The 72,089-nt window shown below is 34.2% G+C and overlaps 5 protein-coding genes, 1 long non-coding RNA gene and 3 pseudogenes across 6 annotated transcripts; 3 read left to right on the top strand and 6 right to left on the bottom strand.

The window, feature by feature from the left end:
• Window positions 1-6,636: 6,636 nt before the first annotated feature.
• Window positions 6,637-8,178, bottom strand: LOC18007918 (annotated as a pseudogene).
• Window positions 8,179-36,240: 28,062 nt separating this feature from the next.
• On the top strand, window positions 36,241-39,081 carry LOC18008794 (E3 ubiquitin-protein ligase SINA-like 2). Its single transcript, XM_006391343.2, has 2 exons — window positions 36,241-37,437; window positions 38,132-39,081. Exons 1-2 carry the CDS (start codon window positions 37,162-37,164, stop codon window positions 38,996-38,998), a joined length of 1,143 nt encoding a protein of 380 aa, XP_006391405.1. The 5' UTR covers window positions 36,241-37,161; the 3' UTR covers window positions 38,999-39,081.
• A 274-nt stretch (window positions 39,082-39,355) lies between these two features.
• LOC18008627 (methionyl-tRNA formyltransferase) lies at window positions 39,356-41,794 on the top strand. Its single transcript, XM_024152802.1, has 11 exons — window positions 39,356-39,547; window positions 39,628-39,690; window positions 40,040-40,174; window positions 40,269-40,371; window positions 40,457-40,527; window positions 40,612-40,716; window positions 40,807-40,840; window positions 40,964-41,064; window positions 41,152-41,211; window positions 41,284-41,487; window positions 41,580-41,794. The coding sequence occupies exons 1-11, from the start codon at window positions 39,434-39,436 to the stop codon at window positions 41,667-41,669; spliced, it is 1,080 nt and encodes a 359-aa protein (XP_024008570.1). The 5' UTR covers window positions 39,356-39,433; the 3' UTR covers window positions 41,670-41,794.
• A 40-nt stretch (window positions 41,795-41,834) lies between these two features.
• On the bottom strand, window positions 41,835-45,127 carry LOC18008566 (protein AAR2 homolog). Its single transcript, XM_006391341.2, has 13 exons — window positions 44,989-45,127; window positions 44,462-44,544; window positions 44,259-44,316; window positions 43,993-44,052; window positions 43,623-43,752; window positions 43,310-43,536; window positions 43,121-43,213; window positions 42,943-43,014; window positions 42,758-42,790; window positions 42,486-42,617; window positions 42,345-42,401; window positions 42,150-42,245; window positions 41,835-42,075 (listed from the first exon to the last, which is right to left on the bottom strand). Exons 1-13 carry the CDS (start codon window positions 45,082-45,084, stop codon window positions 42,019-42,021), a joined length of 1,194 nt encoding a protein of 397 aa, XP_006391403.1. The 5' UTR covers window positions 45,085-45,127; the 3' UTR covers window positions 41,835-42,018.
• Window positions 45,128-52,985: 7,858 nt separating this feature from the next.
• Window positions 52,986-54,208, bottom strand: LOC112085240 (uncharacterized mitochondrial protein AtMg00810-like). Its single transcript, XM_024154424.1, has 3 exons — window positions 54,175-54,208; window positions 54,014-54,107; window positions 52,986-53,739 (listed from the first exon to the last, which is right to left on the bottom strand). Exons 1-3 carry the CDS (start codon window positions 54,206-54,208, stop codon window positions 52,986-52,988), a joined length of 882 nt encoding a protein of 293 aa, XP_024010192.1.
• Window positions 54,209-55,216: 1,008 nt separating this feature from the next.
• LOC112084084 lies at window positions 55,217-55,860 on the bottom strand. The gene is made up of 2 exons (XR_002898043.1): window positions 55,677-55,860; window positions 55,217-55,491 (listed from the first exon to the last, which is right to left on the bottom strand). It is a non-coding gene; the product is annotated as an uncharacterized LOC112084084 (long non-coding RNA).
• Window positions 55,861-56,005: 145 nt separating this feature from the next.
• On the bottom strand, window positions 56,006-56,829 carry LOC112085237 (annotated as a pseudogene).
• Window positions 56,830-57,436: 607 nt separating this feature from the next.
• LOC18008632 (polyadenylation and cleavage factor homolog 5) lies at window positions 57,437-58,977 on the top strand. The gene has a single exon (XM_024152147.1). The coding sequence runs from the start codon at window positions 57,577-57,579 to the stop codon at window positions 58,831-58,833; it is 1,257 nt and encodes a 418-aa protein (XP_024007915.1). The 5' UTR covers window positions 57,437-57,576; the 3' UTR covers window positions 58,834-58,977.
• Window positions 58,978-64,598: 5,621 nt separating this feature from the next.
• On the bottom strand, window positions 64,599-70,880 carry LOC112085235 (annotated as a pseudogene).
• Between the last annotated feature and the right edge of the window lie 1,209 nt (window positions 70,881-72,089).

Raw genomic sequence — 72,089 nt, 5'->3', positions numbered from 1 at the left:
AGTCTTTGAGCAGTGTCATCAAACATCAGGAAGTAGACATCGGCGTCTGAATCATCAGTTACAAATAATACAATATAGTACCTACCTAGTTTGTAAGGAAACAGAAGAGTGAGTTATTTAAACGTTACATGAATCAACATGTAATGTAGTGTTGGAATAAATGTATTATGAGACGAATCAATGTAATAAAATAAGGCGAACATTTAGTCAGTCAATCAGAGAAAGTCTACATGAAATAATTCTGCTATATCTGCTATATATCTTACCAAAGAAAGTCTAAATGAAATAAGTAATGTTTTCTTGACTTTATGGGACAAATCATTGTATTACCTTGCGACGATGGTATCAAATGAATAAACATCTCCACTATTTTTGCAACTGAAAAGAGGAATCCTCTTATCGTAATCTTCATCATCAAACATTATGACATGCTCTAAAACTTTGATGTTGCAAGGTTTGCATGCCCAATAATACCACAGCTTTGAAGTGTCAACGTCTTTGACCGTTATGCAGGTTTGCCAGGCTATAAAAAACCATTAATATGTATATAGTGAATGTAAATATATTTTTACCATGAATAAAATATAGCTCATACCACTTTTGTATCACGAATTCCAGCTATCGTCCGCCTCCTATTTTTCACACCTAAAAATTCTTCACGGTAGTCAATAGCCACCCCAAAAAGTCGAATAACTCTGTTCAGCATGCACAATCATTTGATTGTTTTTTGGCAACCTACAAAACCGTACAAAATAATTATATAAATACAACAATGTTAAAATGCTATTAAAATTGTGACATAACATACTTTTCTCTGAAGTCTTTCACGATCTTGACGTCAGGATCAAACAAAATTTTGATAGAGTTGAAAGTGTTTGATATTGAAATGTCACCTATATTCGAAAAACATAAAATAAGAATAATTAACAAACTAATACAATACCAATCTCAACCAACTGTGTACATATGAATAGGTGATATTGTGATCTAACCTTTTTACTCTTTTATATAGACAAATCGCATTACATAAACAACAATAGCAGCCATATGTTTGTCAGTGTACTCAACAGTTACTTTTGCATATTGTCCCATAGTGTACTTTTCAGTTGGACATTGCTTCAGCAGTAAACATATTAGCGTTCCATTGTTAAAATATTGTTATGTCTATTTTGGTATGATATCATAACTAATTACTTTGTATCCCGGAGTGTTATCAATAATTTCTCTATGATCCCACTTTTGCCTTTAGTTTTGATAACTTCCATACTTCCCATCGTGACAATTTGTCCAATGACATCGTGAAGACAAAATATTTTTATACAATGATAAATATGTACAATAGAATGTAATTATCAAAATCTCGATGATAACATACTGATGAGGACGTTTCTGTCGAGTTTGTCTTCCTTGATTGACTTGAAATCAGACAAATATTTTTGTGGTAAGTCTGATGGGAAATCAGTAATCTCCTTAGCACGGGTGGTTCTGCACAAAGCGATCTTGTATGGTAATGAAGTAGTCCTAAAATCACCATAGTATTCTTTTATGATGAAGCAATTAATAGAAAGTGATTTTTCTTCTATAAGGATGCCTTTATGTTTTGCGATCAATTCTTCATCAACGGTAGCGTGAATACTAGTGCCCTGTGAATCACAAATAAATAGTATTACTGTATAATCGATAGATTGATTAAATAACACTAAACAAAATACATAAGATCGCATACAAACCTTTCGTCAACCAGAACCATTTCTATACCAAAGCCAGACTGCCTGTTCTTGACTTTCCAAAGGGAAAATATAGTAGCTCTAACTTTTGAATTTCACTGGATTGATCTAATTTGGCAAATAGAACTATAGTAGCTGAACGTCTGCGGACTAAAACCATTTTTGTGAATGAGAATGGAAGAGTTTTACGGTTTATGATCGGTGGTATATATAGGGAGAGGAATTCAATGATAAATTTTTAAAATTGATGTTAGGCGGGATTAAAATTATTTTTAAAATGAGAATGAAATGAAGAATATGGATACTCGGAATGTGCGTAGAAGTAGGTATTGTTGCGGAAATATTTGAGAATCAATATATTCAAATTGATTTAATTGCCAAAATTGACGTATAGTATCAAAATGGAAGCTAAATTATTGATTCTTATTGAAATATTAAGATTTCTGTATATTCTGTTACATTAACTCCAGTAAATCTTGCTAATAGTTAATGTAATCTTTCATTTTGGGAAAATATTCTTATTTTTTACGCGGAAAATTTTTTAAAAACCATAATTTCAAATATTTGGTATTTGGGCATGTATGAAGTATTGGGCCAAATGATGTTTTTAAAATACAGATAACTGGTCCAGGTCGGGTATAAAGATCCGCGTGTTTATCCATTTATGATTTTTTCGTTTTTTAAACTTGGACAGAAATTACACATCACCATCAGCATCCAATGAAATTGCGCAGAGCTAGCATCCTTGTCATGTCACATTTGACGTGGAATAAACGTCATCATTGACGTTGGCAAGGAAGCTTTTCTAAGCCAATTAAATCAAAACAAATCAGATTTTTTTCATTAAACTACATTCTCATTTAATATATAGGATATTATACTTCTTATATATATTTAATAGTTTATATAAATGTTATCTTTCTCATATTTTACTTTTCTGATTCATTACAATTACCTTTATTTTTTGTTATTTATCTATTTAAAAATAAAGAACTAAAATTTATATTTATATTATTAACTAGCTAACGAACCCACACAAAATGCCGATTACAACCACTTAATAAGTAGAACGTTAAAAAAAATTTAGAAATTTTTTTTAATATTAAGTTATACTGAGTTTGTATCAATTACATGTCATTGCACAATCCGCCCTTCAAATTAATGTTCCTAAAAAACATAGTTGGAGTACCAAATTTTGAAACCAATTTACAAGCAAACCAAAAATCTTGACCCTATTCAAGATTTTTTAAGCGTAAACCATGTCATCTACATAACTTGTATCAAAAGTCATGATACTATCAGCTATGTCTGTCCATTTCAGGACGTGTCTCGACTCATACTCATTCCAAATTTCATATCTTAGTACTCCCAATCTTATTCAAATATTTCCTAATTTCTGAGACTATATACTTAATTCAAATGGGTACGAGAAGGATAACGGAAGGAAATAAGATAGGGTATCTGAATTACCCGTTTAAAAATTAAAACTTCAAAATAATAATATTATATACCTTAAATTTTAAAATTTTCCAAAGTTTTCGAAATACCTGTTCCGAATTTAACCATTACCCATATTATCAAGAGTTTGGAAAATAATTTAATATGTTTTTTAAACATTATATTCGTCTTTCGATTATTTGTTTGTTAGTATACAGTTGATGTATTTTTATGTTTCTTAAGAACGAAGGCTATGTTTAGTTTTAGGTTTTTATTCTAAAACAAAGTTGTTGTAATATTTACTTACGTTAATAAGGCTATTTGTTTTTCCAATACTTAATCGGATTGGATATTTTCCCATCATTTGATCAAATACTATTTATAATAGTTCTCAAACATTAAAATGCAGGGAAATTTAATAAATAAATATAGTTAACAAGAATGAATAAAAAATGAATCTAAACTACTATTAGATTTTCAAAAAATCAAATAAAAATTATATCAGTTCGCGCAAGGTGCGGACAAGTTCGCTAGTTAATAATTAAACAATAGAAAAGTTTATATTTTTTAAATGATCCATGTTCTGGTCTTAACAAGACATATGTTACAATTTTGTGAATAAGAATTGTCATATAATCTGTGTCACATTCATATTGACGCGGTTAACTTTATTATATTAAATGTTCATTCAAATCTCTATATTATTATTTGAGTAGACATTTCATAAATGAACCTTTATTTGTAAGATATTACAGAATATTTTACATAAATAAACATTTATTTATAAGATATTATATAAATAAACCTTTATTTAGAAGATATTACTTAAACAAACTTTACAAATATAGAAAGCTCAATTAAATATATGGATATAAATCAAAAGTATATTTAATTTCTTTACTTATTAAAATATTAAAATATATTCTATTATTTTAAATAATAATCAATCCATATATATGAAAAAATCAATTTATACTTTTGCAATATTTTTTCATTTGTATTTTCATTATTATTTAGTATCATTTTAGAAAATCAGTTATATAAAAAAATGAAATTATGTTTTCAAAATTAAAATTTTTTTTTAAAGGGTTGGCCAAAAAATAGTTTAGTAAAATATGAAATATATTAAGTAGACGGGTTTTTCATTTTGACAATCCTATATATAATCATTGTTAACACATATTATATAAGTTATTAACTAAAAATGATAGTTTGATCTCTAATAAAATATTCACAATTAAATTTTTATTTTATGAATATATATATATATATATATATATTAGATTTTAATCTATGTTGGTATGTATATAAGTGTATATATATATTAATATCATATCACTTTCATATTTAAAAAAACTACTAATAATTAAACCGCATAATAATATATATACAAGTAAATATCAGTTGTGTGATATTTATATAGGTATTGTTATCTAATTGTTACCAATTTTATTTATTTATATTTTGTGGTAAAGAAATTTTGTCACCAATTTAATTTAACAAAAAAATTAAATTAAATTTAAAGATAATTAAAAAAACATTACCCCGCATAATATGCGGGTTAATTCCTAGTTTATTATGTAAATGAGAATGATTTAAAGTTGCTAACTTGTCAAATCGTAATACGTGTTAAGTCAATTGATTAGATTGTGACACATGTTTAATAAAAATTTTTTAATCAGATTTTTGCACGTATTTACTAAATTTTAATTATATTTTAACATGTAATACTGACAATAAAATTAAAATTTATAATTGATTACTAATCCTAACAGATAAAAAAATTAGTAACTATATTAAGATTAAAGAAATTAAAAACTATAAATAAAAAAACAAAGTTTATTTTTTTAAAGAAAAACTGTTTGAGAAAAATAAAATCTATATTAAAGATGAGAATAAGTAAAGTAAAAATAGATAACAATCTTTATGAGAAAAAGATTGTCCTCATGTAATAGATTCTGTAGGAGAATGATTCAAAGTTGTAAATTCGCCAGATCGTGACACGTGTTAAATAAATTGATTAGATTGTGACACCTGTTTAACGAGTTTTCAAATTAAGTCAATAAATTAGATTGTGATATATGTTTAATGAACTTTCAATTAGGTTTTGGCACGTATTAAATAAATTTTAGTTATATTTTAACATGTTATACTAAGGAATATAATTAAAATTTATAATTGATTACTAATCCATAGACAAAAAGAAAAATTAGTAACTATATTTAGATTAAGAAAATTAAAAAAATATATATTACGATGAGAATAAGTAAATTCAAAATCGATAACAATCTGAAAAAAAAAAAATTGTCCAGATGTAGTTGATTGTGCAGAAAAAAGTGATGAAATTACATAATTTTTATATTAGGTTTGAGATTGTCATAGATCAATGTAGGAGTTATTAGTGTGAGTTGTTTTATTTGTTATTCATTATTTGATTTTTTATATAAATTGAGTTACTCTATTTTTTATTTTTTTATTTTAATTTTTTAATGTCAATTGTATTGGTTTTTTCTGATTAATTGTCATTGCAAGAAGTGAGAATGATGTATGATGAAATTAAATATAACTATTGAAAAATTATTAAAAATAATATATAATTACTAAAAAAACTAATATAATATAATCATTGGAAAAATAGGTATAACGAGAATGAAATTAAATATGATGAAAAAACTCAAAGATGAGGTATAATCTTTGAAAAATAATTTAAAGTTTTTATAACTAATTTATGGTATAAGAAAAAAGTTTGGTCATCACCTCTTCAAAATAAAATTGATAAAAATATATTAAATTCATTTAGTATATGTATTTTAAAATGAATTTTCTATTTATCTATTGTCTTGATTTTAAATTTAAAATTTTCATGAATAAAGTTGTGTGTTATATATTTTCACAGATGATCTAATTTTGTTTTCTATTTTTTGTTTTTTGTTTTTATTTTTGTGAATTATAAAATAATAAATTACAAATCCGCATATATGCTTCGGGTATTAGCCACAGCTCTTATATAATATATATAAATAAATAAATTAAAATCTTTTTAATACACGATTAGAACTAAAACTATTTAAATTCTCAATTAATAATCTACATAATTATAATCCGTATATTAAAATCCACGTTTGGAGAACGATCTGGAAAACCTTCAAGCTTGAATCCCGGTAGTCCATCATCCTCAAAGCCAAAGCAATGCTGCAAAGTGCTTCTTCTTGTTCAAAGCATGCAGAGATTGCCCTCGCTTCGACAACATACAGCAACTTTGGTCGGAAGAAACGTTAAGATCTTAATATTCGAATTTATGAAAATCTACTGATCTTGTCCATGATCTTAACCAAAACCCCTAAAATTCTGTTACCCTCACACGACTAATAAAAGACTTGAATTTTTGTCTGAGCTACTTAGAGGATAAGTAACAACCAAAGGCAGATGCAGAAAGAATAATAACAACAGATTGAACGGCACAAAACCAAGAAATCTCCACCAAGCCTCAATACTAAAATTTGACAGAATCTGAATCATATTACATCGATGAAAACGTCTAATGATATAGCATCCTCAATCAAATACGAGGCGGCATGTGGTTGAAGCTAGGGAAGATAATGACAACTCCTTGATCATCTCAAGTTTTGGAACAAACCAGTCCACAGAGGAGATAGTTGCAGTCTCCAACAGAGGAGCGTTTTCCAAGATATAAACCGCAACATCTCTCTCTTCTGGTCTTCCAAAGTATAATGACCAGCTGAAAATCCGCAGACTTGATAACATACATTCAGGAACAGTACTAGGTTGAGTCCACGGTTCCAAGTCATCAACATGATCCATATCCTAAGCAGAATTAACTAGATTAAAAAACCATATTGTGCAATCGACAAAAACTAATAGTAAACTTACTTCCATTTCGTAGAGGTCTAGTACTCGTAAGTTAGGAGAATCTTTGAGCAACCGGACAAAGAGATCCGGCGCTCTAAATCTGTCTAGACATAGCTTTAAATGCTCAAGTTTGTTGAAGAAAAAATCCTCACCATAATTGTCACCATAAGCCTGCAAATCAAAGATGAAAAAAGTATTAACAGAGAGAGACATATATTTTATATATATAAGACCGAAGACATGCAGTTGATAGATAGAAACTGATTTACCGATGAACATAATGTAAGACGCTTGACCGATGTGATTGATATGATAATATTATCGATATCAGAGTAAGCAACATCTATATGTCCCTCCCTAAGCTCAGGCATATTACCAATCAAACTTGAGTAATTATCTTTATGCACATCCTTGAGTTTTAAATACTTCAAAGATGGACTATCTATTAGAAACTCGTCTAAAACACCTTGTAGATCGAGTGTTAAACTCTGCAGCGACGTGATGCTAAAAGCAAGCTTTCCCAATTTGTTACCGTCCCATAACTCCACGGATAGATCTTCAAGAACAGGGCAAATAGATAAAAGCCGTTGAAGGGATTGTTCATCTGAGTATGTCACTTTACGAAGTTCCAATGTTTTCAGAGAAGGAAGAAAAACCATCCGAGGAACATCCACAACAATCGCTCCTTTGAGTTTCAAGATCACAAGCGATTTGCAGTTATACAAGCAACTCAACGATATATTTCGTTTTCTCCTATTAGAATATGAAACCTCTAGCTCTCTTAGACAGCGAGAGACTGCAAATAGAAGCCACAATTTGATATCTTCACGTTTGAAATGCTGATTATTCAAGTGGAGACGGAAGCTTTCTATAACTACAGCTCTATGTAATGGCAGATTTCTGTCAAGAAAACACCTTAGCCTATCACGTTCAGACACTGAATAATCTGTATCATCGTACTCAAGTTTAGGCAACCATTTCCAAAGACACTCCCATCGTTTGGACAAGACGCTAGTTGATACAGCAAGTTTTGTCGGAAGAGAGGTTAATATCTTGATCATCAAGTCATCAGATAACCCACTGATTCTGTCCATATCTTTACAATACAACCCAAAGATAACTGTTACCTTCGACAGAACTAGGATCTATTTTTCTTTTTCAGAACCTGATAATACAAAACACACAAAGAAAACATCTTTCAGATTCTAAAAGACAACCAAACGAATTAAGAACAAGTGAACACACCAGACACCGAAGAGAGGAACGAGACAAACCCTAGAACAAAATCTGGATTGTTAAGTGATGAGTCTTTTCCTGTAAAGTTCTCGATTTCCACTCAGAAGAAAAATCATGAGCACTGGGACATCTGCGGAAGCATTTGTCAACACTCTACAGCCATTTCAATTCTGAGTAGAGACTAATTGTAGAATGGAGAAAAGAGAAAAGGGAGAAAGAAGAAGAAGAGCATTGTCTCCGGTGATTATAGTGGAAGCTGGATTCTATGGGTGAACTTTTATATTCACCTCCTCATTTTTTATCCAATTAAATGAAAACACCTAATTCATTTGATTAAAATAAAAATTAATAGAAAAACTAAATAAGACCCATAATTCGAAATTTGTCAAATAAAAAAAACAAAAAATATTTTCCTTCCTTTTTCTTCTCTCATTCACAATACTGCATATATTTTTTTTCTTCCTTCCTTTTTTTTTCATGCAGTCTAGATTTTCAATTAAAAAAAAAACTAAATTTAGTCACTAAAATATAAATTATATACATTAAAAAAATTAAAAATAAAAACTAAACCTTAAATCCTAAACCCAAATATTAAGTTTTAAAAGAAATGAAAAATAAAAACTAAACCCTAAGCTCTAAACCCTAAATTCAAATATTTAATGTTTAAGGATTAGGGTTTAAGATTTAGTTTTTATTTTTAATTTCTTTTAAAATTTAATATTTGGGTTTAGGGTTTAAGGTTTAGTTTTTATTTTCAATTTTTTAAATATTTGATTAGGGTTTAGTTTTTATTTATATATATATATATATTAATTTATATATTATGGTTTAGGGTAGGACTGGAATTATTATCCGGTATCCGGTCTCCGATCCGGTATCCGGTCCTATCCGATCCAAAAAAAACTGAATATTTGTGGAGTTCGGATCCAGATCCGGATAATGAAATTAAGTATTCTGTTATTTCGGATACGGATCTAGATAATAGAAATTTTGAAATCAGATATCTGTTATCTGTTATCCGTTTATTAAGTATTTATTTATTTTGATATTATTTATTAAAATTCATATTGCATGATAATTTTCTATTTTAGATTTTGAGAGAAGAACATAAAAATGGATAACACATGGATATGAAGATAAATTAACTTCTCTATTACTATATTCTCTTTTGATGTGTAAATTTTTAAATTTTGTGCTATTTGAATGCTATTTGAATGCTTTTTAATTTTTGGTATTTATAATTTTTGCTATGTTGATACATTTTAATTATATATGTTATCTCATTATAATTTTTAAAAATTGAAGATTTTTTTTAAATCAATGAAACCGGATATCCGGTCAGATATCCGTAAATATTCGGTTTAAACTGGATATCCGGAGACCGGATATCCAGAGTTTTCGGATCCGGATCCGGATAGTAAAATTGATTATTCGGCGAATCCGGATCCGGATCTAGATACCTTGAAAAGTACGGATATCCGACTCCGTTCCAGCCCTAATTTAGGGTATAAAAAATATATTTTAATCTTTAAAAATTAAAATATGATTTTTTCATTATTAATTCGTTTTTTTTTTATTTTTTTTCTTTTTATTTTTTAATTTCCTTTAAATCTTACATGACATATTTTGATTGGTTATAATAGAAGGGGGTGAAAAAAGAGGTTCATCCCTAAGGGTGAACTCAAGAATTATTCATACTTAAATATTTGGAGTAGGGCCTGATAAATAATTGGCCCAAAATGTAGAATTCAGTCCATCAAACTATTTGTAGACCAAGTTAGTGTTACCTCAAACGTTCGATTTAAGCGAGCTCTGAGCTCTGAGATATCCGGTTAAAATCAAAAATATTCTACTAACAGTTCATGGCTGTTACGGAGATCACGAAAATGGTGTTCCATGAAGTTGCCCGAGATATGCGGCGGCAGTTCGAATCTCGAAGATCATTATAGTTATCTTTTTGTACTTTTTCTCTTCGAGAAATACTGTATTCATCTCTGATTAAATCAATACAAATCCAATTTCTTCAATAAATTTATATATTCGATCAATTCAAAGATAAGTCTGACCCATCGTTATAAATATGTTCCCTAAAACTATATACAAATTTCTGAGTGTGAAATTTAGTAACCACAGTTACGGCCTTATGGGCTTGGGCCTGTGTCTACATCGATCTGAAATTCTTCTTTTTTCGGTACTTTAATAGAATTCATTAGAGTTTCTTTTCATTGGGAATGCAATATTTTATTTTTTGATTTTCAGCTAGCTAGCAATTTTTGGGTTAAAAACTTAAAATCAGTAACATGTTTGATCTGTCTTTCAATTGATGTTTAATAACTAGTTAACGGGTTTGCGCCACTACAACAAATATTTAATTAGTAAGATATAGTGAAAGTTTTAACAAAAAAAATATAGTGAAAAAATATTTATTTATTATACATTTATAATATTTTTGTTGAGTTTTTTTATTAATTTATACTATAAGAACTAAAATCTATATATCTATTATAGTATTTGCAAAATAAATCATGTTGTGGTTCAAAGTTCAGATTTTTGTGTCGTATTGATTAATCAAATCCTTATATTCTAATTGGTCAGCTAACATTATATTCAAATTGGTTGGTGTTAATTAATTATTATTATTTTTTTTGTCAGTTTGGTAGAATGTGTTAAATTACATTTATGCCATTAATAAAAATACTCCATTATGATTGGTTAGTTGATTATTCTACAACTAAAAAATAAAATCTGATTAAAAGAAATATTCTATATTTAAAATCCAACAAAACATGGACCAAAGCTCAAAACAGAAAATCAATAGCCCAATACTAATTTTTGTCGATAATAAAATATATATTTAGTTTTTGATTGGTTTACAGAAAAATAACACAAGCTGTGTTGGTTAGTGACTCGAAATTCTTATCTAATAGATAGCAATTTTGAACCTTAGACTAATTTATTAATCGTGTTTTTTCCTATATATTCATCTTTTTCTTAAATTGATTTATCTGATTTAACTAATAAAAAATAAAAATACATTTGTTTAATTATCACATTTAGAAAATGGATTTTCATGTATATAAAAAAGGAAAACTATCTTTTTTTGTTTGTTTAAATCCGAAAAGGATATTTTATTTTACGTTTAAGTAAATATTTTAGAGTGGAATGATCAAGTCGTATCTATGATTATCCAATTATAGAAAATATCAAAAATGAGTTTAGATATTTACCTTCTCCAAATTGACTAATCCTTCTAATTATACTTAATAAAAAACCAATTAACATATATTAAAAATAAAATTTTCTTATTCGTAAAAAAGTAAAAATATTAAAAACCAAATGAAAGTCATATTGAAGTTTAGAGATTCATGGTTAGATATTTATCCTATTAGTAATTACCGTAAGAATGGAAAAAAATTTCAACTTATTTATTATTAACGACATATTTAAAAACAAATCAAAAATAGGAAACCCTAACATATTTTTTTTTTAAAACTATATATATATATCAGTTCCTATGAATTTAATTTTGTTTAAATACCAGCCTCTTTCGTTTTGTATGCAGTTTACTTTTTTGTTTAGTTTATGTTAATATTTCTTTAGGTTTTGTCTCTAATGTTCATGATTGCTTTTATCTATATGTTTTTGTTTTTTTTTATAATCACATGTTCTCTGTATTGTTGTTTTCACGTGAATCCAGTTCTAAAGAATAATTTGTGTTTATAAAGATTTTGCAGGTCCTTGGGTATGATATCGAGCTGAGTAAAAATTAAACAAAGATAATCAAAAGATAAGAAGAGCCTTTCAAAAAGGGCTTATTTAAATTATCTTTGATACTTATTTTTTCTATCTATTTTTGTCTGATTTGATACACCTAATCATGTAATGTTTCTTCAGTAATGTATCATCTATGAAGGTTTTAAAGTAACTTTTTTATTTTTTGTTTTTTAGAATCGTTATTATTTGTTTTTCTTTATGTTCCACTGATATTTTTGTAGGTATATATCCCCTGGTATTATATGTTTTTGTTTGATTTGTTTGTTGTAATGATGTTGGATTGTAGTTCTAATTTTGTAATTTTCTATTTTTTCAGGTCACAATGATCGTTGTTTAGAAGCGAATCGATATATTCGATCCGGTGTAGAAATTTTTGAAAAGTTGTCGTCTTTGTAGTTATTTTCATTTTTTAAGTTGGAGGTTTTTTATATTTTTTCTTTTGGTGTGGATTTAGTTTGTGTTTGGGATGAAGGTAAGTCTGTTTTTATAAAAAAAAATTAGTAAAAATATATCTTTAAAATAATTGACTCTAATCATATAGGAAGAGAAAGCTTATAACGTAAAAGAATCCTTAATAAGAGAGCATGAATATGAAAAGGATGAAGAAGCGTTTGAAGAATAATCTATCTATTGGTTACGGTGATATCTTAAATGTCGATGACGTAAGACTCTCTCTCTCTTTTACCCATAATTGCCTAATACTCAAATATTCTTCTTCGAGGATTTATATGTCTCTGTTTTCTTCAGATTTTGACTTCTTCAATGATCATTTTTTTTTTGTCGCCAATTTGTTCATTTCATAAAAGAACCTTACAACAGCCATTTAATTACATTATTTTGCAATGATATCCTAGTTTTCTTTGCTATGTCATCAGCATCTCTATTAGCTATATGATTAACCTTCCTAAATGTAAAATCACATTGAGTAGCCAAACTAAGCAGCTTGTTACCTTTCGGTATGCTTCGCCAAGCATGACTTGCAGTCCAACTTTGTTTTGCTTAAAGCAAAGTGGATTTTGGATAATATTTAGATTGATACACTCTTGCAAGCAAAGAGTGTGAGCTCTGCAACAAGCGCCAACTCTGTTTAGCCAGAAGTGTAATGTTGAAATCTCGAAGATTTCTCAACCCTAAATCTCCTAGTTCTTTGGGATCAGTCAATTTATCCCATGAAATCCAATTAATTTTCCTTTTTCTTACTGAGAAGACCACCAAAACCTACGGTTTACTGCTTCCATCTGTTTTGTAATCTTCATCGAAAGTAAAAAACAAGTCATACAGCAAGTAGGTAAAGCAGTGACAATAGATTTGATCAAAACTTCCTTACCCGCAGGTGATAACAGTTTTGTGTACCAATTCTCCATCTTTATAGTCACTCTCTGAACAAGATAAGAAAAAGTATTTGCCCTATTACACCCTATATATTCTGGAAAACCTAGATATTTTCCGAATTCACCTACCTTAGTAATATGAGTAGTCTGCAGAATATAATCCTTAAGGGCTGGTGACATACCTTTAGTAAACTTAATGGTAGATTTTTGGAAATTAACAGTTTGTCGAGATGCTATTTCATATCGATGGAGAATTTTCATTATAGTATCACATTCTTGAGCTGTTGCCTTGCAAAAAAGAAGTGAATCATCTGCAAAAAGCATATGGGTAATTGCTGGTCCACCTCGACTTGCTTGGAAACCCGAAATTGTTCCCATGTTAGACGCATGTTGGATTAGGCAAGACAAACCTTCTGTACAAAGCAAATATATATATAAGGAGATATTGGGTCACCTTGTCTAATACCTCGAGAAGGGAAGATGTACTTAGATGGGCTTCCATTTATAAGAACAGCATAGGAGACAGTTGTGATGCACGTCATAATCCATTTGCACCAACGCTCTGTGAAACCCATTCTCATCATTACCTGCTCTATGAAAGACCACTCAAGTTTATCAAAAGCTTTAGTAATGTCCAATTTTAAAGCCATGGATAAACTCGTTTTCTGGTATTCATAGAGTGTAAAAGTTCATGAGAGATTAACACATTATCTGTAATGAAATGACCCAGGGTAAAAGCTGTTTGATTCTCAGAGATAATGTGATGCAAAATGGGCTTAAGTCTTTCTGCAAGCACCTTTGATAAAAGCTTATAAGCAACATTACTTAAACTAATAGGCCTGTAATCCTTAACTTCCGTAGGTGATTCTACTTTAGGAATCAAACATATGAAAGTTTTATTCAAGTCCGAATCAAGCTCAGAAGTAACAAGGAAGTTTTGAATGAAACTAACCATACTGTCTTTAATGGTGGACCAATGATCCTTGTAGAATCCTGCAGTGAGTCCGTCAGGCCCCAGAGATTTATCAATATTCATCTATTGAAGAGCTTGATAAACCTCATCTTCTGTTACTGGCTTAGTAAGATGGAGATTCATTTCTTCAGTCACTCTCGGCTCCAAATAATGAAGAAAATCAACATGTTGTTGATTACTCTGAGATTGGTACAGATGAGAACAATAATTAGTGATAATTCTCTCAATATCATTAGGCTTAAAGCAAACATTTCCATTCCCATCTTCAAGGGAAGTAAAATTCGATTTAATGATCTTCTTTGCTTAGCCTTAGCATGATAAAACTTAGTATTTGTATCACCTGCTTGCAACCACAGAGTTATACTTTTTATGCGCCAGTACTCTTCCTCCATACGGTAAGCCTGAGAGAGGTTAAGCTTAATGTCTCATATCAGATGGTAATCAATGGGATTGGCCTCATAAGCTTGCTGAAGAGAAACTTGTAAATCATGAATTAGCTTTTGAGAGTTGGTGGGATTCTGAGACTTCCAAGAGGAGAGCTTTCTTCTACAAAACTCTAAAGCCTTACTTATTTTATTAGTAGGCAAAGATTGACATTGTTGCTCCCATACCTGTTTGATATCTTCTTTAATTTGTGGATTCAACCTCCATCTACTGTCATATCGGAACAGCTTATATCCTCTCCACTTTGAAGTCTCTGTATTTAAGAGAAGAACTCTATGATCAGAACATTGCCAAGGTAATACTCGAACATGTGCCGTGGGATAAATATCGAGCCAGTCAGTGGTAGCAACTACCCGATCTATATATGATCTGACGGTATGAGTGTACTGCCCAACCCAAATATATTTTCCACCAAAATTTTTAACATCATAGAGCCCACAAGTGTATAACATTCTTCAAAAAGTAAAGAAAGAAGATTCAGACCTGGAAGCACCACCTTCTTTCTCATGAGCATATTTTATATCATTGAAATCTCCAAGCATTAGCCTTGGTTTATTCATGTACATACCTGCATTCATCTCAGAAATCATTTTGTTCCATTGAGTCCGCCTGTCTTTCATATTCAGTCAACCGTAAACATACGCCAAACAAAATATATTAGGACCATCCGATATCCGATATGTACATATCAGTATTATACAGACCAGGAGAAAAACCAAGGGTTAGACCGATATGCACATCCCAAAAATTGCTAACCCTCCACTAAGCCCAACTGATGGAACAACAAAAGAGTGGGCATAATCTAGGTCTTTACACAAACTACTTACTACTTCACAACTATTTTTTGTTTCAACAAGGACCATAATATCAGGCTTATGATTTTGCCAAATATTTTTAAGATACTGAACTTTCAGGATGTTTCCCATACCCTAATTAACAATTCAGATGAAATATCTTCATGGTGGTTCAAGAGGAACTGATAACACCGTATTTTGACCACTTTTATGGATCGTTTTGAAATACTTTTTCTATGTTTTTAATTGCTTTCAAGTACTTGTATTACGTTTTTCTAGTATTTGTAGTTCCAAGACTCTTTTCAGGTAACTTAGGGAAAAACTTAACAAAATGGATAGAAAACCAGATTTCAGCTCAGAGTCAACCCGTCAGAAGTTCACCCCCGATTGAAGGCCTTATCACCGTCTGATCCATCTCAAATTTGGAGATCTTAAAGATGGAAGTATCAGCTTTCCAGCACACTTTACAGTTTGGCAATCCAACGGTTCAGTCAAAAGATACGCAAAGAGAAAGATGTCCCGTAAACCAGCCGTCAAGCATTTCCACCCGCGGCCAATAGACCAATCCCCGCGGTCAGAAGCACCGCGACCGCGGCCAGCAAGCCATTTCCCACGGTCGCACTCATCCCGACCGTGGCCAGCTAATTCCGAGCCCGAAGGCTCATTTCTGAAGCCCGTATCATTTTCACAGCCTCAATTCCGGAACCCTAGACACCAGAGAGTATTGGAGACTATAAATACATGTCATTTAGGTCGTTTTTAAGGGGAGAAGAAGAGAGACGAAATACTTTACAGAAATTTTACTTTAAGCTTTGTTTTTAGGTTTTAGGGAGAGAGAGATTTGTCTCTTGAACCCTTGTTCTTTCTTTTTCAATTTCGGTTTCTATTCTACTTCTTAATACTATGTTTTTGATTTCGTTCATCATGTCTGAGTAGTTTTATTGTTGGAATTTAGGGATTTTCGATGGGGATTTATATGTTCGATGAGGATTCCATGAGCTTTTGAGCCGAATCTTAGAACTTTTTCTTTTGAATTCGTTTTTACTGCATGAGAGTAGCGTCATGAACTACAATCTGATCCAGATGCTTGGTGACACGAAAGTGTTCATCCGGTGTCAGATCTAGTTTGGGAGAGCAAAACAAACATAGGAGTGGAAACCTTCCTATGGGCGATTTGTGAATGCTGACGAGTCTTAAACATAATGCATCTCTTTTTTTCCAGGGCCAGAGTAGAAACCTACTGGTCAGGGTTGAGAGAGATAGTTGTCTATGATCACGACAGTGGCGTATTCATACGTCCGTGACTCTAGTTCGAAAAGTTTAAGCTAAGATCTTATCAATTTTACTCTCTAGCAATGTTTTGAATCATTCGTACCCCTGAGAAAACTTCCCTAAAGCCCAACGTCTTCTTTCCTATAGATTTACACCGTTTTTATTTCAGGCTTTAGTTCAATATTCTCATTCCTTTTTAGTTAATTTTCATTTAAGCAATTAGAATATCCGTTTTTCTCGTTTTTATTCATTTTCGTTAAGTTTAGTTATTACGTCATTTTAATTCTCGTAGTTTCTTTTTAGATTCGCTTTTACATTTTAAACACACCACCAAAACCCCCACAAAACCATTTGGTTCTAGACTTCCTTACTTTATATTTCTTTCGAAGGCTTTTGCAGGAAAGATCCTCTTTCCCTGTGGATTCGATCCCTAAGTACTACAATCGATCAGTTGTGCACTTGCGGCTATTGATTTCATTTAGGGTAAAACTTGACAACCCTCAACACCACACCGACACATCAAGTTTTTGGCGCCGTTGCCGGGGAAGACACGCGTTTTCTTTTCCGCAAAACCCCAAGAAAGGTTGGTAAATCGACTCTAGAACCCCCTTTTCTGCATATTTCCATTTTTTCGGTTATTTTGTTTCCATTTCAGAAGATATGGATCCTATAAAACGAAATTACTACTATGAGGGAGGTTTTTACAACACTCCTTAACCCACTCAACGCCGAGAAGCACAATACATTCATGATCTCTCCTCAATGCATCAGAATTCAATTCCGAACCACCACACAAGAGGACTTCGCAGCCACAACAAATCAATTCGCGAAGGTTTAGAGGAACAAGGATTCTACTGGGAGACCATGTCAACTTACAATGCCCACGGAGATATCCATGATCCTGTCTTTGATGAAGATATGTTGCCTGTCTCCCAAACCGAGATTGATGATATGCTTCAGGAGCTCAATGAATCTATGGATGATGGGTATTGGGTAGCTTGTGAAGTAGATGGAGAATACTCCATCAAGTTTGTTAGAAAGAGGCCATCAAATGAAATTCCTTTGGATCATCACGTCATGGAAGCCAGCCATCAAGAAAAAGGAGAACTTATTTCCATCCCTAGTGATGATCTCGTCTCTACCGATTCATTCAAGTGTTTTGGAGACGACAAACAAGATCATAAGTCCCTTCCTCTTGATGAACCAAAGCCTTTTTCTCCTTCAGCTTCTCACCATCTTGACTGTAAGATAGACCACGTGGAAGATAAGACACTAATGGTGACATCAAAACCAACATTGCAGGCGCTTTCTAGCTAAGACGAAGGATTCCGAGAAGTTTGATGCCCCATTCTCAATCAAGGAAGTGAAATTTCGTGATTCTCTTTGTGATACTGGACCTGCTGTGAATCTCATACCAAAGGCCATTGAGAATATAGGTATTTCGATTTTTCATCCCTCTAAGATTTATATTCACTATGGAGATTTTTCTGGTGCAGCTCTACTTGGTTCCAAACCAGAATTGCCTTTTCAAAGGAAAGGTTGTCTTGTTTCTACTGGTTCCATGCTATGGAGATGAGAAACAATGCAACAAAACCCTTGATACTCGGTACTTTGTTCCTAGCATCTGTTGGAACACTCATCAACTACCTGCATCAACATATGAGTTTCCTGAAGATCAACAAGAAAACCCCATACCCGGTGATTACTACAAGGAACTCTCATTGTTTGATCATAGGCAGCATAGAAGATCCAATATTTGACCCTGGAGGAGCTACAAAGGATGTTGGATACGTTCTAAAAAGAAGAGCACCCAAAAAAAATGCTGGATTCAATTACAAGTTCGACAAACAAAGGTATTTTCCTATGCACACCTTTAACCAATGCTCATATGAGAGGTGATGCAGACTTAATTGAAGCAAGAGTGGAGTTTAAATGGCTCTCAAGACTCTTTTCCGAAGACTCTCCACAAGGAAAAAGAATTGGAGACAAGAAGCAAGAGGATCTGAACATCTTTCCTAGGACATTCGGCACCGCGGTCGCGTGTGCGCTACCCGAGGCCAAACCACCTTTCTCCGCGGTCGCGTGTGTGCTACCCGCGGCCAAACCACCTTTCCCCGCAGTCACGACACTTCCACCCGCAGAGAATGGTCTTTATACCAACATTTGGACAGTTCAAGCCATGGCGACACCTCTCCAACCAAATTGTCCTCACCTTGGATGCTTAACCATCTCCACCACTTCAGATCATAAAGAATCATCTGTTCTTGTATCTTGCAACATGGTTCAATGTCATGAAGTGAGAGAGACCTTATTCACCTCATCATACAAGCATCTGAGACGTTCTCCTATCACAAGTGGTGTTGAAGACTCATGCCTCAAAAGAGCTCCAAGACTGATTTTTGATCCTGGAGGAGGCTACCATCTCAAACCTAAGGACAAAATTTCCAATTGGGAATGGCGTTATAAGGGATATACAAAGGAAAGCAAGGAGATGTCGAAAAAGACTTGTCTCAGAACAAGGTCTTCTTCATTGGACTAAGCCACGTCCAACACCAAAAGTCGAGCTAAACGACTTAAAACAAAAGCGCTTAATGGGAGGCAACTCATTTAGGTATTGTTTTGTTTAGGATTTTTCTTTCTTTTTCTATTGATCTTTTTCTATTTCTTAGTTTCAGGTGTTTCTTATAAAACAAAAAAGCCAAAAAAATCAAAAAACCCGAAAAAACCAAAAAGAAGGATGGTCCCTGACTGCTCGGCCCAGCAGGAACCAAGAAGAAGCAGGAAGAGGCCGCGAAATAAGCCCCCGCGGTCGCAGACGTTCTGACCGCGGGAAACGCTTCTTCGACCGCGGTCGCGTGGCTCCTGACCGCGGTAAATGGTCGTTGAGATCAAACCCGACCCCAAACCACCCACTTCACCTCATTCCATCTCACCAATCCCCACTCCACCTCATTCATCACCCTCCACCACCTTCATCACCACCTATCACCTTCCCAAACCTCTTCGAATGAATCTGGTTCATCTCCACCAGCATCCCGGATCCAGGTAAGTTCTCTTTGGACTTACCAATTCGATTATCTATGCATTTTTCTCATCCAATCTCGACTTGTTTCACACTGAGGACAGTGTGATTTAAGTCTGGGGGAGGATTTCATCCCTTTATAACCAATTTTCTTTCATGAGTTTTGCATTATCTACACTTTTTGCATTTTCCTTAAAGTTTTTCAAAATCGGTTTTCAAAACAAAATACATTTTAAAGGGAATGGTGAACATGAATCAATGATAGTTGACTGTGTGCTTTAGGCTGTTCCTAGTGACATGCTCATTCATGATTTAGGACTAGACTAGGCGGTAGCTAAGCACATTTAAAACGAAGTACCCCAGAGGAATTTGAATGATTTCGATTTAGATGAAGGAATACACTAGTTCTGTTTTATTTGGACTTTATCTGGACTTAATTTTCTCATTGAAGCTTTAGACCAGGGAAACGAATCATACATTCAAGACTCCTTTACCCTTTTACCACTCTCAGTTGATCCTGAATGGCTAGTTCATCTTTAGCTAGTTCCCCACCTTAACCAATCCTCTTTCAAACCACATGCACTCTTGTTTTCTATTGTCTTATATGCAGATAAGTGCAAAAACGTTGGAAAAGAGAAACGACGCAGTTTTCAGTCACCAAGGACAGAGACCTGCGATTTGCCGGAAAATTTCCCGGAAGGATTCAACACAAGAGGAAGCTCAGTCTGCCTTAGAAAAATCTCAAATTTTGGTACAATCTCGTCCTCTAGTCTCTCTCTCTTTAAAAGGCATTTCCTTTTCAAAAAAAAAAAAATCCGAAAATAAGAAAAGAAAGGAAATAAAAGCCTTAAAGAGTTTAGAGAGGTCGAATTTTAAGTCCCAAGGCAACTGGAGTTTGATTTTATGGAGTTTTGGAGATCATTTTCTGATTCCCGGAAAGAATCTAAGTCTGGGGGAATAGCTGTTTACAACAAAGGAGGAAAGATTATGCAACAACATTTGGCAAGAAGAAGTGACTGAAAATTGCGATCATCAACAGTTCCCTATCTCTCTTGCGGTTTTGCATATTATCTTGCATCCTCCAGATCTTCAGGTAACCCTAAACACTTTAACTCCACCACTTAAACAGCCCTTTAATGCCAAACGCCGTCTACCCTGGATGATGTCTTTAATGAGAACTCACTATTGAACTTAATGAATGTGGAGAGCTAGTTGACTGTCAAGATTTAGATTGTTTAAGTTTTGCATGACGGAAAAAGTGGACTAGTATCTCTTGTGCATTGGTGAGAATTTTCTAGACTAAGTTGTGCACTATCTTTGGTCCTAGTTTAGGAGTTCATGTCTATGAGATTTGTGCATTCCCTATTTTTGTTTTCACTTAACCAGTTTAGGCTTTTGCTTTGTTTTAGGACAAACAAAGGTTTAAGTCTAGGGGAGTTGATAACACCGTATTTTGACCACTTTTATGGATCGTTTTGAAATACATTTTCTATGTTTTTAATTGCTTTCAAGTACTTTATTACGTTTTTCTAGTATTTGTAGTTCCAAGACTCTTTTCAGGTAACTTAGGGAAAAACTTAACAAAATAGATAGAAAACCAGATTTCAGCTCAGAGTCAAACCGTCAGAAGTTCACCCCCGATTGAAGGCCTTCTCACTGTCTGATCCAGCTCAAATTTGGAGATCTTAAAGATGGAAGTATCAGCTTTCCAGCACACTTTACAGCTTGGCAATCTAACGGTTCAATCTTTGTTCCCTAGATTATTGGTATCAGAGTCATGATACCATTTCTTTGAAGAAATATTTGTGGAAATTTTTTACAATGCTTATGAATTGATGGGTATTGACCTTCATCAAACTATACATTGAAGCAGGAAAAGATATGTAAAGGACAGGTTGGAGTCACATGTAGACTGAAAATTTTTACCATGGACAAACATAGGATTTCTGTTTAAAAGAAATGTGTTTTTGTTTATTTTTCTTTACAAAATTTTTGCAATCTTTAAGTTGGTATCTTATACTATATCTGTTTTTTTTTCATAGTTTGATTAATGGTAGGATTCTTTTTTTTAAATTTTTAATTTTTTAATTTTTCTTGTGTTTTTTAGAATCTAAGTTAGAGTTCTGCAAATATTTTTTGTGTGCATTAAAATTGGAGCTTTTTTAGCAGTCTTTGTTGTCATTCCTAGACAAGACTGATGTTCTTTAAGAATATTGCGTGCATATCTTTGAAGGAAACTTTTTATTTTGTCTTCACTGATACTTAAAAAATAACATTTATGTTATTTTATACTTTTATTTAAAACAAAAAAGTATTTGTCATTTTTACACAATATATTATAAAAACAATATATATGCATTATAAAACATTATTTTTTTTATAAAAGATATTCACTGTCTTTAAGCTGCTATCTTTTACTATATCTATCTTTTCTTTCAAGATTTGGATTTATTTGGATTTATTTTTTACCTTTAAAATTGTTTGTCTGTTTTAGAAGCTGAATTAGAGTTTTGCAAATCATATTGTTTTGTATTAGAAGTGATAGAGCTTCTGGCATTCATTATTGTCAGTCCTATACAAAACTGATGAACCTTAGCCAACGACTTAGAAGATAATTCTTACTTTCCTTGAACGAAACTGTTTGATTGGTATGTTTTATTTAATTATTCTGTGGTTTAAAAAGAAACATAATTAATAAGTAATTAAAAAAATTTTCCTTTAACAATTAAAAGACCCATTCATAGATTATAACTGGGTATGGAAGAAAGCAGTCCAAACTCATGTCTTTGAAATAATGCTAGAAAATGTATTGTTCTAGAGATGATTCTTTATTAAGTTTATTCGACTACATTATCATCTTGAAAACAATGGATCATAGAGTAGTTAAATGTTTAAGAATGTTTGTATGTATCAAAAGAACATGAATTAAGTTTTAGATAATTTACTTGCAATCCAAGAAAAAGTTAATATGAATTTAGTTTAAACATTTTTTTGTTGCTAAAAATGTCATTTAAACTTATATTGGGTATTTGCATTTTTTTTTCTTTGTAGATGTGTTTTTCTAAATACTAGGTGATTACCCGCACCCTGTGCGGGATAAATATTAACCATAATTTTTTATTCGAATATATAAATATAATGTATATAAATAAAACTACAAAAATGTTAGCTAATATTTATAATTAAAAATCTATATGCTGATTATGTAATTGTAAATAATGATTATAATTATATTTATTTAGAATATAATTACATAAATGCTAGATAATTATTGATAATTTTAATAATATTTTTATATAAATGAAATTGCATATTTTGAATATACTAAATTAGATTAATAAGTTCTATCTAATCGGTTCAACATATGACTAAGATTATTTTGCTTTTGATATAAAAAAAAATTATAATATGTATGAAAAAATTAGATTTTTGTATTAACATTTATATATGATAATGAGATTAATTTTTTTTTAACAAAATTAAGATCAAATAAAGATGATATAAATGAATAATATTTAGTAACATAAGTAATATTATATATTAAATTTTTATAAATATGTTGATAAGAGATAGAAAAAGAGAGAGAATATCTTTACAAATTAAATGTTGAGTATTAAAGTTATAATTGATATAAATTAATCTCTAACCAAACTAATGTTAATGGCATATGATGTAATTATTCTAGTAAAGCAATCATTTTTTTATATGTGTTTTGAGAAGCTCTCTTATGATGACACATCAGCATGTCACTCTTCTAAATCACACATTAAGTGAATGTTATTTTTAAAATGTCCTTCTCAATTAATAATATAAGATAATATTTTGAATCTATCAAAAGTTATGATTGATGGTGTGTCGGTGAGGGTGTCAAGTTTTACCCTAATAGAATCAATAAGCCGCAAGTGCACACCTGATCAATTGTAGTACTTAGGGATCGAATCCACAAGGAATAAAAATATTTTCCTGCAAAAGCCTTTGAAAGAAATATGAAGTAAGAAAGTCTAGAACTGGTCAGGGGTTTTGGGGTGTCACTAACACGTAAATTCTAAACTAAACGGGAAAATAAAAAGTAATAAGGAAAAATCGGCTGGGAAAAATAAAAAGAACCAAAATTAAAACTTAAATGAAAATGGGCTGGGAATGAAAAATCACCTAATGACTAAAATTTTGAATGACAATCGATGTAAGACAATAAAAACGAGACACTAGATTTTCAGGGAATTTACCTCCGGGGAATGAACGATTCAAAACATTGCTAAAAGCTAATTTAAAAGATCCTAGCTAAAACTTTTAGAACTGGAAGGGAAAAGATGCAAGCTTACTTAAGAATCGTCAGCATTCACAGCTCACCCATAGGTAGGTTTCCACTCCTATGGCAAAATTGCTCTTCTCAAACTATAATTGGCTATTAATGAAAATTTTTGCAACATTATGAACCTAAATCAGATTATAGTTCATGACGCTACTCTCATGCATTAAAAATAATTTTAGAAGAAAAAGTTATAGGATTCGGCTTTAATAGCTAATGGAATCTTCATTGAACATATATAGTCCCCATCAAAATCCCCTTAAACCCAACAATAGAACTTCTCAGACATGATTAAAGAAAGCAAAAACATTGTATTGAAAAGCTGAACAGAAATCGATATTGAAAAGAAACAAAAAAGGTTCAAGAAATAGATTTTTATCTCCCTAAAACTAAAACAACTCTGAAGTACAAAAAACTTAAAAGGTCTTCTTAAACATAAAAGAGCATACGACTTGGGTTCCTAAAACATGTATTTATAGTGCTCAAGTCATTTGTGGGCGTCACTTAGGATTTGTCCAAATGAAAGAATCAATTTGGGCTTGGAAATTGGCTTCTAGGCCGAACAGACCATTCTCTGCGGTCAGAGGAGACGTGACCGGTGTAAAATAGGTGCTCGCCGCGGTCAGGATTGCTTGCAAGCTTGTTGACAAGACATCTTGCTCTTCGTGTAACTTTTGATTAAACCGTTGGATTGTTTTGGTGTCAAGTTTGCTGGAAAGCTGATTGTTCGATCTTTAAGGTCTCCAAATTTGAGCTGGATCAGACGGTGAGAAGGTCTTAATTTTAGAGTGAACTTCGGATGGTTTAACTCTGAGCTAAAAATCTGGTCTTCTATCCATTTTGCTAAGTTTTTTCTTAAGTTTCCTGAAAAGAGTCTTGAAAATACAAATACTAGAAAATCATAATAAAAAAAAAAACTAAAAAGAATGAAAAAGTATTTAGAAACGATCCATAAAAGTGGTCAAAATACAGTGTTATCAACTCCCCCATACTTAAACCTTTGTTTGTCCTCAAACAAAGCAAAATCAAATCAGGTGAAGTGAAAACAAAAAATAGGGAATGCACAAATCTCAGAGATATGAACCTCTAAACTACCACCATCGATCGTACAACAATTGCAACTTAGTCTAGAAAATTCTCACCAAGACACAAAAGATACTAGTCCACTTTTTCTGTCATGCAAAACTTAAACAATCTAAATATCGATTCCGGTCAACTAGCTCTCTACATTCATTAAGTGTATAGCGAATTCTTATCAAATACATCATTCAGGGTAAACAGCGTTTGGTTTTAAGGGCTGTTTAAGTGGTGGAGTTAAAGTGTTTCCGGTTACCTGAAGCTCTGGAAAATGCTATACATTATGCAAAACCGCAAGATAGAGTGGATCTGTTGATGTCCGCAATTTTCAGTCACTCCTCCTTGCCAAATGTTGTTGCATAATCCTTACTCCTTTGTTAAAAACAGCTACTTCCCCCATACTTAGATCTTTTCTGGGAATCAGAAAGATGATCTCAAAAACTCCAAATAGTCGAACTAAAGCTTGCCTCAAGGATAAAATTAAATCCTCTTAGAAATCAATAAAGCCGCAAGTGCACAGCTAATCGATTGTAATACTTAGGGATCGAATCCACAGGAAAATAGGATATTTTCCTGCAAAAACCTTTGAAAGAAATATGAAGTAAGGAAGTCTAGAACTGTTCGAATTTAAAAGGGTTTTGGGTTGTCACTAAAACGTAAATTCTAAGCTAAACGGGAAAAGACGAATCCAATGAAAACTGGAAATAACCTAATGCTAAGACCTAAGTAAAAATCGGCTGGAATGAAAAATAACCTGATGGCAAAAAGTTTAAACGAAAATTGGTGTAAGACAGTAAAACGAGGCGCTGGGTTTTCAGGGAAATTATCTTCGGGGATGAACGATTCAAAACATTGCTAAAAAGTAAGTTTAAAGATCCTAGCTAAAACTTTTAGAACTCGAGTCACAAACATATGACTACGCCACTCTCGTGGTCATAATCAACTATCTCTCACAACCTTAACCAGTAGGTTTCCACTCTAGCCCTGGAAGGGAAAATATGCAAACTTGCTTAAGACTCGTCAACATTCACAGCTCACCCATAGGTAGGTTTCCACTCCTGTGGCAGAATTGCTCTTCTCAAACTAGATCTGGCTTCTAATGAAAACTTTCGCAACATTATGAAACTAAATCAGATTATAGTTCATGAAGCTACTCCCATGCATTAAAAATAAGTTTGGAAGAAAAAGTTCTAGGATTCGGCTTTAATAGCTAATGGAATCCTTATCGAAAATATATAGTCCCCATCAAAAATCCCTTAAATCCAACAATAGAACTACTCAGACATGATTAAACAAAGCAAAAAACATTGTATTGAAAAGCTGAACAGATATCGATATTGAAAAAGAAACAAAAAGGGTTCAAGAGATAGATCTCTATCTCCCTAAACAACTAAAAACTTAAAAGGTATTCTAAAATATAAAAAGAATAAAAGAAGATGATAGATGATATATACTACTTAAGGTTCCTAAAACATGTATTTATAGTGCTCAAGACATTTATGGACGTCACTTAGGGTTTCTCCAAATGAAAGAATCTATTTGGGCTTGGAAATGGGCTTCTAGGCCGAATAGATCAATCTCCGCGGTCAGGATGGACGTGACCATTGTAAACAGGGTGCTGGCCACGGTCAAGATTGCTAGCCGGCTGGTTGACGAGACATCTTGCTCTTTGCGTAACTTTTGATTGAACTGTTGGATTGTCTTGATGTCAAGTTTGCTGGAAAGCTGTTTGTTACATCTTTAAGATCTCCATATTTGAGCTAGATCAGACGGTGAGAAGACCTTCATTTGAGGGTGAACTTCTGACGATTTGAATCTGAGCTGAAAATCTGGTCTTCTATCCATTTTTTTAAGTTTTTTCCTAAATTTTCTGAAAAGAGTCTTGAAACTACAAATACTAGAAAACCATAATAAAAACACTTAAAAGAAATAAAAATCATTAAAAAGTATTTCAAAACGATCCATAAAAGTTGTCAAAATACGATGTTATCAACTTTTCCATACTTAAACCTTTGTTTGTCCTCAAACAAAGAAAAAGTCAAATCAGGTGAAATGAAAACAAAAATAGGAAATGCACAAATCTCAGAGACATGAACCTCCAAACTATAACTATAGATTGTACAACAATCACAACTTAGTCTAGAAAATTCTCACCAAGGCACAAAAGATACTAGTCCACTTTTTCCGTCATGCAAAATCTTAACAATCTAAAACTCGATTCCAGTCAACTAGCTCTCTACATTCATTAAGTGCAATAGGAAATTCTCATCAAATACATCATTCAGGCTAGACGGTGTTTGGTATTAAGAGCTGTTTAAGTGGTGGAGTTAAAGTGTTTCCGGTTACCTGAAGATCTGGAGGATGCAAGATATTATGTAAAACCGCAAGAGAGAGTGGACCTATTGATGTCCGCAATTTTGCAGTCACTTTTTTTTGCCAAGTGTTGTTGCATAATCCTCCCTCCTTTATTGAAAAAACAACTGTTCCCCCAGATTTAGATCTTTTCCGGAAATCAGAAAGATGATCTCAAAAACTCCAAATAATCGAACTAAAGCTTGCCTCAAGGAGAAAATTTGATCCTCCTAGACTCTCTAAGGTTTTTAGTTTCCTTGTCATTCTTCTTTTTCTTTTTTTTCTTGTCTCTTTTTGGGATTTTTTTTGTTTTTGTTTTTAAGGGGAAACAACCTTTTATTAAGAGAGAGAGTCTAAGAGACAAAAAAAATATACCAATGTTTTGCGATTTTTCTGAGGAAAACCAATTTTTCTGAGGAAAACCAAGTTTTCTCCTTTGTTCAATCATTCCGGTGAATTCGCAGGTCTCCGTCTTCAGTGACTGAAAAACGTGTTGATCCTCTTTCTCTCCGACGTTTTTGCACATATCTGCATATAAGACAAAGAAAAACAAGAATGCATGTGGCTTGAAGGAGGTTAGGTTAGGTGGGGAACTAACAATTTATGGGCGTATTTATAGTGCTCAAGTCATTTTTGGGCATCACTTAGGGTTTCTCCAAATGAATGAATCGATTTGGGCTTGGAAATGGGCTTTTAGGCCGAACAGACCCTTCTCCGCGGTCAGAGGAGACGCGACCGGTGTAAACTAGGTGCTGGCCGCGGTCAGGATTGCTTGTCGGCTGGTTGATTGGATATCTTGCTCATTGTCTTCGTGTCAAGTTTGCTGAAAAGCTGATTGTTACATCTTTAAGGTCTCCAAATTTGAGCTGGATCAGACGGTGAGAAGGTTTTCATTTGAGGGCGAACTTCTGACGGTTTGACTATGAACTGAAAATCTGGTCTTCTATCCATTTTGCTAAAAAAATTTCTAAGTTTCCTGAAAAGAGTCTTGAAACTACAAATACTAGAAAATCATAATAAAAACACTTAAAAAATAAAAAGCATTGGAAAAGTATTTAAAAACGATCAATAAAAGTGGTCAAAATACGATGTTATCAATGATCACTTGGGAGATTCATGGCATATTATTGAATAGATTTTCTTATAATCACTTACAAAAAATTGCTGAGAATTGGATTATTATGATTATTTATGATTGTACTCGGATTTTGTTGGATCTTTTGCTCCCTAAAATTGATTAAATGTGGGGTTTTAGGGTGTTACTAGACAGATACGATAGTTCTTTTGGAGAGATAAATTATCTTCCTATATTTATATCATCTTCTATTATTATTTGAGAAAGACACTTAAAAAAGAGATTTTTTTTTCCTCAAAAAAAAAACATTTATGTCATGTATTATTAACAACTTTGTCATGCTGATGTGTCAATCTCAGAGAGCTTCTCAATGATTTTTTGAAATTAGACTCAACTTACTAGATTAATTACATCATATGCCATTAACATTAATTTAGTTAAAAATTAGTTTATATCTAATATATATTTAAAACTCAAACATTTAATTTGTAAAGATATTCTCTCTTTTTCTATTTCTTATTAACATATTTATAAAAATTTAATACATAATATTACTTATGTTACTAAATATTATTTTCTTATCTCATATTTTTTTAATTTTATTTTTGTTAAAAAATAATAATATTATCTATTTAATAATAATAATAAAAAAAATTTATTCATATTATAATTCATATTTTTTTATATCAAAGCAAAATATGTTAGCTTGATGTTAGACCGGTTATATAGAACATATCAATCTAATTTAGTATATTTAATATGTAATTTTATTCATATAAAAAAATATTATTAAAATTAATAATTTTATTATTTAGCATTTATGTAATTGTATTATAAAATAAATATAACTTTGATTATTATTTATAATTATATAATCATCATATATATTTACAATTAAAAATATCAGCTAACATTTTTATAGCTGTATTTATATATTATATATTTATATATTCGAATAAAAAAATTATGATTAATATTTATCCCACATATAGTACGAATAATCAATTAGTTATTATTATTTTAAAATTGATAGATAAACGGTTTAAAGTCAATTAATATGGTAATTTTCATAGCAAAATTTCACTCATATACCATAGACGATCAAGATCACTAGTTCGATCTATAAACTATTCTAATTTTATTTTGCAGGACGCACACCTGTTGCAGGGCAAAAAATCAAGATTACATATGGTTTTATACCTGCTATACCAAGACATACTCCTGGTGGGCACAAAGGACTTGCAAATGTCCATTAAAATTTAAAAGTACTGTAATACTATAGCAAATTGAATCTTTTTTTTTGGGACAAACTGATTATATTTTATTCATTTGAAAAACGGTTACAATCATCAATTACAGCATTTACCAACCATAATGGTGGACATATTTTAGCAGTATGAAACAAAACATTGGAAGAAGCTTTCTTAGCTAACAAATCTGCGACATTGTTATTTCTTCGAAGAGTATGTTGAAAAGAGACTGCTGTAAACTTTTTCTTCCACCACAAGATATCCGAGCAGATAGTGTCAACATGAAAATTCTTCTTTGTGGAACTCAGTATTTCGATTAGTGTTTGATTATCTCCCTCAAAATGCATCCTAGTAAATCCCTGACTCCAGACGTGTTGCATTGCCATAAGAAGAGCTTTAGACTCTGCTTCCAGTGAAGAAGATGAAGGACCTAAAAAAGCTGATCCCCAAGATATTGGTATGCACATATGATTACGAATTATCCATCCCACTGTTGTGAGGTTTGTAGTTAAATTAAGACTTGCATCAAAATTGCATTTGAACATGTCTAAAGGAGGTGGTTTCTAAAATTCAGTTATTTGTCGTGACTGTGGTTCTCTGTTTTGGTCTCTGAGATCATCTTGTTTTGTCGCTTGGATCCATTGAGCTACATCCAATTCTGCATCTCTCGCCACACGATCAGGATAAACTTGAATTTTCTTGAATATAAAGTTGCAACGAGACTTCCAAATTCTCCATAGTGTCCAAAATGGAAGTTGTTTTTGGTAATCGTCTAGACCAGGAAGGGATTGAAAAGAGATGATATTGCGAAGCATTTCTTTTGGATCAGCATTATGTGAGACAAAAGGATACCAAGCAGATTGTGATCTTCTCCAAATCATTATTGAGACCGGACACGTGAAAAAAGTATGGCAAATGGTCTCAACCCCTGCACAACATCTTTGACAAGTATGATCTATGTTTATACCTCTTGTACTCAATCTTGTAGCAACACCAATTGCTTTAGAACAAATCCTCCAAAGAAAGTGCTTCAATTTAGGCATTAAGGGGAGTTTCCAAATTGTTGTCTTCAGAGCAGGATCACCATGAGGAATAGTTATATCAGAATTTTCTTGACGAGATCTTTGGAAAGCTAGCCAGTATCCTGTTTTTACCGAGTATTCACCTGAATCCGTCTGTGACCATACAACCTTATCTTGGACTGGAGTTTGAGGCAAGTATATAGTTGTAATCTTGACCTGATCTTCTTCTTCTATAAGTTCATTGATTCTATCTAGGTTCCATTGTTGATGATTCTTTCTTCTAGTAATCAGGTCAGTAACCATTAGCTCCTCACTTGGAATTTTCATTTTAGCAGGCCTAGAAATGTTATCCAAGATCCAGTTGTCATTGTGGACCCTTATTGAAGAACCATCCCCGATAATGTGATGAACCCCTTTGCGGAGAAGCTCTAAACCATGCATTATAGAACTCCATCCATAGGATTGGTTTGCTCGATTTTTTTCTTGCAAGATGGAGATATTTTTATAGTATCTTGCTTTCATAATTCTTGCGAATAAGGTATTCGGGAATTGAAGCAATCTCCATGCTTGTTTTGCCAACGAAGCATCGTTAAACATTGTTAAATCTTTAAAACCAATACCTCCTTGCCGTTTGAATATTGAAGCCTCTTCCAAGCGATCCATGGTATACCCTTATTTTGTTCACTCTTCTCCCACCAGAATCTCATTAAAATCTTATTGATTTCATCTGTAATGTGAACTGGAAGTTTGAAACAGGACATTGAGAAGACTGGCATAGATAAACCAACTGATTTTATCAGTATCTCCTTACCAGCCGAAGATAAAAACTTTGATTTCCAACTTGAGGTTCTTTTCCTGACCCGATCAATGATATATTCAAACATCTCTTTCTTTTTGCGCCTAAACTGTTCTGGGAGACCTAAATACTTCCCTCCACCTCCATGTTTGGTAATGCCAAGAATCAGTTTTAGTCGCTCTTGTAAGTCTCCTGAGATCCTCGATCCAAAGGTGATTGTTGATTTTTCTGGATTTATCTGTTGTCCAGACCACAATTCTCAAATATATCCTTTAACGTTCTGCAATTTCGGTTATTGGCTTGACAAAAGAACAGAGAATCGTCGGCAAACAACAGATGAGTGATAGATGGAACTCTATTGCCAATCTTCATGCCTCTTAGTTTTCCTTTCTGATGATGAGATTGTATTAGATGGCTGAGAACATCTGCACATAATATATACAGATATGGAGACAAAGGATCTCCTTGTCTTAGTCCTCTTTCTGGAACAATGCAGCCTTGAGGATTACCATTGATTAAAACTGAATATTCCACAGTGTTAACAGATGCCATTATCCAAGAGATCCAACGTGTATCAAAGCCATAAGCTTGCAATGTTTTTTCAAGAAAACTCCACTCAATGCGATCATATGCTTTTGAAATATCAGTTTTAATGGCCATATATGTCTTAGATACTCGCCTTCTTGATTTTAAGGAATGCATAAGTTCTTGAGCTATCAAAATGTTGTCAGTTATCATTCTCCCTGGGATGAAAGCAGCTTGGGATTCCGAGACAATGTCACTAAGAAAGAGTTTAAGACGGCCCACCAAGATTTTAGAAATGATCTTGTAAAGCACGTTGCAGAGACCTATAGGACGGAAATCTGACAGGGTGACTGGTTTTTCTATTTTAGGAATCATACAAATGTTGGTGTGGTTTATATTATGTTTCATTGATCCCGTATTGAAAAAATCTTTGACTTCTCTGATAACATCTGTGCCAATGATCTCCTAACATGATTGATAAAATCTTGCAGTCAAACCATCAGGGCCTGGAGTTTTGTCGGCACCAATTGACTGAATGGCATCTGTTATTTCCTTATCTGAAATATCCCTTGTCAATGTGGCATTCATCTCATCTGTGACTTTCTTTTGAAATCCATCGAAGATATCTTTCTGGCAAGTGTTATGTGTGCTCTTATAAATATTGGAGAAGAAATCTTCTGCATGTTTACCAACTTCTTTATCACCTCTGTAAACGTTCCCTGCATCATCTTTTATTGATAAGATTTTGTTCTTTGTAAAACGTGCTCTGGTACAAGCTTGAAAGAATTTGGTGTTACGATCCCCTTGAGCAAGCCATGTATTTCTACTTTTTATTTTCCAGTATGTCTCCTCATCATGGTACGCTTGGGCCAACTCCTGTTGTATTTGGATAATATCTTCATAAGAAATGTTTGAGGTTGATAGAGCCAACTCCAGTTCAGTTTCAAGTGCTTCAATGCGTTTAGCCGAGTTTAGCTTTGAATTCCTCCGACAATAGGCCATTGATCGCCTACATTCTCTGATACGATCAGAGATCTTTGGATTGTAAATCCTATTATGACAGTTCCATCCTTTTTTCACGTATGTTTTGAAATCATGAACATCAAGGAATCGTTTATCAAATCTGAAAATTCTTTTCCCCAAGTTTTCAGAATAGGCAATGGTTGTGCAAATTGGTCGGTGATCAGACCCGTAAAGACCCAAGAAGTGTGCTTCAGAAGCCGGGAATTCAGCTAACATTTCTGTGTTAACTAAAACTCTGTCGAGGCAACACTTTACTGTATGGTTGTATCTTTTTCCCATCCAAGAAAACATATTACCCTTGTTGCGAAGATCAGTTAAGTCACAACTGCTGTATAGTTCTCTAAAGTCTTGAAAGCTTCTCTCATCTCTTTTTGGTCCACCATCTTTTTCATCATTTGATAAAATTTCATTAAAGTCTCCTAACAAAATCCATGGACCAGAACGTGAATCATTAATGACTTGAAGCTTCTTCCACAACTCATGTCTATGTTTTTGTTGGGGATGACCATAGACACAAGACATGTAAAATGAAACACCATTTACATTAACACCAACATCAATCAACCGTTCATCAGCTACATACTTAACTATAGATACATCTTTTTTCCAAAGCAAAGCCAAACCTCCATTTCTCCCTAATGGAGGGATGGTAATTAAGTTATCAAATCCTAGATACACACACATATCTCTTAATATATCACACATATTTAAGGTTTCAACTAGAAACATGACCTCAGGCTTATGAGTTTTGCAAATATCCTTCAGCCTTTTCTCAGTCGGCGATCCCACAGGTCCAAGACCCCGACAGTTCCAGGAAACGACTCTCATGGGGGAAACAGTGAGGGTACCGGGCCCCCCGCGCCTCTGTCTATTGGAGAGGTGGCTGAACATGACCCTTCTAATTCACCGTATGTTAGTCTGTTCGCTGCAGGACACAGGACCGTCCTGATAAGACTTGGCTGGTATGGATCGCCATACATATCACCATCTTCAATCCTTCAGCGTTTGTTAAAGCCCCCCCCCCCCCACAGTTTTCTCCGCTCTAGTGTAAGCCGCAAACACTTCCATGAAGTCATCTTCTTTGAACTTTCCTTTAGCCATCTTAGCTTGCAAATACCGCACCGTTTCTACAGCAAGATCGTTATGAGGCATGACATTCTGTGGCACGTATTCAGCATCACCGTTGAAACCCACAGACATTGGCTCTAGAGGCAAATCACCAACAGCATCATTTCCTTCATATAGGGATGAGCATTCCTTTCTTCTTCATTGTGGGCTTCATAGCCCTCCATTTCTCCGAGTCCATCCGCATTCCCATCAAAGTTGTCGTCCGGATTATTGTCATCATTTTCATTATCATCAAAAGCATTCAAAGGACACTTCTTAGCATCATGTGTGAGGAGACCGCATTTGTTGCAAAAGTTCCGAAGATGCTCAAACCAGAATTTCAACAAAGTATTTTGATCTACACCAAATTGGAAATTCCTTTGAAAGCGAAGGGGTTTGTCTAAATTCCAATTTACCTTAACACGGACGAAGTCAACCCTCGTGGAATTTGCATCAAAATCCACCGCCACCACATCATCAAGGTGTCTAGCAACAAATCGGATCATTTTCTCCGTGGGGAACTGGAGTGGGATACCCCTGATTTGAATCCAGAATGGAATGATCTTCAAGTATTCCTCCGGTAAGTTCGGTGACCATTGACGAAGCACCAACATCCACTCATTGAAGGACCATGGGCCCCGAGTTAATGTAAGATTCATCGTTTCTTTCGACTGAAAAATGAATTGAAATCGATTTGGTCCGATGATTCTGCCAATAACCGCATTTCCAAGTCCCCACAATCGTGGCATATGGTTTAGCATCGGACGAATTGGTTGCTTCTTAGGGTAGACAGTTGTGCCCACAATCGTGAAACGATTGGCACTCGCCGCTTGAACACAGAGTTCTGCTGGAAGAGAAATTGCGGCATCATCGGCTCCAAGGTTAAGATTTTGAAGATTTCGGCGTATGTAGTCACTCATTTTGGAGGGAATTTGGGTGAAAGAGAAAAGAGTTTTGCAGGGAGAGTTTATATAGGAAAAGGGCCATGGCGGTTTTGGACAGAAATTCACTTCCGCGAAGGAAGAGACAAGGAAACCGTTAGAGATTACTCTTAACGGACATAAACCGACAACTTTGACCCGTAAAAATCGGAAGAAAATTGTTGGAGAATCACTCTCTGTGAAGAAGATTGGCGGTTTCTGATGCCCAAAAAAATCGCCTCTAGAACATTGCCAAAAATAATAACCAAAAATAATCAATCATGCGACTAAATTTTCCTAAATCGGAGCTTTCGAACCGTTGTTACCACAATTTTTTGTTGATATATTATAGAACAAAATCAATATTCCAATACACATCTAGACGTTATTTGTGAAACCAAAATTCACAATTTAATTAATGCTTTGACTAATTTCTAGCAACATCTCAAAAATCATAAATGAACAAAAAGCCATTTGTCTCTGGTGAATCAAAATGATTTTGATACAAAAGTTTTGGTATCAAAATGTCCATTTTTCAAAACTATTGGAAGCATCAGGTTTTTTTATGCTGTGTGCAAATTAGAAGTTCAGCCAAAAAATGCTATCTAAACACACAAATTGCATCTGAACAAGATTAAAGATGGAGAAGAAAAATAACGGATCTAATGATTCATTAGCAAGTAATGCTTATCTACAGAATATATCATTTTCTCATGTATTTTTTTTAGTATATAACACTTATATGTATATATAATAATTTGCTTTACGGAATTTTTGTATATTGATTTTTAACAATATCAATGAATTTGTTTAGACTGAAAAAAAATTAATTTCATAATTATAATTGCTATGATTGTTTTTTTTTTTAAGTTCATGGCTCGTAATTAGAACGCTAAATGGCAGAATCATGGGGAGTTTTTTTCCTCTCTCTCTCTCCTCTCACCTCTATCCTTGAGAGAGAGAGAGCACTTTTTCTCCCTTGTGTAAATTTTCCGATCAATATCGGAAGTTTTCTTCCGTTTAAACGGATAATAATCTCTGGCTTTGTCCGGTAATAAAATTTCGATCGGATTCCTTTTACTTAATGGTTTAAGTAAAGGGTTTTTCTGTTCGAAGTTGTCTTCTACAGAGCTATAACTCCTCTTACATGAGGCAGAGATGATGGTGAATTTCTTCCCCAATTTTGGTATTGTCTTCTCTTGACTGGAGATATTTTCTCCTAAAATATCCTATTAAAGTGCCTTAGTTAAGGCGAAGGGTACTGGGTCTTGAGCTAAAGACGATCGGAGGCTTCCTTCTAGTGGTTAAAGAATGTTTGACCATCTGGAATTTTGTTGGATTTCTGTAGAAGACTTTACATGAAGGTTTTGACAAGGATGATGGAAATCTGGCGAATTTCACAGTTCAACGGATCTTTGATTTTCCCGGCGGAGCAATGTTCCAGAGACGTTCTCGACGGTGCTTCTCCGCAACATCCTTAATTTCAGCCTAAGCCTTACACGTGTAACACACGTGGTTTATTTGTACACATCGTTATCTCTTTAATTTAATGGGTATATGTTGGGCTTAAATGTAAGGGCTTTGGGTTTAAACCTCATGTAATTTGCCCTAATGGGTTTGATGAAATTAAAAGACGACAAAAAAAAAATAATAATAATGGCAGAATCATAAACACTGATACAGTCATATAGCTCAAAACTCTTCTGAAAAATCTGAGCGAAAAAACGTTCTGGCGGTAAAATAAAAAGGGGATTAGGGTTTTATCCGCATATCCTCTCTGTTAACACTTTCGAAAACCCAGACTTCTCTGCAGATTCCGATAACCATGGTGAAAGAGACGAACGCCGGTCAAGCATCCGTCGTCGGAGAAGCGTCGAGCAGCCGCCAAAAGAGGCCACGGCTTCCTTCCACGATTGAAGATGAAGTGGAACGCGTAGAAGAAGAACAAGGCGGGAATGGCGGAGGAACGGCGAGTGTAAATCGGAATGTAGACGGTGATGAGGTGATAACGACGACGGAGGTGCGGTCGGGGACGCTGTTCAATTTGAATCTTCTGGATTGTCCCATTTGCTGTCACGCACTGACGAGTGATATCTTTCAGGTCTTCCTCCTTTTTATAATCCCATGGTTTGATTCAGAATTTTTTAAAACTGTTGTGGTTTATTGTCTATGGATGATTTTGGTAAAACGTTGCATTTAGGAAGATGAGAATCTAAGGAAATGAAGAGTGTAGTCATTGACTAGCAAATATGTGTGAGGAACTCACTGAAATGCTGGTAAAATCATACTTGATATTGATCCTAGTTAATGGAAAACAAGCCATTGAGGCATTGATTCTTGTAATGGATACTGTGAATTTGATTTTGTTATCCCTTTAAACTCTGAAACAAGGTAAGAGAAATGTGGTGAGAACTGAGATCTTGTTGCTACTGAAACAACTGTCACATTTAGAAGATTTCTTTATTGCCTATGGATGATTTTGGGTAAAACGTTGCATTTAGGAAGATGATATTGGAAGGAAATCAAGAATGTAGTCATTGACTAGACACTGAAGTGTTGGTAACATAGCTTTGATATCGTGATTTTCGTAAATAACTGTTTTGATTGAATAGTAATTAGCAAACAAGTCCTGTGACATACAACTTGGAGAAACATTCCTAGATAACATACGAATTACGTTTTTGTAAGCTTATATTTTCGTTGTAGTTTTTTGTAATCAGATTGGATATTGGCTGCCATTTTGAGTAATACAGCTTGTGATATATTGCTTGGTTTCTGTTTGTTTTGCATCTCAGTGTGACAATGGACATATAGCTTGCTCGTCTTGCTGTACTAAACTGAGGAACAAATGCCCTTTCTGCACTTTTCCCATTGGTAACTATCGATGCAGAGCAATGGAGAGAATTGTAGAAGCAATCATGGTCCCGTGCCCAAACGCCAAACATGGCTGCACCGAGAAGCTCTCTTATGGCAAAGAATTAGTCCATGTTAAGGAATGCAGTTTCTCTCTGTGCTATTGTCCTGCACCAAACTGCAACTACAGTGGTGTGTACAAGGATATCTACAGTCACTACGATGCTAACCACAGGAACATATGGCATCAGTTCATTTGTGGCTGTTCCAGAAGCGCATGTGTGAGGATAAGCGGAGGCAGTTTGGTCCTTCAGGAACGTAGAGGTGGTCCATTGGTTGTAGTTCAGAGTTTCAAAGAGCCACAAGGAGTGTATGTGACTGTGAACTGTATAGCACCATCTGCTCCAGGAGTTGGGAAGTTCTCCTATGATCTCACCTACTCGATTGGAGTTAACTCTATGACGTTTGGATCGCGAGAGATGAATAGGGTTCAGAAAGTGAGCTTCCAAACTCCTGAAAAGGACTTTATGTTAATTCCTCACTATTTTCAGAGTCACTGTGGCTATGATGTGTTGAAGACTTTAGAAATTCGCATCCAACGGCCAGCAGAAGAAGAAGAAGAGGACGAAGAGGAAGAAGAAGAAGAAGAAGAGGACGAAGAGGAAGAAGAAGAAGAGGACGAAGAGGAAGAAGAGGAAGAAGAAGAAGAGGACGAAGAGGAAGAAGAGGCTGAAGAACATGATGAAATTGTTCGCAGGTCAACTCGTGAGAAGAAGGCTAACTCCAAGTATCAAGACAAAGTCAAGTAACCAAAGTATTTCTCGTTTTAATTTCTTTTAATTGCAAGTAATGTCAATACTGGTTTCCTGATGAAATAAAGGAGGATTCATAGTGGCTCACGTTCTGTTTTACGTTTCCTTTGTTGTTTAGTTGTTTTTCTTCAAGATTGCGCGAATTTCATCTAACCTTGGTAAAAAAGAAAAGAAATTTCGCCGACAAAGATCCTATGAATGTCCTCTGATTTATGGGGTTTCAGTTATGTTTGGTCCGTTTATTATTTACCCGAATTAAAGAAATTAGCTTCGATTTTGGTTTATGCTCTTCTTTTCCGGTTCAATTCGGTTAGGAACGGTTTAAATCCAAAATGTAAGCATATACCATTGTTCATCTCCGTCTTTCTCGTGTCTGTTCCGAAAATCCAAAGGAAGCTTCGAAACCATTGAAGGAGCAGCAGAGGAGAAACAATGAATTCAGCTCTGATGCTACGTCGTTTCATTTGCTTTAAAGCTTCTGCAACTCTCTCTTCTGTAGCTCCATCTCCGAAAAAGAAGCCTCTCATCTTCTTAGGCTCTCCTCAGGTAAGAGACTTAACAATGTTCGTGTATACATCACTATGGTTTTTACTGTTTAACCCTTTTCTCTAATGTCTGCGAATTAGGTTTCCGTGACTGTGCTTGAAGCACTCTTCGATGCATCTTTGAAACCAAACTCTTCCTTCGAGGTAATACAGTTGTTTAATATGACTCTTTGTTTACAAAATTCTCAATTTCCTTCACCATGAATTGCTGCTGCACCGTCCTTGAACGAAATTTTTAGAGAAAGGATCTTCAAAAGTATGAATGGATTCGAACATTGGAAAAGTTTGAATTATCCATGATTTGAATTCTTGTTAATAGGAAACAAACCATTGATACTTGTTATGGATACTGTGAGTTTGATTATGTTGTCCCTTTCTGAAACAAGATTAAAGAAATGTGTTAAGAACTGAGATGTTGTTGCTACTGAAACAGCTTTGTCACATTTAGAAGATTTCTTTTCTTGCTTTAACCGCTGATTCCGGCTTGTTCTAGGTTGCAGGAATTGTCACACAGCCTCCGGCGAGGAGAGATAGGGGGAAAAAAGTGTTGCCTTCTCCGGTAGCGCAATATGCTCTCGACAAAGGCTTACCTTCTGATCTCATCTTCTCCCCTGAAAAAGCAGGAGATGTGAGGTTTTCTTTGTCTCATATCAACTTCTTACTTGTGATCATTCGTTCTTTCTTGTGAAGACAATACCTCATTCGTTGTTTCTTCTATGCAGGAAGCATTCTTATGCACTTTAAGAGATTTGCAACCTGAGCTTTGTGTTACAGCAGCTTATGGGAATATTTTGCCTACCAAGTTCCTTAATATTCCAGTACATGGTTTGTCGAAATCGCGAAAATGATGTTGTTTCTCTACACTGCAAAAGATTCTTGTGTTTTGAAAGTCCATGTTTACTATGTTTAGGGACGGTGAACATACATCCAAGTTTGTTGCCTCGGTACCGTGGTGCTGCTCCTGTTCAAAGAGCATTACAGGTGCAATTTTTCTTACTTATTCGACTACATGCTAAGGCACATAACTCAAGATTTCACAATAACAACACTTGGTGGCTGCACTAGGATGGTGTCCCAGAAACAGGAGTATCGTTAGCATTTACGGTGCGGAAGCTAGATGCAGGGCCAGTGATTGCTTCCAAGAGGTTCCAAGTGGATGATCAGATAAAGGTTTATATACTTTTATCTCTCAAAGTAGCTGATCATTTCAACATATTTTTCTGGTCTTAAATCTCAATGACCAATGGTATCCTTTTGCAGGCACCAGAACTACTCTCCTTCTTATTTTCTGAAGGTAATCTCTTTGTTCTTATGCTTATACATTTCAGGAAAGGTCATCTGAATATTGCAGATGCTATGATTAAGGATTTTTAGGAGTTCCTCAGCTTATCTTTCGATTCGGAAAAAAACTTTGCAGGGTCAAAACTTCTTATCAGTGAACTTCCCTCGATATTTGATGGGTCAGCAAATTCAAAAGCAGTTCCCCAAGATGATTCTAAAGCTACTTTAGCTCCAAAGGTATGTATGATTACAAGACAAGGCAAAGACATCAGAGTATTGATCTCTGTATGAGATCATATATAATCTGATTCAATTGATGCACAGATGGCTCCAGATGAGGCTTGGCTCTCTTTTGACCAGGAAGCTTTTGTTCTACATAACAAGGTAGAAACCCTTTCTTTCGTTCAACTAATCTACAATCAGAAACATATATATATATATAAAACTGCTTTCTAGGTTCGTGCATTCGCAGGATGGCCGGGAACACGAGCAAAAGTTGTAGTCCTCGATGACAAAACCGGCCAGCAAAACGTGCTAGAGCTTAAAATCATCACTACTCGAATTTGCCAAAATACAGAAATCCTTAATGGTGAACAAGATTATGTAACTTTCGAGAAAGGCTCGTTGCTGTTTCCCTGTGGAAGTGGTACAGCTTTGGAGGTAAAGCTATAAGATGCTATGATGCTAACCACAGGGCAGTGTTGATTCAAAGGGACACTAATCTTAGCATTTTGGTGTTTTTGCTCATTCAGGTACTGGAAGTCCAACTTCCTGGTAAGAAAGCGATCAATGCGGGTGCGTTTTGGAACGGCTTGAGAGGTCAAAAGCTGAAGAAGCTATGAAGACAGTGACTGTACTTTGTTGTAGCGTCGAAGCAAAAGCTTTGGTCAGGATATTAGTCTTTCTAATTTTATTCTGTTACGACTAATGTCCCCACATTCTTTGGTATAATGTACGATTATTCTCAGAATCTTCTTCTCAGAGGTTGAATAATTTTTGTGTACAGTGGTTTAGGAGATGGAAAAGTTTTATACCAAACAAAAATCTACAGACAAACCTTCGTCACTAATATATGTAACTCGTTAGAATATTCAACATAGTAACTAAATCAGCATTAGCATCATAACAACATCTGTGCAAGTACAGATCCCAAAAATGTCTATTCGAAGAAAACCAGCGTCGATACGATGTCTAAGTGGCCATATAGTCTCCATGACTTTCATCCAACATCTCGACCACAGGAGCGTACTGCATCATGATGTGACAGTCCGTGAGCGAAAGAAAAGAAAGAAATCAAACGAAGCTTAAGACAATACATTTACCTCATCATCCTCCTCAAAATAGATCCCGTCCATAGCACTCTTCTTCTGAAACTCCCATCCTAATCTGTTCTCAAGCAACTCTTTGAACTTTCTTGTCTGCAAAAGACATTGCGTGAATAGAAACCTCATGAGGCATGACGATAAGGGTTGTGAAAAAAGTAATCTGATCTTTTATATGTAGAATCTTGTACATACCCACGACAGTAAATCTCCATCAACCACAGTCGCTTCTTCCACTAATGCAAAGAAGTCCTGTTATCAGAAACAATGGAAGTTGGAACTCAAATCTTCTAGTTCCCTCCCAAAACGAAAACATGTCGCTAGTCAAAGATTTACCTTGCAAAGCAAATGAAGAAAGCTATCGGAAGCTAGCCAAGAATCATCAAGAAGAGCATGAACGCCCATCTCAGGACCACTACTATCTTTCTGCAGTCCATATTTTAGTTGATGGTAGATGACTTTGATGAACTGTAATAAATGCCATCATGGTGAAGAAAAAAAAAATTACTAGAATTATAATTTGTAAAGCCTGAATAGTGTATAGGTTTACATATCATCTAGATGCATTATTGAATATACTGTTTTAAATGAAAATTGACGAGATTTACCTTTGTAAATAGTTGACTCCTTGTATGAAAGGGCTGCAAAAGGTCACAAAGAAATCTAAATGTCAAAAATAAAAAAAAATCACGAAGTTGAACTTTCTGAATACAGTGAGTAAACATATAGAAGAAGCATAGAGAGGAAGATAGAATTCTTTATATTAACAATATGGAACTTCAAAATCACATACCGCATCGATGCAGCCAAGTAAAAGACTAACTAAGGACTTCCACTGCATGAAGGATTCAAGAGACTGCCCCATCTGCACAATAACGTGACCACCTTGAGCTGAGAATGGAAAAAAATATATATATGCAATGTGTGTGTACGAGCTTAAATAAGTATATGTTACAGTAAGGAGTACATACCAAAAATGCTACAAATGAAAACTGTAGCTCCCCAAGAAGCAAGTCTTCCGAGGCTTTGTACTCCTTCGACAATACGCTTTCTAAGAGTTGAGTCTATGCAAAGAAGTAAAGGGAAATGACATAAAGTAAGCAAACGATTTTGATGATTAAACATCCACCAAAAAAAAGCAAAGAGGAATCATCTGTTACCTTGTCAAGGTTCATAGAGGTTAGCTCCTGCCCAGACATTCCCTTGTGCTTTATAATCCGAGGAATACAAGTATAGTAAAACCTATTCCCTTTGGTTTGCTCAGTAGATGATTCCTTAGACTTGATTTTCTTCATCTGAGCATCAAGTGCTTTTTCCATTGCGGTTTTAGGTCCACCTTTTAGAATAGCAGATTCATAGACGACTGTTATTTCTCCTCCAACTGGCTCTGCAAAATTGAACATATAATTTTGAAACAAGCGAAAACATAGAAAATGTGGTTAAAGAATCCACCAAAAACTAAGGTTCACGTACCAAATTTTTCAACAACATCCTTCGTTATGTAGTTAGATAGGTGCTTCCATGCCCCATATTGACTTAAATTGTATGGACCAAGATGTTTGTCAAACTCTAAATTCCTGACTGCTTGAGAATATCTTTCTTCCTGGTACCAAAGAGAGAAGACTATTAATAAATAATCAAACACTAATTCTCAGGCTTATGCGCTAGTGGCTACTACAGCATTAATATTGTTCTGTTCAAGTTTCAGAAGAACAGATTTGATTAAACTAATGTCCATTAGTTGTAACAAAGATGCAAATTACTAATAATCAACCAAAATGCGAATTACTGACCGAAGTATAAGCAGCAGTGAGAAAATTACTGCACTATTAAAAGGACAAACCTCTTCTTCTGATACTTTGGCCAACCACTCGTCTTGCTGGTTCCATTTGCGTACAATAACCTTGTGACAGATAGTGAAAAAATATCTATGGTTAGTTTACACAACTCCATGGTGCTACTCACAATACATCAAATACAAGACAGCAACATGGCTAAATGATATCTGCAGATTTTGTTTTCTAATGTAATAACAATCTTTCTGCAATCTCCAGGGCAACATGAATATGAGACCAAAAGATAACAAATGAGACAAAATAGATTCCAAACCTGAGAAGGACCAACATCAACAAAGAAACCAATGGTAGGTGAAAACTCCTTACCATCCCTGGAAAAAAAAAATACAAGTCTGCAATTATCAGCCTAATCAAAACAGATATCATGGGTTTTTTAATGGAGTTAACCACGTTGTTACACTTTATACAAAAGCACCAAAGAAAAAGAATCTTTTAAGTAAAAAATAAGATTCGAACCTGGTTGATGAACTATAGAATACAAAGTGAATTCCAGGAGGGATCATCTTAATCCCTTTGAAATCTGGTCCTACTATGAACATCTGCAACAAGAATTCATGAAATTGTTAAGATACGCAAATTCCACTAACTGTAAATCTGATCAAGCCTTAAGTCTCCATTGATTAAAAAAAGTGTTATAAGAAGATTTCACTTTTGGTGTTCTGTATCTCTTCGAAATTTTCTTCAGGTACACCAAATTACATCACAATTCATTCCCCAAAAGAATCTTCAAAACATTCAAATCTCAAAATTTACTAATAAATGACAATTAGAGTCCCATATCAAATTCACAACTCACATAAACCTTTTTCCTTCAGGATTCTACTAACACGAAATTTAAACAAGAGAATCAGTTTCACATCACAATACTGCTCAAAATTCACCATACTAACGCTCAAGAACGAGTTGAAAAAACAAAACCCGAACTCAAATTCCAATATCCAGACTCAATCCCCATTTCTAGAAACTTGCAAGAAGAAACTCACCTGAGTATCGATTCCAACGAAAGTATGTTGAGGAACGTCGAGGAAAAGAAGCGTAGCTCCATGCTTCACAAGCTCTAGTGCCTTCTCAGAATCCATCTCTTCCTTCTTCCTTTACCCATCGAAGAGAGCAAGACGACGAGTAGATTCTGCAACAATTTTCATCAGCCCACTAATGAGGCCTACTAAAAATTTGGGCTGTTCGAGCTTGGCCCTGTGATCACGTGACGTTTTGGATTTTTTTTTTTTTTTTGTCATCCACAGATTTTAATAAATCCATAAAAGGTAAAGATGTACATGCCGAAAAAAAATTCTTCACACCTCCGTAAAAGCCACCTCCGATCATCGCTTACTCGAGCTTTATTGTAGGACCAAAATTATTGAACACTATGTAAAAACGATTAAAGTACGAGATAAAATATAAATGTTAAGGTAAAAAAAAAAACGAATGGAAGTGAGACTATGATCTTTTTTCTTTTAACACTTTGAATTGTTCATAGTGCACAACTTTTTGTGATCCAAGAGTTACAGGATACAACCATACTTATCTGTTTTCACAAGTACTAAGAAACACGGATCTCTATTATTACTTCTATTATACTCTAGGTAAATGAGAAATGAGTGAGCGACAAAAATGAGAAGAGAGTGTCGTGTATATATAGCAGAGGAAGAGATTTGGGCAATCTGCAAAATCCCGCAAAATCCGAGAGGATCTTAACCCCAATTTGAATGAAGTCAAACGCAAACATAGGCAAGGTGGGCGATGTTCCTCTTATTCGAACAAGTATAAAACTTGTCGTAATATATAGAAGAGATTTTCCTACCAAATTATCGATGTGAGACAAATACACTCGTTTAAAAAAACAAACCAACATTTAGTATTGGTCAATTTTCTCTTCACACTCTAATTTTTAATAAACTCATTTGGGCTTTATAAACTCGGTCCAACACTTATCACCTTTTACTTTAGAAAGATTCTTCATTTAAGGGAATTTAAGGAGATATAAACTCCCAGCCAAGAGAGGACAATGCCAGTTGTTGGAGTTGAAGCTTCCACCATTATTGACGGATCTGAGCCTTACTTCCTCATGCAAGAGGAGAATCTAAAACTGTAGAAGAAAAACGTAATCCGACAAGGATAAACCTTTTGCTTTATCATTTGAGGTTTCAATTAAATCAATTCTTCAATCTTATTGAGAATCTTTGCTCCACTAAGGACTATCGAAGAATATATCTCCCACAGATATAAAGAACCGATCTTAGATAGCAAAAAGAAGACCAAAACGGAAAACAAAATCCAATAAACGGAAAACAACAATCCGACTATAAAAGATATGAAACAACAAAATATTTTATTTAAGTCAGAATTTGAAATCCGATTTAAATTGGAAAACAAAAAAGAACACCGTTCTCTCTCTCCGAAAGCTTTTGAAGAGGGAGAGAAAAAAAGAGTTTTCTCCTATCCGCGAATTCCACATAATGTTTTGGATAGACACGTCTTATTCACGAGATTTGTATTTTTTTTTTAAAAAAAATTATAGTTGGTATACCTAAAATTTTTTTAAACTTATATATACATATAGAGAAAAAAAAATTTTGGGCCAAAAAAGCATTTTAAAAATAGATATAGGTTACACTCTACAAGACAAATACTCTATTTTAGATATGTAAACTATTATTATTAGAGAATTTATGTTTTGTTCCAAATGTTGTAGTCATTATTCACAACTAAACTCGCTCCACTTGTGATGTAGAAATCCATTTCCCTGAAAGATGGTAGATATAAGAAATTAACACTGATGTAACCAAACCAGATCGAATCAGAGACTCCGACCAGATCTTCCTTTGTCTCGTTTTCTAATCATATCTAGTACCTCTGTTCATCTGTTGAAATGGGATTTCAACCAAGTAAATAAATGAAAAATGGGATCGGAGAAATTTGTTTATATAGCTTTCTTTGATGATTACAAGTAAGAAGTTAGGTTATCAGAGCGGCTAGCTAAGTAAAAAGAAAACGAATTAAGAAATGAAAGGCATAATAGCTTGTAGCGATCAATTTCTTAAGTCACGAATAAAAAAGATCGTCATCAACATTCATGCTTTTGTTCTCTTGATTATCAACGACATTGACTGCTTTTCATTTTGACAAGGTTTATCCACTAAATAAAAAGGGTTATATATGCTTGTATCTTCTTCCAGTTGTTCATTTCTCGTCCATTTGATCGTAAAACTGTACTTCTATCAACTACTGACCTTTCTTCTTCGTCATTTGTGGACTTTATGGTGTTTTAAATCGTTGACTTCTATTCAGTTCTTTTGACACGTTTTTTTATCTCTTGGTTATTAATAGTGTCAGGGTTAATAATCCATGCCTTTATATAAGATATTAGAGAGCAAGTGTTTAGACTAAGAGAAAACTTCCATCAATGCTTTCCTCCTCAATGGTTGTTTTTCCCCTGTTTTTGTCTCACTCTTTTGGTGTTTTCTTTCTTTGCTGCTTAACGCGGTGTTGTTTTGCCTTTGGATGCACTCACCACCATTCTGTGTTTTTAGCATTCACCACGTTTTATTATCTGTGAGCGCATCCAAAGACAAAAAAGAACCAGAACAAGCAACAAAGATATTGTAAAAGTAGCAAAAAAGCGAGACAAAAACATGGCAAAAGCAACCTTTGATAAGCAAAGCACTGATGATATTTTCCGGAGGTCCACGCAGTGCCTGCCTGTACTTTCATGTGGCTTAAAGCTAAGAAAATATTGTGACCCTAATGATATTTGAAGTAAAAAATAATAACGTCTAACATTATTTAGTTACTAGTAAATTATACTATAATTATCATTATCATATTTTGTAAAAAAATTAATTTTGAAATTTAAAATTTAAAAATGATAAATGAAAGAAAACAAAAAAAACTCAAAAATAAAGCACAAACCATGACATTAATCGAACCGTAGGATATAATGACAATGAAAGTAGAATTATTGCAATACATTTACATGATCGCATTTCTAAGTGTGGCCCTTAAATTACTAAATAATTTTTGTGGCTTGAAGCATATACTTTATGTGCCTTAAGGCAGGGACGAGCCTGGATCCACGCATTTGCTTTTCTAATATTTTAGTAAAAATTCTTCAGACTAACTTTTAAAGTTGATAAAATGACAAACATAGCTTAACATATTGATCGTCTTACTAGACTAAATTTATAAAATTGATCATATATCATTTTGTCCAAATAGTGAATATTATTACGAGAATGTCATTCTAATTAAAAATATATATCAAAATAAACATATCTATATATACACTAAAAATCATATACATATGTATATACACATATATAGGAAATTAAAATAAGAATTACAAATTAAAAATTATACATATTAGTTTTATCCCAAAAAACATAAATTACGGTTTAAAAAAAAAGCAAACCCTAATTTAGAAACAGGTGATTCGGCGACGAGGGAGGCGATTCAGCGACGGCTGTTCAGGTTACATGATTTCGGCGGCGACGAAAGGTTTTCCGGCCACTCCTCTGGTAAGTGTTTCAGATCTGGCTTCATTATCCATTTCCTCGTCTCGAACAAGTTTATTTCAAGGGCTTTTGGGGTTAGGTTGAAAACGGTTTTTGCGTTTCTGTTGCGGTGGTGGTGTTAGAGTTTATTACCGCATGTTCCGGTTTCAACGGTGGTGTCGCGCTAACACCGGAAATGAAATCCATCTTTTCTTTTATTTTACTCTGAAATCGTAACCCTTTTCTTATTTTTTGCAGGGAAGTATTGTTATCGGTGGTTTCCGTCTTTCGAGAACGGTTTCTGGAGAGAGAGTACACGATTTCCGGTGAGTAATATATGTTCGTAATGGTTAGGTTCAAAATTGTGTTTGGTAGACTTTAAGTAGTTGTTGAAAATGCTAGATTTGTATATGTTAAACGGTAGATTTGTTCGTGTTTAACAGAGTTGTTTTCTATGTTAGGTAGATTTGTTTTCATCTCATGGTGTGGTTTGAATAATCGTACTACTTTTGGTAGAGTTGTTGTTGATATGGTAGATTTGTGTTTAGTAGATTTATGTATTTATTTGGTAGACTTGGTCGGAGCATTAGGGAAATGAAAGATGAGATAAGTCAGCTTCAAGGAGACTTTGTTTGGATGACGGAGCAAAACGCCAGAGTTGACCACTACTTGATGCTAGCATTGCTGTTCGTGTTTGCAGCCATTGCGTATATGTTAAGTACAAGTCAGTTTCCTTATGTTTAGTACTAAGGAATGTTGAAGTACAAAGTAATGTTCCCTTAAGTTGGATGGTAGACTTGTATTATATTGTTGGTAGATTTGTTTCAATTAATATTTGTCGAGTGGTAGACTTATTTATCAAATGATAGTTCTAATAGACTTGTCAGATTTCTTTCAATTATAATCGAACGAATGGTAGAGTTTTTACTTATTGTAATAGTTGTTGTGGAGTACAGGTAGACTTGACAAATAGAGTCTACATCATTGAATATGAATCAAATACGATAACACATAAGTCTACTTAACACAACATAAATAGTAATTTAACATAAGTTTACTTCACAATCAAAACAAATCTACTTAAGTAAACATAAGTCTATCATAAGATAATTAAACATGAAATTACAACTATTGATGCAATCAATGAGGCCATTCCATAGAAAATGACGGTATTGTTCCCCAGAAATTGGCACTCTCGAATTTCCAGAAGTAGGATTCGCAAAGTTGATCCCCATACGTATCAATCAGGTACTGATCTCCCATCCAACGCATGTCTGGTAACTTGAGACAAGCACAATTCCTTGTACTTGAAGATTTTAGATAAACCTGGAAAACCATTTCCACCAGTTCCTTGGGCTTCTCGAATTTGAACGGACGCATGTAGGTGTCTTGCATAGTCAATCTCATTTTGGTTGCATCTTCCCGGGAAAGACCTTTAACGGAGTTGAATATCTCTGATGTGCCATCCATCGTTAGATGTAACATAGTGTGGCAGTACTTACCCATGAGAGATCCACAGTTTGATGTCATCTTAATGAAATCCAACCCTGTTTGGAGGCTATCTTCGAAAAAAATCAGAGATAAACCTCTTCGCAATTGTGCGGTTGGATTTCCTGCCTCCAAGCACCGTGTGAAGAATGCACCCACCCTTCCATGTTGATCCCACCTCCATGGCGTGATAAAAGTTATCAAATCAACATTCCTAAGAAAACCCGTTTCGCTAGAGATGTTGTTAAGTGTTTTCGACGAAACTTTTGCGAGACAAAGATCCGCATACGAGTTTGAAGAGATTTTTAACAGAATCTCGTACAAAAGGATCAGAAGGGAGCGAGTTGATGTTTAAATGATTGGCCATAGGAAATCCGGGATGGAAAATGAAACTTCTCGGGTGTGTGTTGTATTTATAGAGAACTTGCAGTGATTTAAATCAATGCAATGGTCGGAGATAACCACATAACCGTTACCAAAAGTCTGCCATAAGGACAGACCTAAAAATACGTACAACACTGCAAACATAAGTCTACCAAACCACCAGTTTTTTCGTAGATTGGAGAATACATTTAGGACAAAAAAGTAATTTCGAACCAAAAACTCAAATGTCTGCCTAACACTAACTACTACGTCTACCTCAAATATGGTAAATAACTCTACCATAGAAACAAGTCTACCATTAAGCACCACATATGTCTACCAGATCGAGGTTATCTAGGTAAATACCAAATTTAATTAATCTACCACATGATGCTAACTAGAAGTCTACCATACTTACAATAACTCTACCAATTTATCTAAACTCTACCAAACAAACAAACAAATCTACCAACATTTTATAAGTCTACCTAATGTAACAGATAATCTACCACTTAACGGCATGAATTTTACTTGAAATTAAATCTACCACAAAACAAACAAATCTACCACAAAAGTGATAAATCTACCAACTAGATATAACTCTACCAATTTCAAACATAATCTACGATAAAAGGAATAAGTCTACCGTCGCGTTATGAAAAATCTTGTCACATAAATCTACCACCAAATGAAATAAGTCTACCAACTCAGGAATTAAATTTACCCCATTGTCAACAAATCTACCGACAAAGTCAACTATACGAGTAAGTCAACGATTTCCTTAACAAGTCTACCAACACATTTGATAAGTGTGTCATACATAACAACAAAACTACCGAAACTTAATAAATCTATCTCTCATTGTCCAAACTCTACCAAGAAAAGTCTACCAATATTTTACAAATCTACCAACTTTCGAATAAATCTACCATCGTCCTAATAACTTTACCATCCAAATTGCGTTGACCAAAATTTGTTAAGTCTATCGCCAAAGCCTGATAGACTTATCATTTTTTCTGCCTACATGACATTAAAAAAGTAATAGAAGTTTCGTAATTAGATTTTTCTCAACAAAAACGAAAAAAGTGTTTGGATATGCTACACTAGTTTTGTAAAAAATATAAAAATATATCAAACAAGCAATAAAGATACTTTCTAAATTTAGTACAGTAATCCTCTCAATATTTTATCTAAAAGCATGAATTATCAACTGTGAGACCATTAATAAGCAAGAACTAAAAGAAGAACCTCTCAAGGAACTGGATAAAAAGCAACGAATAAGAATACCATAAAGTCCACAAGATGATGATGAAGAAATGTCAGCAGCTGAATTAAAAAAATATATATAGGGGAAGGAGATTGTGGTTTTTATGTGTATAATGAGAAAAAGATGGCCTGATTTATAGCCCGACACCTCAACGTATCTCAACGTAAAAGCAATAAAGGCAGATTTGAGAATTCAATTTCTTCATAACTAATTTAATGTTAATTAAGATTTTCATGTTACAAAATCAATTGCAATTGACTTTGCCCTTAATTGCCACTTAACTCACGTTAAGACATCAATTAGAGGAGGAGATATTTGTTGACTTAATCAACAACATATTCAAAAAAAAAAGTGGACAAACAAAAATTATTTTTATTTGCCAAATCATGAACCCAAAATTTGGTTCGGATATCTCCTGGCTTTTCTAATACACCAAAGTGTACCCAAGATTTTTTTTTTAAAAAAAGTTCATTTTATGTACAAAATGAATTTCTTGATGAGTAATTAATATTTTTTGCGGTCTAGGAGAAACGAATTTCTTTTATATTGGAATATTATTCGCTTCATAAATTTCATTAAGAAGAAGCTACGTAGAAGAGTTCCAATTTCACTACATTGTTTTTTTTATGTTTATAGCTTGTGATACTTTACCAATGTTACATTTTAAGTTTTACAAGCAATCCATTTTAAAATTTCATTTCATTCAAAAGAATATTGTTTCTGACGTACAAATACAATCATTCACGACAAATTATCCAATGACTTTAAACTTGTTCATTCCAATTTATAAGTTATTCGGAAAAGCCACCGGAATATGGTTTAAAATTATTTTGTTACAAAACAAGTTCCAACATTAATACCTATGATCCCTTCAGAATCTACACAAGACATAGAAACGTTAAGAAACTGATTAATCATGTAATTTAGATGTTACCGTACCTCATGAAAGCAGGGTACAAAATCGATGTCTTTAAAAGTAGGTGAATTCCTCTTGAAAAGAATAGTTGTATTTAGTTGGCTATATAAAGCTGATGGTGTTACACAATATGAGGGATAAACGAAGATATTAACAGAGATATTCACAAAGATATTCTCAACAAAACTATAAGAATATTCCTATATTCTATCACCCTCCCTCAGTTGAAGCGTCGGCTTGCCGGAGGGTTAAACTAGTACGAAAATGTCTGCATATTGCAAAGTAGGTAACCCTTTAGTGAATATGTCTGCATATTGCAAAGAAGATGGAACGTATATCACCTTGACTTCGCCTATTGACACTTTCTCTCTTACAGAATGAATATCCAGCTCTATGTGGTTTGTTCTTTGATGCTTGACAGGATTTGTACCTAGATAGATGGAGCTAATGTTGTCACGGTAAACAACATACGCCTTGGTGTGGAAAGTGAAGCTCGAGCATCAAATTTCTTATCCAACAGAGCTCTGCAACCGTGTTTTCCACTCCTTTGCACTCTGCTTCTGAGCTTGATCTAGAAACGGTCTGTTGCCTCTTTACTGACCATGAGATGATGTTTTGGCCAAGGAAGACATAGTAGCCTGAAGTTGATCTTCTGGTGTCGAGAAAGCCTGTCCAATCAGCGTCTGAGTAAACTGTAAAACTGGTCAAGGATCCTTTTACCAGCTGTATTCTGTGGTGTAAAGTGCTTTTGATGTATCTGATAATTCGCTTGAGAGCTTGGACAAGTGGTTTTTTGGGATCATGCATATACAAGCAGACTTGATGAATGGCATAAGAAATATCGGTTCTGGTGAAGGTTAAAAAATGCAATGCTCCTGCCAAGCTTTTATATTCAGTTGCATCAGTGACTGGCTCTCCTGAGTTTACTGATAGTTTGGATTTGAGATCAACCGGTGTTGCACACGACTTACATGCCTGCATTCCAGCTCGAGTTAGGATCTCAGATAAATAAGTAGCTTGACTTAACAACGGTCCTTGCTCATTGTAAGAAGCTTTCATCCCAAGAAAATGGTGTATTTTCCCCAAATCTGTCATCGGAAACTCAGTCTTTAGAGACTCAATTATCAGTCCCAGCACTTTTGGTGAGGACGCTGCTAAAACGATGTCGTCGATGTAGAGTAAAATGTATGCGAGATCAGCCCCTTTCCTGTAGACAAACAGAGAGGCATCGCTTTGCTAGTAACTAATCCAATGTTAGTTATGAACTTTGCAAAACGTAATTTCCAAGCTCTCGGAGCTTGTTTTAAGCCATATGTGGCTTTTCGGAGCTTACATACATGATTCGGATAATTGTTGTCGACAAAACCTAGTGGCTGAAACATATACACTGTTTCCTCTAGATATCCTTGCAGGAAGGCATTTTTGACATCAATTTGATGTATCGGTCAATGTTAAGAACCATGCGTATCGTTGCAGGTTACACCACAAGAGAAAACGTCTCTGTGAAGTCAAAGCATGCTTCCTGAGACTTGCCATTTGCAACCAGTCTTGCTTTATGTCTTGTTAGTGCACCATCTGCATCATGTTTATGTTTGAAAAGCCACATAGATCTCACAATATTAACCCCTGGAGGGCTAGGTACTAGTCTTAATCATAGCACCATAATCATCAGTCATCGCTGGATTTCAATTTGGATTCAGATAGAGCTTTTTGTGACTTTTTGGAAGAGGAGATTTGGTGGTGGTGATGAGTGAGAAAATTTGTTTTAATTTTCTAATCCCAGATTTTGCTCTTGTCGTCATTGTGTGACGAGTTTGAGCTGGTGGAGGCTGATGAGTTTGGTGCTGCACTGGAATTGGTAGTAGTGCAGGGATATTTAAGGTGTGACAGGATCTGAAAAAGGGGTTTGAAGTATCGATGTGAACATAAGGGAAGAGTCATCGATACTTGCTAAAAAATGATAAGCTTTGTCACTTTTTACTGGTGTAATTTCAGCTGGAAATTTTTTTCTCATCAAAATAAAAATGTCTTGAAATAATGATTTTGTTGGTCTTTAAATCAAGACATCGATGGCCCCTATGTTGTGATGGGTATCCAAGGAATAAACAAGGAGTGGTTCTTGGTGAGAGTTTATGAATGTGAAAGTGGTTTAAGTTTTGAAAACATAGACAACCAAAGACCCACAAATTCTCATAAAGAGGACGTTTTATGAAGAGAAGAGTGAATGGGGTTTGATTCTTAACAGCAGAAGAAGGAAGAATGTTTAAAACATGGACAGGGACATGGAGAGCCTCAACCTAGTAGCTTGGAGAAAGCTGGGCTTGGAACAAAAGAGTTCGAATGGTGTTGGTTATTGTTTGTATCATACTACTTCCCATTTTGTTGAGAAGTGTGAGGACATGAGAATCGAACTTTTATTCCATTAGCATCGAAGAAATTTTGAAATTGAACATTTTTGTATCCTCCTCCATTGTCGCATTGGAAATACTTTATTTGAGCATTGAGTTGATTTTTGATATAGCTGAAAAGTGAAGAAATTTAGAAAAAAACTTCTGATTTTCTTCGAAGAGGATAAACCCAAAGGAAGTGAGCGAAATGATCAAGAAAGAGAACATAGTATCTGATCCCACTCATGTTTCCAAACATCAGAATGCACAATTTCAAAAGGTTTTGTGATTTCTGAATTTGAAGCATAAAATAGAAGTTTTATTTGTTTTCCCAAAAGACAAGTTGGACAAGAACTAGGAAATTTTTCCTTAGTACATGAATTGGAATTTGAAGACAAAATAGAACAAAAAGCAGCTTCATTTGTGTGGCTAATTCTTTTGTGCCAAAGTGTTGGACAAGAGGCCAAAAGAGCTGTTGAAGATGCCGATGTCGGCTTATTAAAGCAAGCAGGAAGAGGATAGAGATCTACGGAGCTACCACATCGGAGCAGCACTTTCTGAGTTGGAAGATCCTTCACAGAGAAACCAAATGGATCAAATTCAACACTACACCAATTGTCTTTTGTAAATTTACGAACAGAGAATAAGTTTTTGACAATATGCAGAGCAACAAGGACATTATTTAGAGAAAGTGGACGAGAATTGGTTCGAAGGAAAGATGAATCAATAGAAGTGACCGGAAGTTTGGAACCATTACCCATGACTGAGTGACTGATGTTATGACTAAGAGAAGAATTAATAGTACATGCAGTAGCTGAGAGATGAGCCGTAGATCCAGAATCTATGTACCCAATTTGAAGCACTTGGGTCAGGTAATGTCTCGCCGCTGTTAATGTACTGTTCTGTCGGTTGAATTTCTGTCAGATGTGCCTGATGTGGTGATGGAGTGGGTAGACGAGGAGCAAGAGTTTGACACATGTTCATCGGAGAAAAGGATTCCAAGGTGGGGAATTGATTGGGCCAAACGTGTGGTGAAGCCCAGGTGTGGAAATTGGGCCGAAACTGGAAATGGTTCCTGTCCCGATATCAAAAATTGTGGCGCTTGTTGCCTCTGTAATTGTTGAACTTCTGTGTTTGATGTGGTCGATTTTGCGATGGAGTTGTTTTTGCCGATTCACTAGAGACGGTGAGGGTTGTTGAAGAGGATGAATGATCAGTATGATGAGGGACTGGCTTGTGTGATTTCTTCAGTTTTTATTCTTTATCTTGAAGCATCGATTTTGCATCATCAAAAGATGGGAACGGTTTCTGATGTTTGATGACATTAATGATGTTGTCAAAATTCTCATTGAGACCATTCAACATGTACATCACCAAATTTCTTTCATTCACTGGTAGTTTAGAAAGCAAATCAGCAACGGATTTTAGCTTTTGGCAGTACTCCCGAATCGACAGATCTCCAATCTCCAAGGTATGCATCTCGTTGTCAATTTGCATAGCTCTGGCTACCTTATTGTTCGAAATTGATTTTCAATGCGCAGCCAGATGTCTCTAGCGGTGCCACCAGTTTTGAAAGATGATTTGAACAGTAGAGGTGCAAGGGTGCTATAGATCCATAGTTTGACAAGACCATCGCGTTTAATCCAAGGCTGATTGTTGTCACCATCTGGAGTAGAGGAGGTACCATCGACATGTTCTAACACATCAAATGTGTGGCAATGCGTTAGAAACAACTCTCTCCAAGCATTGTAGTTGTGATCATCTGTGTCTAAGATGAGAGGGATGTGTGATTTGATATTGGTCACACTATAGGCTATTTCCATCGCAGGAGGTGGAGCAGCCATTGGAAAGGAGCAAAGAAAAATGAAGAAAATGGTAACAGAAGAATGAAAAAGAGAATGAAAAGAGAAGAAAAAGAGAAAAAATGAAGACAAAAATATCAAAAAGAGTGTAGCTCTGATACCATGAAAATAGTGAATTCTTCTTGAAGAGGATAGTTGTATTTAGTTGGCTATATAAAGCTGATGCTGTTACACAATATCAGAGATACACAAAGATATTAACAGAGATATTGACAAAAATATTCTCAACAAAACTAGAAGAATATTCATATATTCTATCAGTTTTTTTTGTCACCTTTCACATGTGAACAAGTCGTTGGAATAGCGCAAAACCGAAGAACAAAAAGAAGCGTAGCTCCATGCTTCACAAGCTCTAGTGCCTTCTCAGAATCCATCACTTCCTTCTTCTTCTTCCTCTTCCTTTTCTTTTCTCTTCTTCTTCCTTTTCTTTTCTCTTTTTCTTTAGTGATTGAAGAGAGCAGGAAGACGAGTAGATTCTAAAAGAGCAACACTTTTCATAAGCCCATTAATCTGGCCATTTACTAATTGGGCTTTTCGTTCGTGGCCCAGTAAATCAAGCGACGTTTCGGATGGAAACGCGTTATTCACGCGGTTTACTTTTCAACCGACATAACCTTATATATATACGAATCTTTATGCCTTTTCACATAAGCTAATTTCTCTTTTCTCAAATCGTTCAATTTCCTAAATTTCTCTCATCTCTCTCGCTACTATACACGAAATCCAGTTTCTAGCGTTTTCTTCATTGTTCGTTTGATTTCTCAGAGAAAAACAATACGTTGTTGAATCGAGAAGATGTCGTCATCCACCGGATTCTTCCCGCATCAGAGGAATGCACACCGGAACGCAAACGCTGGGACGACGTTGAAGAGACGAATCGACAATCGCGGTTGCGGCGGCTCTGCCAGCGGAGTTTTCCAGGAGGATCGGATCCATTACGCACCGCCGCCTCAGAAACGCACCAGATTCCAACCGCAAACGCAATCCCAATCCAGGATTCCTCTGTATCGTGATGGTAGTAACTTGTCTAGGGTTTCAAATTACGGTGATGTGATTCGTTCTAATTCAAGCAATAGCTTTCCTCTTACTTTACGTAATAATGATTCTTCTTCGCAATCTAACACCGATTATCAGAAACCTTTTGGTTGTGGAAACCCTAACTCTAATTCCCAATCTGTTCCGCGTCCTTTACCTTATCGTAAGCTAGATGATTTCGATTCGTTACCCGAATGGGTTCCAAACCGGTTGAATTTTCCAATTAAATCTCCGAATTTCGTACCGGACGTAACTGGAGTTCGGTTTAACGCTCAAGCACCTGTGTTTACGAATGTTTCAAATTCAACGCCTTTGAATCACTCGAACATGGTTTCAATTGTGACACAAGCAATGCCTCAACAACCAATTTTGAGCAAAGACTTGTCTGATTTACTTACCCTTTTGAATAACGAGAAAGAGAATCAAAACAAAGAATCTCCTCTTGGTCTCGATTTCGGTTCAGTGAACCTTAATGTTCGTAACGAATGTGTGATTAAGTCTCTGTATTCCGATATGCCGAGGCAATGTTCTTCGTGTGGGGTTAGATTCAAACGTCAAGAAGATCATAGCAATCACATGGACTGGCACGTGAGGAAGAACAGGATGGCCAAAGGCGCGACCAAAACCGGTACGAGGTCGAGCAAGAACCCGAAGAAATCGCAGGTTTTGTTTGCGAGCTTGTCTCTATGGCTCCTTGCAGCTACAGGAGGGACGATCGAAACCCTGAATAGGGGAGAAGAAGAGGGAAATTCACAGCAGATGGAGCAACATACCGTGCCTGCTGATGAAAACCAGAAGCTTTGTGCGTTATGCGTTGAGCCGTTTGAAGAGTTCTTTAGCCATGAAGAAGATGAGTGGTTGTACAAGGATGCTGTTTACTTGAACGTGAAGGAGTTGGGTCCTATAGTTCATGTTAAGTGTATGCCTGAAACCCGAGAAGGGTCTGGAAGGGATTCGAGAGAGACGATGTTGAGGCCTGTTACGGTTCCATCGGTTGCGAGTGCATTGGTCTGCTGATTGAGTTTAACATAGGCTAAGAGTGTTCAGAGATTTGATTCAGTTTTTCTCTTTTTCTTTTTTCTGCTAGTGATTTGATTCAGTTATTCCTATGTTTTTACTAATGTACTTGAATAAATCTCAGTAATAAAAACGTATTAAGTATATCTACATGAAGAAGGGTTAGTTTTGTGGCTTTTGTCATTTGAGTTGCACAGTAAAAAATAAGGATGCTTTGTTTGACCATTAACATACAATCACGAGTATATCCTTCGCCTCTTATTCTCTTAACAATCTCCAAATTTCTTTCTAATTGATCGTACACTTTTATGCTTACCAAAATTTTATTTAATTAATTATGCGTAATTATATTACTTTAACACTTCTACTTATGCCTAAAATATATTTAAATGTGAAAGTTTGCTTTATTGACCCAAAACATCAGAGAAAAAATAAAATCGAAGAAGAAAAAGTATATACCAAAAACCTAATACTTATCCAACCGTGAAAGAAATCGAATAGGCCTAGTTCCCTTGGAACTAGGGTTTAGAAATAAGATCTTTATAAAAAGTGAACAATGTATAGGAAAAAGGATAAGAGATTAGCAATAACCAAAATTTTAACCGCAACTATATATAGTTAGAGATTCACAGTGTTTTGATCAATGTTCAAAAAATCGCTAGGCGGTAGCTAGGCGGGTGATAGGAGACTAGCGCCTAGGCAGATTAGTCGGAGACAAGGCGGAGCCTAGGCGTTAGCAAAAATTTTGTTAATTTTTATAAATTTTCTATCTATATATCATATTTTAAAAATAATTTTAATTGTTTTCTTAAAAATTATTTTATCAAATTTATGTTTGAATAAAAAAGTAAGAAAAATTAATAAATAAAATTATAGAATAAATTTCAACAAAGAAATCAAACTAAAAATCATCAAATTCTTCAAATTAAAATAAGTTTTAATTTAAAAACTTTAAAAATGTAAAGCAAAGAGAAATATATCTAACTTATTCTTCAAATACATCCATATCCACCACCTGCTCATTTGCAGACTCAAATTCAAAATCTATAGCTATATCATTTTCATCGTCGGAATCGATATCTCCTCTAGGCTCATCGTTAAAATTGAAAGTTGAAACTTGAAACAGAGCACAAACAAAGTACACAAAGATGAAAAGATAAATTAAGAGAATAGAACATAGTTATATAATATATACAGATAGATAAAGAGAAGATTAAACAAACTTGTAGAGTTCAGCAATAGAGAATAATGATCGCCTCTTGTAGTTTATGAAGGTGAAGTAGTGGGGAGGAACGATGATGATTATATTAAGTTATTAACCCTAATCCACGTTTCAAATCTTTTTTTTTCTCTTTTCTGTAAACCATGTTGGTTTACTATCCAAAACCATAAAAATTGACTGAAAAAAGGATAAAAATAATTACTCTGATTTGGCCGATTTTACCGAATTTGGTCCGATTTTTCCGATTTTGTACGATTTGATTCGATTTTTTACTAAACCGGATTTACTTTACTGATTTTATGAAAATCGGGTCGGCTAACCCCAACTAGCCGCCTAGGCGGCCGCATAGTCGCAGACTAGGCCGATTTTTTGAACACTGCCTGAAACTGCTAGGAAGGTATGCAAGCTTCATCGTTCCATTTATGGTTTGAAGCAAGCATCTCGGAGTTGGAATCTTCGTTTTAATGAGGCAATCAAAGAGTTTGATTTCATTAGAAATGAAGAAGAACCTTGTGTTTACAAGAAGACTAGTGGGAGCGCAGTTGCTTTTCTGGTATTGTACGTAGATAACATACTGCTCATTGGGAATGATATTCCTCTACTTCAGTCTGTTAAGACATGACTAAGTAGTTGTTTCTCAATGAAAGACATGGGAGAAGCTTCCTATATTCTTGGAATAAGAATCTATAGAGATAGATTGAATAAATTAATTGGACTAAGTCAAGATACTTATATAGATAAGGTCTTGCGCAGATTCAATATGCATGATTCTAAGAAAGGTTTTCTACCAATGTCTCATGGCATAACTCTCAGCAAGACTCAGTGTCCTTCGACACATGATGAGCGAGTGCGCATGAGTACGATTCCATATGCATCTGCTATAAGATCTATCATGTATGTTATGCTCTGCACTCGCCCAGATGTTGCATGTGCTTTGAGCATGACGAGCAGATACCAATCTGATCCAGGTGAAAGTCACTGGATAGCAGTCAAGAATATCCTTAAGTACTTGAGAAGAACTTAGGATAAGTTTTTGATCTATGGAGGAAGTGAGGAACTTGTTTTGAGTGGTTACACAGATGCCAGCTTTCAGACAGACAAAGGTGATTTCCGATCTCAATCTGGATTTGTCTTTTGTCTGAATGGAGGAGCAGTGAGTTGGAAGAGTTCTAAGCAGAGCACTGTGGCAGACTCTACAACTGAGGCTGAGTACATTGCTGCTTCAGAAGCAGCTAAGGAGACTGTTTGGATTAGGAGGTTCATTACTGAGCTTGGTGTGGTTCCTAGCATCTCTAACCCTGTTGATCTATATTGTGATAACAATGGAGCCATCGCACAGGCAAAGGAACCTAGATCACACCAGAAATCCAAACATATACAAAGGCGATATCATCTCATTCGAGAGATTATTGACAGAGGCGATGTGAAGATTAACAGAGTTCCAACGGATGCAAATGTTGCTGATCCTTTTACGAAACCCCTTCCGCAGCCTAAGCATGAGAGTCATACTGCTGCGATAGGCATTAGATTCATAAAGATGTAATCTTATTTTCAGTGGGAGGTTTTAATTTCTTTTATGATATGATGCTCATGTTTACATACATTTGATTTTATTTTCAAATTAATGAAATTTGTTTCAGTATAATTTTGTTATTGGATAATTAAATAATAGTCCCAAAATAATTTATGTCATTCTTATAGATCATCAAGTATGTGACTTGATCATGAAACTCTATAAGTGGAAGATGATTTAGATTATTGAAGTCCCTAGTCAAGGTTATTAAAATGGGACGTTAATAACTAAGAATGACTAGTATGTGAGGTGACTGATGACTAAGTTTCGTGAAGTCATTGATATGCAGTATTAAAGTCAATCACATAGATATGTGTTAGAGAACACATGATTGGACTGACCCGCTATGAGAACTCTACAAGATTGTTATATGAGTGTCATAAGAGTTTCTCATGACAACTATAGAGTATAGTCCTTTGACCTGAGTTCGTCATGATTTCTTGTACATGGATTAGTTTGCTTTGACTTTGTCAAACGTCAGCCGTAAAAGGTGATTATAAAGACAGTGATCGGGCACATTATGAATTGTGTAAGGAACAGGGATGGAACAAGATGGGATTTGTCCCTCCTATATAACGGGAGATAAATATCTCTGGGCCTATCGAAGATTTTATACTGAGAAATGCGTGGCCGCGCTCAAACGAGGTGAATGTCACTCGTTTGTTTAATCAGTACAAATCAGAGTTCGATAAACATGATCTAGCTTGATAAAGATGACACTGTTTCTTGCTTTATGCTAAGATCGAGATATAAAGACAAAAGGATTATAGGAATAGATGATTCCAGTACAAGTGAGAGATTGTTGGGAATGTCCTGAAATCATTTGTACTTTACTCTAGTTAAAGTTGTATTGTCGAGATTTGACAATCATTTAATATTAGGTGGTTATAATGTTTTGTTAGAAACCGCTTATAATCTATGGGTTGAGAACCTGTTACTAATATTATACGATCCTATAGGGTCACACACCTAAGTAAATTGGATCATTGATTAATAATGTCTTTTATGAATTGGACTAACATTTTGAGTTTTGGGAATTTTTTATGTATATAATAAATAAGAAATAATAATATATAAGAGATATATTATTGGATATATACACATCTGATAAAGGCTGATTTATGGTCTAATTAAGAATTAGACTAAAGCCCAACCCACCCACGTGAATGTGAATCCTAAAGTGTTAGGGGTTTTCATATGTGAGTATATATATATATATATATATATGTAGTTGTGGACAAGAGAAAAAAAAAACAAAAATTTATTAGCAGCCACAATCTACAAATGCAAGACATATGTTGCTTGTATGACAAGCAAATCCTTAAACTCAGAGATAAAAGATGAACAGTTCGTTGGATTTTGAGATTTGATCTCAACGGTACTAGCATCCCGTCTCGTCCAATTTGTGTGCGTATGGATACCGATAGAGGCACGACACTTGGAGTGCTAAGATAATCTTAAATCTGTCTGATTTTTCTCATTCCGCTACAGAATATCCAGGTATATTCAAACTCTAAGATCTAGATTTAATTCAGTATTTACATGAATCCTGGCAATCAAATTTGCAATTAATGTTTATAAATAGTTATAAACCGGTACGAATTCTTACATTACCTTCATCTGTTTCCTCTCTTGACTCTAAGTTTATTAATGAAATCTAATGTTCAAAAAAAAAAAACAAAAAAAATAGAAAAAATTGATCAAGTAACTGAACTAAATGAAAAAAATTACATATAGGACCAGTAAGTATTATACTAAAAAAAATTACACTACTTTTTTTTTTTTTACTTGAGGCAGTTGACTTCATCCCAGCCAACGGATCTCACCTTCTTCAAGATCATCGCAAGCTTCCAAAGAATCATCATTGTCGTTTTTTAAAAGCAGACCAAACTTTTTAACCCAACGAGTTCTTGCCATACGAGAGCCACCGCAGAGCTTCACGATTTCCTTCTCATCAGCCAAGTGATCTTCTTTCATCTTGGATCTCGCTTCTTCTTCCACCTTCTCTAGCTTACGTCGAGCTTCCAACCTCATTGCTCTTCTCTTCATCACAGCTTCGATTTTAGCTTTCTCTTTAAAACCTGCTTCTCTCTCTTTACTATCTTCATCATCGCATCAGCCTTTTTAGTGCTACTACTCTCTTCGATTTATTTCCTGCACTTAGCTTTGATGATGATATCAGCAATCGAATTTTTATTTTTGCCGAGCGAACCTCTTTCTCAGGGGATGAGGACAAGCACAACAAATCACGACCATAAATTGTTCCTGTTGCCATAAATTGGAGGCACGAAAACAAACGAGCTGCTACTACCCAACGATCAAACACAGTGATGAATGAAGCGTAAAACTATTTAGGGTTTCTTCCCTTTTTTTCGTTTCTGTGGTCAAGTTTTTTGGATCAAATATATATATATAGATAGGGTAATGTTTCTCCTGAAACACGTTTTCTATAGGCAGAAAAAGGAAATTGGGGAAAATGGAAATTGAGAAAAAAGGAAAATCGCGTACTGTTGTCATGGAGTGAACACTTCGTAAGATACTCAACAGAATAATTATGTGTAGATTCATATTTACCTTCTAATGTATACTTCGCTGAAAAGATATGTATTTTGAAAACACACAGATGTATATACACATTAACAAAATTATCATACATATATACATCGACAAAAATATCAAAGTTTTCATGTGATGTAATGTCTGAATATGAAAATGATAGAAGTAGAAGATTGCGTCACAAGAAACTTCCAGCTAAAAAAGTCATAATTTCAAGTTTTATTCGAAACTGACAAAGAAACCAGAATCATTTTTCCATTTCAATGTATCATCATCACATGATTCTCATTTTCACTGTTTCTAAGAAGGGATTAATAAACCTCTAGTCTAAAGTGTAATTGCATTAAAACTTTACATTAAAAAGTGTTTTTTTTTAAAGAGATTGATACATTTAAGGAATATGATAAAATTGACTCACTTCTTCATGAGAAGAATAACAGTGTGAGCTGCAATGCTGTTTTCTCCAAGGCTATCAGCTTTCTTGTGGGTTTTAGCTTTTAGGTTCACAACAGAAGGATCTGCACCTAGAAGCTTTGACAGATTGGATCAGATCGTCTCTTTGTGTGGACTTATCATTGGTCTTTGTAGAATCAATGTCGCGTCTAGGTTTCCTATCTTGTACCCTGCCTCGTCCATGAGTCTCACCTGAAACATAAAGCCAAACAAAAACCTTGTTTCAAGTTCATTGAATCACTCTTCAAACCCACAAGAAGCTGAGATTTTGTTCGATCCACATAACCATAACCTCATTATAACTGATCATATCACCTAATTTCAAGTGGCCATCATTCAAATTCATAGCTTGATTCACATTAGCTTCCATGAAATAAAAACATTCACAGTCAATCATAACAACGATATTACACTAAACCTAACACATTATTTAAAAGGACAGAGACAAGAAAGAAACTCTATAGTTTCAAATTTGAGTAACCGTATTTAACATCAATCATATATGTTGCCTCCAAAGAAATGTAAAAATACGAGAGTGTTTCTATAATTCATCAACCCAAGAAGCATATCTAAACTTGATCTATGCCAAAACTTTGCAAGATTGTACTCAAAGAGATTATACTCAAGATCTATAGGTTAAAAGATTATACTCAAAGAGAATTATAGAACCTTGATATTAACAAAACAAAAGCTTCCAAACTATGTAAATTCCACCAATCTATGAATCTAGCTTGAGTCAGGCTTAATGACAGAGCTATAATTGCATAGGGGAAATCTCTGCATACACAATTTCACACAAAATTGAAAGCTTACAGCTTCTTAGATGAAGATGGATGATTCAGCTCCTTTCCATTTAGGATCAAAATCTGGGAAATCTGAACGATATCAGGAAGCCTAGAGCTCCTAGAATTACATCCACTACATAATGGAGCAACACATCCCTGAACCAATACAAGTTTCACAAATTCAAATCAAAAACCTATAAGCTATAATCTAAATCTCAACGGATTTTTTTTTCAAAAAGAAGACAAGTTCACTGATCGAATTCGGAGAAATTTTACCATTGGAGTGAGCTGTACAGCCTCTATCGTGAGGGATATCGATGCCGCCGATGTCAGAGGATACCCTGGCTCCAACCGGTGCATATCAAAACGTTGTCTGACTCGAAACGGAAGAGTTATGTGATATAAACAACAAAAAAAAAAACAAACCTAACTAAACTCGTCTCGAATGCCCTAAAATTGATGTCTACGGGTTGAATTTATATAGTTTATGCAATGCTAGGATTTCAAATAGGAAAAAAAAATCGAATGCATGGACCGAAATTAACGTATAAGATAAGTCCACGAGTAGATTATTGTATTTTTGGTAAGCATTTTTGAAATTAATTAATTAAATATATTTTAAAAAATTTACTAAGGAGTAAAAGGTAATTAGCCATTCTAAAACTGAATAAAAAGGTTTAAAGCTAAAAGTTTATTTTGATTATAATCTTCTTATCTTATACTAATAAAAGTTGAAGTTATAGGCTTCTTAAGGCGTCCACATATGATTTTAAAAGGTAATTTTATTGGTCCACATCAACATTCAAAATTAAGGAAATTTTCCAATTTTTAATATTATTGTTGAATAAGGAAATTAAAAAAGTTTAAAAAATCTAATATTATTGTTGAATAAGAAAATTATATATAATCTTTTATTGGTCCACCTCAACATTAAAAATTTAAAAGTTTCCAAATTCTATTATTGTTTTTAAAAATTATTAAAGATAAAAAATTATATACAAACTTTATTTTAATAATAAAAAATTAAAATAAATATTACTAAAAAAAGAAATTTTAAATTTAAATTAGATGTATACACACATATTTAGAGACTTTTACATTAGCATCCAAATTTTTGTCACACAACTATAATAAATTTTAACTTTTTTTTTTTACATGTGCAACAATTTCAAAAAAAAAACAAAAATAGAGTTAAGTTTCACTAAAAAATGAGTCATTACAACGTAAAAGAACCAACTTGACTAAACTATATGTTTAACTATAATGAAAGAATATATAAACAAAACTATTACAAGCCGCCTTAATATTGAAAAAAGACAGTAAAATCTCCAAAGCTTAGCCACCGAACTTGAGATGAATGATAAATTTCAAGCAATCCGAGAAACATATCAAGTAATTGATACTCGACACTTTTGAAAAACGAAGACCTGAAAATAGAGAAAGAGATTTCATCATTGATGGAGACTGAGGTATTCGAGGAATATTTTTGAAATAACATAGCATCAGATGGGGTTTTAGCAACCTAACTTTAACCACAAAGGTAACAATTAGCTGACCAAGCAGCATCCGAATACATTCGGTAAGCCTCAAAACAAGGAGCAGAGACAAAAATCATGACACTTTTGAAAAACAAAGCACTGAAAATAGAGAAAGAAGTTCTGTCATTAAGACAAAGACTAAGGTATCCGAGGAAGATTTTTAAAATAACAAGACATCTGATGGGGTTTTAACAACTTAACATTAACCACAAAGGTAACAATTGGCTGATCAAGCAACATCCGAATATATTCTGTAAGTCTCAAAACAAGGAAGAGAGACCAAAATCACTTGCCTCGTGTGGGATCTTCCAGCTTTGATTTCTAAATCTATTATTAAAAAAATTAAAGCTATATGCCTCTAAGAATGTCCACATATGATTTAAAAGTTCAATTTATTGGTCCAAATCAATATTTAAAATTAAAAAATTTCCAAAACTTTAAAATTATATTTTTAACAAAAAAATAATTTATAGAAAAATTCTGCAAAGTTTGGATACCACACAGCAATGTCAACCTCTGAAACCCAGAAACCGGCCCCAATAAACAAGCAACACCAAGATTTCAACTGGCAATCTATGATCTGGTCGGAAAAATTCTCGCAAAAGCTTTGTGTCTTCGTGTGGAAAATTATGCAAAACACTCTGCCTTTGGGAGAAAATCTTCTCAATAGAGGCCTCCTCGACAATGCTCTTTGTGTCCACTGTGGAGATCTTGAGACTACTGAACGTCCTTTCTTCCATTGCACGTATGCTCGTCAGGTTTGGAGACTAATCCTGTTTAGCACTGACATAATTTTGAGGTTTGTGTGGATTTTAAATCAGGTTTTAAAATCGCTAGTACTTTGTTCTGCCTTCCTCCAGCAGGTGTTGGTCTAGGACAATTATTCCCCTAGCTCTGTCTTAAGATTGGATTCTCTCAGCTCACTAAATCACAACCTTAACTCTCTCTCTCCTGTAAACTTCCTACATTGATGTAATCAAGGAAATTACAAGATGAATAAGAGAAATCTTCAAGAGATATTGAATCACTCACAGATCGAGTATCCAAATCATCCCTCACTCGCGAATCCTCAAGAACTGAGTATCGCCTCAAGTCTAACGACTCAATCTCTATAATTCGAAAATCCAAGATAAAAGAAAAATGAATCGTCTTTCTGTAGTTATGCAACAACCAGAAATAACAGCAAAGCCTCTAAATGAGCCAGGGTCTTTACTCCACACTTGACCCAGCTATATCTTTTGCCGCCAACTCCTCTGCTTCCCCTGTTCTAGCCTTCTTCTTCCTGATATAGCAACGATCAAACTTATCACTCTCTGCTGGTCTTTCTGGTCGGCCCGAAATTATCTACTCTTCAAAAATAGAATCTTTACACAGATGAAACCATGCTTTAAGGCTATCAATGATGCAAGAGAATGACAGTAGTATCTTTATGCTCTAGAATTGGGGTATACACACCTCTGCTGCAAATCAGACGTTCAAACATTTGTTCGAGCAATCAACTCTCGTGATCAGCTTAAGGAGCTCTATGGACTCCTCTGCGACATCCAATCCCTAGCGCTTGTTTTAATGTATTTTGTTTATCTACGTGTAGCGGACCACTAAATTGTCGGCCGATGCTTTGGCAAAACGAGTCCACCACGATTTACCTGTTGGGAATGTCCTGAAATCATATGTACTTTACTCTAGTTAAAGTTGTATTGTCGAGATTTGACAATCGTTTAATATTAGGTGGTTATAATGTTTTGCTAGAAACCGCTTATAATCTATGGGTTGAGAACCTGTTACTAATATTATACAATCCTATAGGGTCACACACCTAAGCAAATTGGATCATTGATTAATAATGTCTTTTATGAATTGGACTAACATTTTGAGTTTTGGGAATTTCTTATGTATATGATAAATAAGAAATAATAATAATAAGAGATATATTATTGGATATATACACATGTGATAAAGGCTGATTTATGGTCTAATTAAGAATTAGACTTAAGCCCAACCCACCCACGTGAATGTGAATCCTAAAGTGTTAGGGTTTTCATATGTGTAGTTGTGGACAAGAGAAAAAAACAAAAATTTATTAGCAGCCACAATCTACAAAGGCGAGACATATGTTGCTTGTATGACAAGCAAATCCTAAAACTCAGAGATAAAAGACGAACAGTTCGTTGGATTTTGAGATTTGATCTCAACGATACTAGTATCCCGTCTCGATCCAATTTGTGTGCGTGTGGATACCGATAAAGGCACGACACTTGGAGTGCTAAGATAATTTTAAATCTGTCTGATTTTTCTCATTCTGCTGCAGAATATCCAGGTATATTCAAACTCTAAGATCTAGATTTAATTCAGTATTTACATGAATCCTAACAATCGAATTCACAATTAATGTTTATAAATAGTTATAAACCGGTACGAATTATTACAGTGGTATCAGAGCCTACTTGTTTAATACTGCAATTGGATTTTCTTTAATCTACAGTTTGTTATAGATAAATAATTTTGATGGTTTTAAATTGATTTTCAGACATGTTCGTAAAAACCCTAATTTCATTATGATGTTTATCAATTTTAAAATATATATTTGTGACTCTTAAATAAATATGTACATGTTGATTCATACGTTAAGAAATATTGATTTAGGAAAGGTAAATATTACAAACGAAACATAAGATAATTGTGCTTGATATGATCATTCGATAATTATGTTAATAATATGTAATATCCAAAACATGTTTTTCCTTTCCTCGCGTGTGCATGTAATAGTTACCAAGTCATGTATATTTAATTGCAAAGACCAATTCGCTAATACATAACTGTCTTGAATATATAATTATTATAATATGCATATGCGACTTGTGAGACCAATATGCAGTCACTTGGTTTAGTTGCTTGGTATGATTGGTTTGGTTTAATCGTTTAGATCTTTTATTTAATTAGAATTCTAATTTGATTAGATTCTAAAATTATATTTAAGATTAAATACTAACTAATTAATTATTTTAGTTAGATTAAAATTAAGTTAATTATATGTAATCCAATTAAATACATATGAGATATGTATTAGTTATATTTAGTTATTTATATTAGATATAAATTTTAATATAAATAAAATTGGATTAATATTAATTCCTCAACCAATGTCAAGTTATTTGATGTCTCCCCAATCTTATCAACTGTTAAAACTTGAATTTTGTATGGCGGGTCTGCCAAAGCAACGGTCTGCAATTATTTGAGAGTGAGACAGATGGTAACGGTTACCATATGAGAAAATGTTGGTTTACTTGACAAGGCTATCAAAACGGTTTTGGGCTTAGAGGCATAGAGTTGGATAAGACATAAGATGTCTTCCACAACCAAGAATTATATTGGATATAATTAGCAATAGTGTTGCTTACCTAATTAACTAGATATTCAGGGGTTGAGCCAAAGCTCACTTGGATTCTAGTGAAATATGGATCTTGGATACTATACTCATTTTTGAGGAATTTTTTTTTGTTTGACTATATTGTGAGTTTTCTTAATTGTTGAGAATGCTCAAAATTTATGAACATCATATAACTTTGCTTTTCTTTTTCAGTTATGTCCAACCCTCAAAATTCCCAATCATTGCGATTTGTTTTAAAGAAGGATAAATCGAGTGAATCAAACCTCCTTGAAGGCTTGGAAGATCTGAAAGAGAAGAAAACTTTTGAGATTTCTTCTCTGGGTATCTATGTTATAGAGGTAAATGTTACCACTTCTGGTTCTACTCCTTGGGTATTGGATACCGGCTGTGGCGCTCACATTTGTACAAATGTGCAAGGTCTAAAGAACATCAGAACTTTGGAAGAATGACAAGTGGACCTACGTGTGGCTAATGGTGAAAAAGTTGCAGCATTAGCAGTGGGGACATATCCATTGTCTTTGCCTTCCGGCATGGTTTTAGAAATCAAGAACTGCCACTACAAGAAAACATGTCGAAAACCTACGGAAAATATCATCAGAAAAACGTAGGAAACAGCCATTTCTTACCAAATTCCTACGAAATTTTTTTATAGGAAATCGGTCGTCGGAAATTGTAAAAGGTAAGAAAATGGTAGGAAATTTCCTACGAAAATGTTGGTAGGATATTTTTCCTACGAAATTTTTTAGTAAAACTTTCCTACCAAATTATTACTATTTTTTATCGATTAGTGTTCCTTCCAATTTCATACAAAACATCACTTACCTATTTCCTACGATTTTTTTACTAATCTTTTACTACTAATTTCTTACCAAATTCCTACCAATGTAATTTTATAAAAATCAAAAACTAAATTAATATCAGAAATTGAATTAAAATTAAAATATAAATTATTTTAAATTTGATTAATGAAATATATACAAAAAAACAAAATAAATTCAATAATTACTATGAGCCTAAAATTTGACTAAGTAATTATTAATTAGAGGGAGAGAAGGTGAAGATTCTTATTTATAGAACAACTTCTTCATCTAAATTAACTTAGATTGTCGATGTGGGACAAATAAAAAAACATAAGTTTCCTACGAAATTCCTACGATTTTTTCTACAAACGATATTTCGTAGAAAATCCGTAGAAAAATTTAATTTTGCTCTTTTTATAGTGCAGTTTCTTCATCTAAATTCTTAACTTTTTGATGTGGGACAAACTAAAAGACATATTTTCCTACAAAATTCCTACGATTTTTCTACAAACAATATTTCGTAGGAAATTCGTAGGACAATTTCCTACAAAATTTCCACCAGTTTAACAGTCAATTGGATCCTACAACTTTCCTACCAAATTTTGACTGTATTTTCTACGAATATAAATTTGGTAGGTTATTGGTTGGATATATCCTACCACTTTTTGACATTTTCTTTTTGTAGGAAATTTCTTACATATTTCCTACCACTTTTATTTTTCGTCATAATTGCGTAAAAAATTGGTGAAAAATATTCCTACCAAATACATTCGTAGGAATTTTCGTAGGAATATGGCATGTTTTCTTGTAGTGTGCTATTATGTTTCTGCTATAAACAAGAATATCATCTCTATTCCATGTTTGGACATGGAAGGTTTTCATTTTTCGATCAAGAACAAATGTTGTTCATTTGATCGTGATGATATGTTTTATGGTAGTGC

This window comes from Eutrema salsugineum, unplaced genomic scaffold, assembly GCF_000478725.1.
Source record: "Eutrema salsugineum unplaced genomic scaffold, Eutsalg1_0 scaffold_9, whole genome shotgun sequence".
NCBI classification, from domain to species: domain Eukaryota; kingdom Viridiplantae; phylum Streptophyta; class Magnoliopsida; order Brassicales; family Brassicaceae; genus Eutrema; species Eutrema salsugineum.
The sequence above is the reverse complement of the archived record's forward strand: the minus strand, read 5'-3'. Positions and strand labels throughout refer to the sequence as shown.

Coding starts and splice junctions, on each gene's coding strand:
- LOC18008794 (XM_006391343.2), top strand. CDS start 37,162: ATGGTGAAAGAGACGAACGCCGGTCAAGCATCCGTCGTCGGAGAAGCG. Junction 37,438..38,131: donor TGACGAGTGATATCTTTCAG/GTCTTCCTCCTT, acceptor TTTGCATCTCAG/TGTGACAATGGACATATAGC.
- LOC18008627 (XM_024152802.1), top strand. CDS start 39,434: ATGAATTCAGCTCTGATGCTACGTCGTTTCATTTGCTTTAAAGCTTCT. Junction 39,691..40,039: donor AACCAAACTCTTCCTTCGAG/GTAATACAGTTG, acceptor GGCTTGTTCTAG/GTTGCAGGAATTGTCACACA. Junction 41,065..41,151: donor AAGCTACTTTAGCTCCAAAG/GTATGTATGATT, acceptor ATTGATGCACAG/ATGGCTCCAGATGAGGCTTG.
- LOC18008566 (XM_006391341.2), bottom strand. CDS start 45,084: ATGGATTCTGAGAAGGCACTAGAGCTTGTGAAGCATGGAGCTACGCTT. Junction 44,545..44,988: donor TCGTTGGAATCGATACTCAG/GTGAGTTTCTTC, acceptor TTCTTGTTGCAG/ATGTTCATAGTAGGACCAGA. Junction 43,537..43,622: donor GGATGTTGTTGAAAAATTTG/GTACGTGAACCT, acceptor TCAATTTTGCAG/AGCCAGTTGGAGGAGAAATA.
- LOC112085240 (XM_024154424.1), bottom strand. CDS start 54,208: ATGACTGATGATTATGGTGCTATGATTAAGACTA. Junction 54,108..54,174: donor TGGTGCTATGATTAAGACTA/GTACCTAGCCCT, acceptor AACATGATGCAG/ATGGTGCACTAACAAGACAT. Junction 53,740..54,013: donor GAGACGTTTTCTCTTGTGGT/GTAACCTGCAAC, acceptor GTTTGTCTACAG/GAAAGGGGCTGATCTCGCAT.
- LOC18008632 (XM_024152147.1), top strand. CDS start 57,577: ATGTCGTCATCCACCGGATTCTTCCCGCATCAGAGGAATGCACACCGG.